General features: G+C 47.8%; 1 protein-coding gene across 2 annotated transcripts; it reads left to right on the top strand.

Annotated features, from left to right (window-relative positions):
• The first annotated feature begins 25009 nt into the window (after positions 1-25009).
• LOC311242868 (uncharacterized protein) lies at positions 25010-71248 on the top strand. 2 transcript variants are annotated; one of them, XM_084331933.1, is made up of 6 exons: positions 25010-25157; positions 43338-43397; positions 54802-54921; positions 66629-66725; positions 67512-67579; positions 68521-71248. In XM_084331933.1, exons 1-6 carry the CDS (start codon positions 25134-25136, stop codon positions 68527-68529), a joined length of 378 nt encoding a protein of 125 aa, XP_084188059.1. In that variant the 5' UTR covers positions 25010-25133; the 3' UTR covers positions 68530-71248. The 2 variants fall into 2 exon arrangements, with proteins under 2 accessions (XP_084188059.1, XP_084188060.1); XM_084331934.1 differs by lacking the exon at positions 43338-43397.
• The last annotated feature ends 841 nt before the right edge of the window (positions 71249-72089 follow it).

The following is a 72089-nucleotide window of genomic DNA, read 5'->3' as shown; positions in this document are numbered from 1 at the left end:
GTGCTCTAATCTTGTGTCTTTTCTCTCTTTCATACATACACAGCACACACACACAGACACAGCACACACACACAGACACACACATACACAGCACACACACAGACACAGCACACACACACAGACACACACAGTCACACAGACACACACACACACACACACAGACACACACAGTCGCACAGACATACACACCGACACACACACACATTCCCTGTGTCACAATACACACATACAATACACACACGTCTGTACACAGACGCACACACACACACAGACACACACACACAATACACACATACAATACACACGTCTGTACACAGACGCACACACACACAGACACACACACACATACACACACACACACAAACATACACACACACACACACATCTCACTCTCTCTTCGATGTTCTTAATGTTTTACATCATATCGTGTGTGGATATCATATCTTGCTTATCTCTCTTCATGTTCTCTCTCTCTCCGATGTTAAATCTACGTATCATCTTAATGTACGTCATGTCAGATCTGACATGATGTGATACGTCATCATATCTGTCATGGGGGGGCAGGACTGAGAGGGGATTTAGGGACAGGCAAAGGGATCCAGGGGAGAGTGTTTTTTGTTCAAGCCGTGGTGATCTTCTTTGACCCATAGCTCTTGCTGTTAAAGAACTTCTTTTCTTAAATAAATTACCTATTTGTTACAATTGGAAATATCGTCTCCTGCTGTGTTAAACAACCTTTCCACAACAATTGGTGACCCTTGACCTGTAGACCGCCCTGCCGGGCCCCCTCACACGGCCAGCTCCGGACCTCTCCCGTAGAAATTCTGCCGGTTGTCGACACCAAGGTAAGCGTTGGGCTTGTTAGTATAAATATCCGTCAGAGTTTCTGCGGGAGGGAAAAGTTGAGCTGACTGTGTTGACGAGGTCTGGGAAGGACGGCTAAAACGAACACGGTGAGGTGTTTTACACTGGGGCGACTCCTTTTTTAACAAGTGGCGGCCACTAATCAAATTTAAATTGCATGTTTTCGACCTCTGGTCAAAATTTTTCTCAATCCTCTTCAAACCTCTTCAAAAACCTCTCCCCGACCGCTTTTCACATAACTGTTCCTGTGTCCTCTGTAGATAAGACTCTCAACATTTTTTAAAACAAAAAACTGCTGAAGATAGCTCATTCTGGGCGTTCTGCCAAGAGAGATAGCTCTCTCTCTCTCTCTCTCTCTCTCTCAATTCAGTTCAATTCAATTCGGGTGGGCTTTATTGGCATGAAATATCAACATACTTATTGCCAAATCAAGTCCAATATACAAACAGAAACATATATATTATTAAGCAATAAAACATACCATAATATTAGCAATAAGTAAAACAATCAATAGAAACATATTAAATTACAAAATAATCATTCAATCGGGTAGTCATTTTACAGATGTAGCCACCCAGATACGTGTATTTACAGGGCTTGTTCTCTTATTGATCCTTGTATTTCTCACGGTGTAGTGGGAGGTGAGGTTCTGTCTCGGCATCCCCCTGATGACAAGGTGAACGCGGCCTGGCCTCTCTGGGCAGCCAGTTCTGCCTGTGACGGCCTGTTTCTGTGGCTAGACTGTGTCCACTCAGTCTGTACCGTGTCAATGTCTTTCTTAAATTTTGTATCATTCACAGTGGTCAGGTGTTCTGCCACCGTGTACTCTCTGTTTAGGGTCAAACAGAATTCTAATTTGCTTTGAGATTTGGTTGATTTGTTCCAATATTCTATATAGTTTCTTTTTGTTTTGAGATTATTTGGTTGGGCCAGATTTTTAGGTATCTGTCCTGAGGCATTTGTGGGCAGAGATTTCTGACTAGCTGGCAGAGGGGACTCTTATCTGGGTTCATCTTTTGGCTCTGAAGGGCTTTGTAGTGGTAGGAGTGGGGGTCACTTGTTGCTACAGAGAGGCTAGCTGTCCTACACACACACACACACATACACACACACACACACACAAACACACACACACATCTCACTAAATCTTTATCTCTTTCTCTCTCTATCTCTCTCTCTCTCTCTCTCTCTCTCTCTCTCTCTCTCCTGGGTTTGCTCTCTTGGGCTGACCCCTGGTGGTAGAAAACACACAATCACACACAAACACACACACACACCGACACACACACCGACACACACACACACACACACATTCCTGTGTCCTGGTAAACAGCGGGTTGTGACACAATCACACACAAACACACACACACAATCACACATACAATACACACACACACACACACACACACACACAAACACACACACACACCGACACACACACAGACACACACACATACAATACACACACACACACACACACACACACACACACAAACACACACACACACACATACACACACACACACACACAAACACACACACACATCTCACTAAATCTTTATCTCTTTCTCTCTCTATCTCTCTCTCTCTCTCTCTCTCTCTCTCTCTCTCTCTCTCTCTCCTGGGTTTGCTCTCTTGGGCTGACCCCTGGTGGTAGAAAACACACAATCACACACAAACACACACACACACCGACACACACACCGACACACACACACACACACACACATTCCTGTGTCCTGGTAAACAGCGGGTTGTGACACAATCACACACAAACACACACACACAATCACACATACAATACACACACACACACACACACACACACACACACACAAACACACACACACCGACACACACACAGACACACACACATACAATACACACACACACACACACACACACACACACACACAAACACACATACACACACACACACACACACACACATACACACACACACATCTCACTAAATCTTTATCTCTTTCTCTCTCTATCTCTCTCTCTCTCTCTCTCTCTCTCTCTCTCTCTCTCTCTCTCTCCTGGGTTTGCTCTCTTGGGCTGACCCCTGGTGGTAGAAAACACACAATCACACACAAACACACACACACACCGACACACACACCGACACACACACACACACACACATTCCTGTGTCCTGGTAAACAGCGGGTTGTGACACAATCACACACAAACACACACACACAATCACACATACAATACACACACACACACACACACACACACACACACAAACACACACACACACCGACACACACACAGACACACACACATACAATACACACACACACACACACACACACACACACACACACAAACACACACACACACCGACACACACACACACAGTCACACACACACACACACAATCACACATACAATACACACACACACACACACACACACACAAACACACACACACACCGACACACACACAGACACACACACACACATAGACACACACACACACACACACATTCCTGTGTCCTGGTAGACAGCGGGTTGTGACGAACACACACACAGACACACACACACACATAGACACACACACACACACACACATTCCTGTGTCCTGGTAGACAGCGGGTTGTGACGCACACACACACAGTCACACACACACGGTCACACACACACACACACACACAATCACACACAAACACACACACACACCGACACACACACCGACACACACACACACACACACACATTCCTGTGTCCTGGTAAACAGCGGGTTGTGACACAATCACACACAAACACACACACACAATCACACATACAATACACACACACACACACACACACACACACACACACACACACAAACACACACACACACCGACACACACACAGACACACACACATACAATACACACACACACACACACACACACACACACACACACACACAAACACACACACACACCGACACACACACACACAGTCACACACATACACACACACCGAGTTGTAGTAGCGTTGTAGTAGAGATCTAGGTTAACTGTTGTTCCTGGAGTGGTAGTTGTAGAGTAGGAGATCTAGGTTAACTGTTGTTCCTGGAGTGGTAGTTGTAGAGAGTAGATCTAGGTTAACTGTTGTTCCTGGAGTGGTAGTTGTAGAGTAGGAGATCTAGGTTAACTGTTGTTCCTGGAGTGGTAGTTGTAGAGAGTAGATCTAGGTTAACTGTTGTTCCTGGAGGGGTAGTTGTAGAGGAGTGGTAGTTGTAGAGTAGTAGTAGCTGAAGTACAACCACACACACACACACACAACACAATAAACACATATACACACTAAACAACGATGCATACAGCAGAGGACATACTGTTAGACCGGAACCCGCTCATACAGAACCTCATACTCAAGGTAGGTGTCCGTTGGCAGAGGCGTACAAAGGCCGGGGACACAAAATGGCCTTCCGGAGGTACTTTTGATCTCGACGTATGCGAAGAGATGAATGTAATGATTCGTAACCACAAGCCAGGCGACAACAGCAAAAAGAGGTTGAGAAAGAGGACAGAAGAGTTGGGGGTAATGAAGCTCTACGCCCAGAAGGGGAGAGCATACAGGCAGGAAGCTTTAGCGCTAAACCAGAGAGAGGCGGATATAGGGAAACCAACATCCCCACCTTATGTCACGCAATTGCCGGTGGGCACTGTGACAATAAGAGGAGAATATGAGGAGACGGAATTAGGGACCCCTGCTAGGTCAGAACACGTCACTAGGTCAGAAACCCCCGCTAGATCAGAGACCTCCCTTAGGCGAGATACCCCCCCTCCCAAACTGACCCCGCAGGACCTCTATCCGAAAAATCTGGCGGCATATGGCGAGACAGTACGTCGGAAGTTGTATGATGCAGAGGAAAAGGAGGTAGAGAACCTGGGCAGGCAGAGGGAGGGAGTCGGGAGGAACTTAGAGGAAGAGGCCCGTCAAAATGTGGCACAGCAGACATCAGGGAAACACGGGGCGTGTGGCCACACTAAACTGTTGAATGAGGAGGAAGATGAGAATGACACAAAACCAGGACAGGAGAAAGGAAACATTACAGGAACCCTGACTTTCGCCCCTACATTCGTGGGAAGTGTGACGAGCACAGGCCAGTTTCCCCTGCTAATAAAGGGGAACGATATCTTTCACATGCCATGGTCACCTCTAGACATCGATGGTTTAATAGTAAGACTACCGGACCTTTCAGAAGGAGCCTCCAGGTGGATCACGCAGTTTGAGGAAAATACGTCATCTTTTCTGCTAGCAGTAGGTGACGTCAAATCCCTGTTGACGCGTTTGCTAGGAGTTGGTGCCTGCCGGGACATCATGGGTGACACATCGATGCGAGTGGCATGCGACACGCAGGCCCATGATGGAGACATATTCAACGCGCATAGAGCGGCGTTGTGGTACAAACTCAGGAATCAATATCCATCACGTATTAATCCGGCAAAACTGGCAGGCAACCCCATAATGGAGACGGAAGGGCCTGGCGCCTATGTGAACAAAGTACTGAAGGAGTGGAGAGGTGAGCTAGGACACAACCCAGAGATTGACCCGTTGCAGAGAACGATGTTTAGAGAAAGTGTGATGAGAGGGCTTCCAGAGGTGGTTAAGAATAGACTGGAAGACGTGGTGGGGTTAATGGACATGACTTATCCTTTGTTCTGTGCACATGTAACACATAGTGTGGAGAAGCAAAGGGCTCAGGAGCAGAAACTCAGGGATCAGGATAGAAATGACTCAAGGAAGTTAACTCAGCAACAACTGCAGCCCCAAAGGAGGTTGCAGGCAGTAATGGTGTCATCTGCGACCTCTCCACCCATGCAGGACCAGGGACCCCCGCCTGCACCTCAGGTAGTGAGAAGCTATGGCTATAGTTCACAGAACCAGGCGTTCAGGCGGCAGGCAGGGAATGGGCAATCAGGCCCACGGTTTACACAGGGACCGGGGAACGAACAACAGTTTCCCCGTTTCCACTGTTGGAACTGCGGCATGCAGGGACACAGGGAAATGAGATGTAGGCAACCATACCGTCCCGGCTCGGAGTATGGAAGACCCGTGCGCCAGGGGGAGTCACAAGGGCCCCACGACCAGGGGGAGACAGGAGGGCCCCGAAACCAGGGGGGTAATCACTAGGGGTGCCCAGAGAATGCGACGGGGGGAAATCAAATGATTGTGGTTTCCAAGGGAGCTGAGCAAGAACCTATTCTGCAGGTCCTAGTGGAGGGCAAATTAACAGAGATGATGGCAGACACTGGAGCAGGTTTTTCCTGCATAAAGCAAAAATACGCCGCTCACTTACCCCAGTCTGGACAGTATGTTCGGACGGTCGGATTCTCGGGAAAAACACAATTAATACCCACATCAGATCCAATCTCTATGACGTATAACAACAAGACCATAACAATACCTGTATTAATTTCGGACAGCACCCCGCGCAATCTCTTGGGACGAGATGCAATGTGTAAACTAGGCTGTAAAATCCTATGTACGCCTGAGGGGATTCAAATTGAACAAGACGTGTACCAAATGATGCTACAAGGGACGGGGGAGAAAGAGGCCACTGTGTTCTGGCTGGGCAACATAGATGCAGAGCTGCAAAGGGTCTGTGCCCCCTGGGAGCCATTTCTGAAAACCCAACTGCCTCAGTCTAGACAAACAAACATGGAGGCACATTGCACACTACAATATTTGACGAATAGTGACCTAGTTAGGAACAAGGCATGGTTGCAGGGACAGCCCGAGCAGGTGCAGATTGACTCATCTGCGATAATTGTAGGGAGACAGGGCGCGGCGTTGAGGGTTAACACGGGTAAGTATCTACGGGAACAACATAGACTAAGAGACGCCGCCCCACACATCACTCTGAGAATAAATCCTGGTTACGAATCCGAACATCTAGGTTCAATGATACAGGAATCCGAGACTCAAAGGTGGGTCTCCACGGAATCTCCGCTAATTTGGAACAGCGCAGATGGGAGTTTCATAAAAATAATGATTTCCTTTTCAGTTTTGGCAAAACCGCAAGTAATCAGATTACCAGGAGACCCTTGCGTTATTCCAGAGGCGGATGCTTTGCTGGAACAGGACATGTTGGCGCGCACCCCGGAACGGTTGTGGTCAAAACACGACACAGATGTGGGTCTAATATTGTCGGCACAGCCAGTGAAGGTCAGGTTAAAGAAGGGTTGTAGACCACCCTTTATCAGACAGTATACAATGAAGCCAGAGTCGGATGAAGCTATATCACATCAGATTGAGGGACTGTTAAAGGGGGGAGTGCTCGTCCCTTTCAAATCCAGATGTAATACACCTATCCACCCAGTGCTAAAGGCGGACAGGGCTAGGTACAGACTGGTACACGATTTGAGGGCGGTGAACGACGTGGTGTCTGGACCAGAGGCGGAAGTCGCTAATCCACACACCCTCCTGACAAACATCCCGAGTAGCTCGCAGTACTATACGGTCATTGATCTCACGCAGGCATTCTTCAGTGTTCCATTGGAAAAAGAGTCTCAGTATCTGTTTGCTTTTACCCACAGGGGGAAACAATACTCTTACACCCGGTTGCCACAAGGGTTCGCGCACTCGCCGCATTACTTCTCGAAGGCGCTCAAGGAAGACTTGCAAGGAGTGTGCGACACACTACTCAGCACGGTTTTACTGTATGCAGATGACATTCTAATCTGCTCGGATACACGTCAGCAGTGCCATGAGGACTCCATCAAAGTTTTGAGTGGATTAGCCGTGGGAGGCCACAAGGCATCCCGTTCAAAACTGCAGTACTGCCAGCCAAAAGTTGAGTACTTGTCTCGCGTCATTCAAAAGGGCATAAAAAGCATCTCACCCACGCAGCTCGAAGCTGTATCCAAGGCACCTAGGCCATTGACGGTCCGACAGATGATGACGTTTTTAGGGATGACTGGGTACAGCTCTGAGTGGGTGGAGGACTATACGATAGCGACAGCGCCGTTGAGGATGATGATAAAAGAGGCGGGTACAGACAAGCTTCGCGCTCCCTTAACATGGACCGAGGAGGGGGAGGACGCGTTCATAAACATTAAGCGTCTGTTGTTACAGGCCCCTGCCCTGGCGCTGCCGGATTATGAGAAGTGTTTCCACCTATTCGTCTCACATAGAGCGCAGCATGCGACAGCTGTCCTGACTCAAACACAGGGGGGGAGTGGGAAAAAACAACCGATAGCATATTACTCTAGAGCTCTTTCGCCGGTAGAGCAGGGTCTGCCACCTTGTTATCAGGCCCTGGCCGCAGCACATTTGATGTATGAGAAGGCAACGGCCGTGACAATGGGATATGACATTTGCATTTGGACACATCACAAATTGGCAAACTTGATTGAAAGAGGCAAATTTGTTCTGACCAGCTCGGACGTTACGATAAAAACATGCCACGGCAGTAACCCGGCGGATCTGGTACCACTCCCGAGCGAGGGTCAACCGCATGAGTGTGAGGTGGAGGTACAGGCTTTCGTGAAACTCCGTCCTGATTTGGGAGTCGACCCGCTCGCGATAGCAGAACTCTCACTTTTTGTGGATGGGTCCTGCTATCGGGAGGGGGAAAATTTAAGGTCAGGATACGCCGTCGTACAGTGCAAACCTAACGGAGAAACACTAACAAGAAAGGCCGGACAATGCATGCAACCATGTTCGGCCCAGCTTGCAGAACTAATAGCACTAACAGAAGCATGCATAATAGCTAAAGATCGCACGGTTAACATCTTTACAGACTCTGCGTATGCGCATGGCGTATGCCACCTATTCGCGGCCATTTGGAAGGCAAGAGGCTTTAAGAAATCGGACGGCTCACCGATCCTTCACCACAAGCAGGTTGTGGCGCTTATTCAGGCTGTAAAGTTGCCCAAAAGCATTGCTATCGTAAAGTGCCAGGCACACAGAAAAGACCTGTCCTTTGTGACGACGGGAAACAACGCGGCGGACGAGGCCGCGAAGGCGGCGGCTGCGGTGCCGTCCACGGCTGTTCTGATGTTTGCGGCCGAACTGACGACTGAGGTAACTGAGGATAATTTGAGTGATCTTCAGGACTCAGCCACGCAGGCCGAGAAACAGTCGTGGACGGAGAGGGGGGCTGTAAGGGGGGCAGATGGTCTGTGGAGGAGTCATAACGGTTTGATAGTCGCCTCCATCGATCTTCTGTCCTTAGTGATACCTGAGGCTCATGGTGTTGATCACTGTGGAAGAGCAGAGACCCTGAAACGAATCACGAAAATGGGATTTTGGTCCCCAAAGCTTCAGGCACAAATTGACGTTACACTAGCCAGGTGTTTAACATGCTTACAGGGCAATGTGCGCAAAGGAGTACCGACAGTGGCGGCTTACACACCCCTCCCTGAGGGACCATTCAGACATCTGATTATGGACTATACAGACATGATAACGCCAGTGCAGGGCAAACGATACCTCCTGGTAGTAGAGGACTGCTTTAGTCGCTGGATTGAGGCCATTCCATCTAAACACAAGAACGCGGACACAGTGATCAAGTTCCTGTGTCGCGAGGTCATTCCGAGATTTGGAATTCCCACGATATTACAAAGCGATAATGGCCGCGAGTTCATCGACAAGGTGGTTAAAGGGCTGATGCAGAAATTAGGTATAAGACAGCGCCTTTCCTGTGTCTATAGTCCCGGGTCGCAGGGGAAGGTGGAAAGGGCCAATCTGGTCATTAAAAACAAACTGTTGAAAATCTGTATGCAAACTAAGCTTAACTGGATTGATGCTTTGCCACTTGCTCTGATGGCTATTAGAAGCAGCGTAAACCGCCAAACACAGCTAACACCGCATGAAATGCTTACAGGCCGCAGCATGCCAGCACCGCCATTTAGACACCTGGCTAGGGGCCCGGCATTAGATATTTTTGAGCAAGATCTGAAAAAATATCTTCAGCAAGTGACTAAAATACATGAAGCTGTGTTTCGACAGGAGCAGAGAAAGGAGAGAAAGGGGGAGAAGGAGGCGGAGAAGGAAGCCACCAAACCGAGACTGATCCCTGGGGACTTGGTCTTCGTAAAGGTCCACAAGAGAAAGTGGTCATCACCCCGGAGAGAGGGCCCGTACGAGGTGATCCGATCGACTGGAACGGCAGTCCAAGTCAAGGGATCAGCGACCTGGTTCCACTTCAATCACTGCATAAAGGCCAGCGGCGATCTCTTGGGGGATACAATCGATCGCAGTTATGCAGAACCCGACATGGAGGGTCCGAGACGGCAACTGGAAGGTGCAGTGCCTGCTGATGCTCCCGCAGATGTTGGCAGCAGTGTGCGGACGGTCGGCCGGGCACAACGACGTCATTAAGAACCGTCACGGTCGACCCGTCCTTGAGGATGACGGGTTTGAGTGGGTAGGAGTCCCACGGGGTCCCGCTCAGGCTCAAGTACCAGCAGACTTTCATGACCAGGCTCAGAATCAGGCGCCCCCTTTTCCCTCCATCGAGGAAGGGGGGGAGAAGATAAGACTACAACCAAACGGGGTGTTTCCCGTAGGACCGCAAGGGCATGTTTTTGATTTTGACCATTCCCCCGTTACAGGCGGGGATACTTACCATTATACTAACGAGCATCGGGTAGTGGGGGTAGATAGGAGAGTTGAGCCTGTCCCGAACCAATCACAGGGGACAGGGGTGAGGGGAAAAAGGGAGGTCAAGGACACTGAGTCGGAAGAGGTGGGGGGACAGGATATGTTCCAGAGGACAGCCGGAACGTTGAGGGACTCAGTGGGCTCACTCTGGGCCAGGTTGAGGGGTTTGCTTCCTTCCGGGGAACAAGATGGGGGCGACTATGACTATGACGAGGAAGACCCGGAGGCTGACCCGATGTATAGGGCGGCTTTAGGGAATGAGTGGTTTAAGTGGGTCCAGTACACGAGCGCGCAGAATCAGATAGAGGATTGTTATGTCTGCTCCAAGGCACGTCCGGATAGGCTGCTGGTGAAGGGCACGAAGTTCAGTTGGGCTCAGTGTGACAGGGACGCAGAGGCATGGGAGGGGCCCCATAATAGTCGCCCTTGGTGCGAGGCAGAGTGTTTGGGGTTTCTCGGCTCTAGTCGTTTTAAGGCGGCAGGAAACGTCACGGATTTCAAGGATGTCACTATGCGGGAACGTTGTAGGAAATTGGATGTACGTGTGCAGGGGGTAGCGACGGGGTTGCCAATACCCAGAGGTGTCAAACTATGGCTGACCAAGGATTTCGAGTGCTTGCAAAAGGAGGGGACCCGGGAGGTAGGGGAGGTGGCAGAGGGGCGGTGCACTACTATTTGGAGCATCACGACTAACTGTACGAAAGAAGGAAAGTGTGGACACGGGGTCGTGTTAAAGGGAGTGGATACCAACCCACGGCCTGTAGCTTGCCCTTTTCATGTCCAGGATATGGCACTGGCGGACCAATACTGGCTCTGCGGCGGTAGGAGGTTGAGGAATACACTTCCTTTAGATTGGTCAGGTAGATGTGCCCGGGTTCAGGCGATCATGCCAATGGTGGTCCTACCATTATCAGTGACGGAAGGACCTTCTGAGTCTCCTATCTCTCGAACGAAGCGTAGCTACAAGGCAGACCCAAGGGTGTATCTGGACAGCATAGGACAGCCAAGGGGCATTCCAGCCGAGTTCATGGCTAAGAATGAGATTGCGGCAGGGTTTGAGTCTATTCTGCCATGGATATCGGTCAATAAGAACACCGGGTGGATCAACTATTTGTTTTACAATCAGCAGCGGTATCTCAATTACACCGAGGAGGCGTTGGATGCAATGGGGGACCAGATGCACGCGACCAGTACGGTGGCGTGGCAGAATAGACAGGCTCTGAACTGGTTAATGGCGGAGAAGGGTGGAGTCTGTTCCATGTTTGGACAGTACTGCTGCACATTCATTCCGACGAATGTGGGGCCAGGGGGAAAGTTCTCCGAGGCCATGGCTAAGCTGAAGGATTTGAGGGAGGAGTTGAGGGGGAATTCTGGCCGGAATGAAGAATGGTGGGGGAGTGGGGTGTTGGAAAGATTGGGACAGTGGGGAAGCATAGTGATGCAGACGGGGATATCCATCGGGGTGGCAGGGTTGATATTGGTTCTCCTTTTCTGTTGTGGTATGCCTCTCTTGGGTAGGCTGGTAACTTCACACGTAACGAGCCAAATGCTGATGGTGGGACAGAAAGAGATTGAGCCACAAATCGGGCCATATCCTCAGCTTTATGCTGCCTTAGAGGGAGACGAGGGGATAGAGGATTAGGGGTATGGTGAGGTAGGGACATTTTCTTTTTGTTGGTTCTTTCCTTTAAGAGTGACGGGGGATGGTCTGAGTGCAGTTTTGTTGGTTTATTCCTTTAACTAGGAATTTTAGTCTGATTTTCTAATGATCCTTCGGCATAGAGATTGCAACCATTGAAAATCATTGCATTGTTTTGGGGGGCGGAGCTGAGCGATCATGGAGTAGACGTGTTTTCACATGAGCTCCCTTCTACCGTGCTGAATATACGTTTCTCCCCATTAGTCTTTATTTTATTTTTATTTGTTTTTTATCTGTTTGCTAGGTCGTCGTGTTTAGTATACATTCATCAACTTTTTTCGACTTTCTACGATGGCGGGGGTGGAAACCAGAGCCATGAAAGAATTAGGCACGACACCGACACCGCCGAGCATGGCCGTACCGTCTCCCGCTGTCGGGGAGTTAAGCGAAGCTGTGCTCTTGGTCATGACCAAGCTACACGCAGACTCTGAGACACGCATCGCTGAAGCACAGAAGAAAGTACACGCAGACTCTGAGGCACGCATCGCTGAAGCACAGAAGCAAGTGCTGGCGGATTTCTGTATCAGCCTCCGTCGTGAGATATCAGAAGAAATACGGCTGGCGGTAGTCCCGCTGACAGACAAGATGGAGACGATTCACGCTGCCTCATCGGCTAATGCTAACGAACTAGCCATGCTAACGACGGAGGTATCATCACAGTGTGAGAAGATGGCGGGTCTTGAATCCGCCCTGCTGGCTAGGCAGGCTGAAGTCAACAAACTACAGTCGGCGATGGAGGAGATGCAGTCCCGGGATAGACGCCACAACGTCAGGATTGTTGGAGTACCGGAGACCAGCGGTGAAGGCCGTCTCTCTGAGACCATGCCCGAACTGCTGCAGAAGATACTAGGGACGGACGTCCTCCCCTCGCCTCCTATCTGTGAGTCGGCCTATAGAGCGGGCAGGTTTTCTCCCGGCGTGAACAAAGAACCGAGGCCCATCATAGTCAAGCTGAACAGACTCCAACAGAGAGAAATCATCATGCGGTCGGCTCGTACCAGAAGGGGTACTCTGAGGTTTGGCGATCACAAAGTGGCCATTTTCGAGGACTTTACACCGGAGGTTCAAGCTCAGAGAGCCGAGTACAAGGTGGTCCTGACTAAGCTATGGAGACTAGGCCTGAGGCCCACGTTATTCGCTCCCGCGAAACTATCTGTGTTGGAGAAGGTCGGTGGTCAGCGTTTGTTTTGGTCGTTGGCTAAAGCGAAGGAATATCTCGCGAAGACACCCGAGTCTGTTGCTTGATATCTATGGAGGGTGAGTGACTTGGCGGTTTGGGCCTATATACATTGATTAGGTCGACTATTCACAAACACTTGCTGTCATGCCCAGACATGCTAACTGTCCTCTGCCCATCCAACTAGCGGGGCTTCCCAATGACTTCTGTTACTTGCTAAAAGCTGACCTCATGGTCGTACTTGTGTATCGCCTCTTTGGAAGCTAACGAGCTAGCTGAACAATGTACATAGTAGGCTAACGTGCTATCCGGATTCGTCACTAGCTTACGCGCTAGCCTCGGGCTAGCCAGCGGGCTTCGACTATGGTCTGCGCTGAGACATTCGTTAATGGTTACGTATTTTGGTTGCTGTTGCTGTTCAAAGGGACATTGGTTTGCACAGTTCAAGAGTGACCGAGTCCCTAACTAACTTCTGGTATGCTTTTTATTTTTATATCCAGGTTGTTTTGAGCTTTGGTGATCCAAAGTAGATGCCAAGGTCGGTTGAATATGCATAAACAATATTTGATAACAGGTTGGGTCGGGTATGGCTTGCACTTAATGGCTATATGGTTATATGGCTTGCACTCTAGCCATTACCCTCTCTTCCTTTTTTTTTTTCTTTCCTATTGTCGCTGTTTTTATGTCATCTATATGCGCGATTTAAATGTGATCCGGTTCTACCTTGGACTAACTACTGACTCGCCTTAATTTTGTTTTGAATTTTCCGTGAGGCACTTATGCTATAACGTTGATACATTAATATGCAGACTCCAGGGTAGATGGTTACAGGTTGATGCTGAGTAATTATATAATAATTAGTGTCGCTGTTTTAAGGGCAATTGAATGAGCAATTAACCTGTGACCCGAACCTGCCTTGGACTATCGGCTGGGATGCTTTAATTTAATTTTGTATTGAATTTTCCTATATGTTTTAATGGCATTTGAATGAGCAATTTAAATGTGATCCGGTTCTACCTTGGACTAACTACTGACTCGCCTTAATTTTGTTTTGAATTTTCCGTGAGGCACTTATGCTATAACGTTGATACATTAATATGCAGACTCCAGGGTAGATGGTTACAGGTTGATGCTGAGTAATTATATATTAATGGCTAATTTTTCCATTATAGCTGTCATGTTAGGGCCAAGGCTCACGTTGGCTCTCGACCGAATATACATAAAATATGTGATAACAGGCTGGCTTAGGTTTAGCTTTGCTTGCACTTTAGCCATAACCCTCTTTTTCCTTTTTCTATTATTGTCGCTGTTTTAATGGCATTTGAATGAGCAATTTAACTGTGATTCGATCCTACCTTAGACTAACTGCTGATATGCTTTGATTTTGTTTTGAATTTTCCTTTTTCCATTTATACTATAATGTTGCAACATTAATATGCAGACTACGAGGTAGTTGGTCACAGGGTTGATGCTGAGTAATTATATAATAATGGCTAATTTTTCCATTATAGCTGTCATGTTAGGGCCAAGGTTCATGTTGGCTCTCGAACGAATATACATAAATATGTGATAACAGGCTGGGTCAAGTTTAACTTTGCTTGCACTTTAGCCATAACCCTCTTTTTCCTTTTCCTATTATTGTCGATTCTTACATAGGTTATGTCATGTCAGCCGTTGTGCCTGATCAGAGGGACTGCTTCAGGGGTGCACTTTAACCATAACCCCTTTTTTCCCTTTCTTATTTTTGTCATTGTTTAATTGACATTGTTCACACAATTTTGCACAATTAACCTGTGACCCGATCCTGCCTTAGACTATCGGCTGGGATGCTTTAATTTAATTTTGTTTTGAATTTTCCTGTACCCATTTGGGCCATAACATTGCGACGTTGAAGCGCAGATTCGGAAATAGATGGTTGCAGGTTGATGTGGAGTTATTATTTAATAATGGCTATTTTTACCATTATGGTTGTCTTATGTTAGGGCCAGTGCTCAGGTGGTTTTCGACCGATATCTTTATTGAATTTAATTTTTATTATTATTTGTGTTTATTGGACTAGTGGGGGTTTACTCAGGGGTTTAACTAGAGGGGGGTGGGAGTGGGAAGCGTCTTATTGATCCATGTCTCTAGTGGGAAGTGATAGGAAGATGACCATCCTCAGTGGGTGGGGCATAGGGTGGGGATTGGAGAGTGGGTATAGAGGAACTTATAGTAGGACGGGTGGGTTAGGGTTTAGAGTAGAAGGGGGGGGGGCTGTAGCTGGGGTGGTATTTTTATGTGTTCTATGTACTGTTGTCTTATATATGTGTAAGTGTTCCTCCTCTGAACTCCTGGGATTGACCGTCCGGGCCCGCCGGGATCGGCACCTCTGTACTCAGCCTGGCTGCACGGGTATGTTCTCTACGCACTTATACAAGCTCGACCATGGCTAAATTGAATATTTTAATTTGGAACGCAGGAGGGCTTAACGCCCCACACAAGCGTGCCAGTGTCCTTTGGCTATTGAAGAGGAGAAATATTGACCTTGCTCTCCTTAGTGAGACGCATTTAATGGTAGGTGACGTGTCAAGACTGGCAAATCGGCAATATCACGTTATCTCCGCATCCTCAGCCGATGATAAGACGAAAGGAGTAGTCATAGTTACAAGACGTAACCTTGATATCAAAATCTTGGATGTATGGTCGGACACGGAGGGAAGGATTACTATAGCAAAAGTTGAATTCTTGCATAGGAAGATGGCTATAATAGCATTGTATGCTCCTAACACATTTGATTCAGCGTTCTATAATACAATCACGAAGAATATGTTGGAACTTAATGGATACGCTCTCATTGTGGGTGGCGATTTTAATGCGTGCTGGGATGCGGAGATGGATAGGTCTGGGCCCTCTGAAACGAGCGACCAGAAACGGGCCTCTAAGGCCCTCAGGATGTGGGCCAAAGACACGGGGCTCTCAGACCTCTGGCGCTTATGCAACCCCACCCTCAGAGATTACTCTCACCTGTCAGCCAGACACAAAAGCTTCTCTCGAATTGACTATGCATTCGCGTCCCCTAATATGTTTGATAGTTTCGATGTCTCATTGGTTCCCTTGGCTCTCTCAGACCACAAGGGGATTTTCCTTACGGCAACCTTTGGCAGGCTCTCCGCAAGAGCTCCCAGATGGCGTTTTAATTCGACCTTGCTAAAGAACGATGACTTCTGTTCTGAGTTCAGGAGTAAACTAGCAGAATTTTTGCAGATCAACGTTGGCACAGTAGAAGACCCTAGGGTCCTGTGGAACGCATTGAAAGGATTCATCAGGGGTCATGTCACACTATTTGCCTCCAATTTGCGAAAATCCCGGTCAAAAAAGCTAGAAGGACTGGAATCATTATATGCGGACCTATACGCATCCTTGCAAACTGACTATAATGAACGACTAAACACACAACGTAAGATAGTCAAAAAAGAAATAAACTCCATACTTAAACAACAGTCTGAGTTTTTGATACATAGGACAAGACAAAATTACTATTTTCACGGCTCCAGACCTAGCCATCTATTGGCAATGAAAATACGCTCAAATGATCATTTCTCAGATATCCCCTCGATTAGGACGAGCCAGGGTGCAGTCACTACTGATTCGAAAAAGATCAATGACACTTTTAAAGAGTTTTACTCACAGTTATATAGCTCAGAGGGTAATCTGGATGACTCTAGATTTGAATCGTTCATCGGCGGGCTTGAGATACCCCACATTTCTGAGGAAGAGGCCAAGGAACTGGGGAGACCGATTACTCTCGTAGAATTGAGGGAGACTATTGTTGAAATGCAGAGGGGTAAGGCGCCAGGCTGGGATGGTATTCCACCCGAAGTGTATTTAGCTTTCTGGGACCAACTGGGTCCATTGATGCTCGATATGATCAATTACGCTATCGAACAAGGGGAGTTCTCAAGAGATGTCAATATGGCGTTGATTTCTTTACTTCTCAAAAAGGACAAAGATCCCAATGATTGTGGTAGCTATAGACCCTTGAGTCTTCTCGGGGCCGATTTAAAGGTGTTTGCCAAGGTGCTGGCCCGTCGCCTGCAGAGATTTATGCCTGTATTGGTACACTGCGATCAAACTGGTTTTATCCCGGGGCGTCTGGCTGCAGATAATCTTAGGAGGCTGTTGCATGTAATCGATAACAGTAAAGACAATACAACTCCATCCACAGTTCTGTCTTTGGATGCCATGAAGGCGTTTGACAGACTTGAGTGGTCATACCTGTGGAAGGTACTTGAGGTCATGGGTCTTGGAAAGAGTTTTATTCATATGATTAAAGTCCTGTATGCCTCGCCGTCTGCGATGATACTGACAGGCAAAAACTGTTCCACACTCTTTCCAGTCTCCAGATCTTCTAGACAGGGTTGCCCTCTGAGCCCGGGACTGTTCGCGCTTTCCCTCGAACCTTTGGCCCAATTTATTAGGCAATCGGAGGACATCGTCCCCATAATGGTCAACAATACTCCACACAAAATTGCTCTCTATGCGGATGACCTGCTGATTTTCATGGACGACCCCTCCCGGTCGGCCACAAAATTATTGAGGATAATCGACGACTTTGGTAAATTGTCAGGTTTTAAGATTAACTGGAACAAATCAGCCTGCCTACCTCTTAATGAACTGGCCAAGGCGGTACGACTACCAGCTGATATCCCCATAGTAGAACATTTTAAATACCTGGGCATAGAGATATTCCCCACGCTGAACCAAACTACTAAGTACAACTTCACGGGTACTTATGATAAAATACGCCAGGATCTAGACAGGTGGTCGTCCCTTCCTAACTCCTTACAAGCCCGGGCTTCCATAATCAAAATGAACATCCTGCCTAGGATAAATTTTATTAGCTCAATGCTCCCCCTGCCCCCTCCAATAGACCACTGGCGCAAGGTACAATCGATGGTATCTAAGTTTGTCTGGAATAACAAACGCCCGAGAATCAAAAGGGCTACTACTCAACGTAGGAAACAAGATGGGGGCCTCGCAATCCCTGATTTTAAACTTTATTTCTGGTCCTTTTCACTGAGACCTCTGATGTGCTGGCTAGACCCTGTAGAGGCTGTATCGTGGCGCTCCTTAGAAGCGGCGGCGGTGTCTCCGCTAAGATTGCAGGATGTAGTGTACTCCACTGTCTCTATTGCGAAATGCCGGCTGAGGTATGGACCGATCATAACTCACGTGATCCAAACGTGGCGTAATGTACAGAGGTCGTGTGGGGTTAAATGCCCTTGGCACCTGGACTCTCCAATTTTTAATAACCAGCAATTACTTGTTGGACACAAGCCGGTTAATATTCCTCAATGGCAAAGGAGGGGAGTGCATACTCTGGAGGATATTTATGATAAGAACGGCCTCCGTGCGTTTCAGGACTTAAGAGAATTTTATGATCTTCCCGGCGAGTCCTTCTTTCTTTACCTTCAACTAAGGTCAGCACTGAGGGCGCATGGCGTACCGTGGGCTCAAGCCTTGCACCCACACCCCTTCCTCAGGCTCATAGTGGACAGGACGACATCCAGAGGGTTTGTCTCCGACTTTTATACGCTCTTAATTCAATCCACGTATAAAAATTTATCATTGGATACAATCTGGCGTGTGGATATCCCGGAGTTGGACCCCGAGTTTGACTGGGATGATGTTTGGGCAAATGTGGCATTATCTTCCCGCAACCCCAATCACCAGCAAATTAATTTTAATTATATTCATAGGACCTATCTTACACCTAGGAAGCTATTTGCTATGGGACTGATAACCGACTCTCGGTGCACTTTGTGCTCTCAAAAGGCCACTGGCACTTATATGCATATGTATTGGGATTGCCCACCAGTGGCCCGCTTCTGGAGGTCAATAACGGACAAACTTTCAGATCTGTGTGGCTTAACTATCCCATTCTCAGCTGTTACGCTACTCCTGAACGATATAACGACACTACCCGCGTCCGTACAACTGAAAAGGGTTGTCCTAGCGGGCGTCACAGCAGCGAAGAAGCTAATAGCAATGAGATGGAAGGAGCCTGAGAAGCTTACAATGATTAACTGGTCCCTAACTCTATTGGATGTGATTTATCTTGAGATATCCACAGCCCGGGTGATTGGGGTGGGGCAGGCTGGAATTGACCTGTGGTTCGCAGCAGCTGAGAAGGTAAAGACCGCAGTGTGCGGCTGAGCGGGGTCGGGGTGCGTGTTCGGGTGAGTCCGGCGGTCTCTTGGGAGGGGGAGGAGGAAGTGTTTTTGTCTGTCTTGTCCCTTGTCTTGTCATCTTGAGTTTAGCTGGGGATATTATGGGGGGGCAGCTATTTAACTAGTTCTTCACTGTTTGGCCACTTTTACACGGTCTCTGTGAGTCTATGGAACACCTACAGGTTTTTGTTTTTTCATGAAGGTTCATTGCTCTGGTTTCAGGTCGTGTTCCCCCAAAAAATGGTCCTTGTGGTGGGTTGGAGATGTACGTTTTATTAATATGGGGTCACACGGCCGGGAATCGGGACTGAACACTGGGAAAGACCATTTATTAGATAGTACCCCTTGGAATTAATTTAGTAGGTTGAACTCTGGTTTCTTTTCTTTTGTCTGTATAATTGTTAGTCATTATTATTATTGTTTTTGTTATTTTCTTGTGAAGTTCTATGTATTGTGATTGTGGTTAATGTGTTGTCTTGTTTCGTGAGAATGTCAATAAAAAAATTTGATCAAAAAAAAAAGAAAATCATTGCATTGTTTTTTATTTTTTTATTATTTTTTGTTTATTTTACTTGTGGTCCTGGTCAAACCGGAATGGGAAGGGGCATCGGCAGAGTGTCGGTTCTGAGCCTGAGGAAGCATTGAGAAGAAGTGGTCGGGGGATCGGTTCTGGGGACTGGAGGGACAAAGGGGGGGGCTAACGCAGTGGGCAAGATGGGCACCTCCCGTCGAAGATGGGGGGACACGTGGTGAGGTCGGTACCAGCGCCTCCCGTCCAGGCATGGGGACATGCTTCTACGAGGACTGGAGGTGTGGCGTGGTGGTTGCTGTATTGGCAAAATGTGACTTTTGGCAATACGGTGAGGAGACTATGGCGTGGGCATGGAAGGGGGGCTGAGCGATGGACACTGGGACTCAATGTTATGGAAGAGACAATGTCATTTTTTTTGGGAGGGATGTTCTATGTTTAGTTCTGACGGTCAACTTCTCCTTTCCCTGATGAGAGTCGCGGTTTCCGGCCGGAACTGTGGCTCATTTGGTAAGCGGTGGAGGTTGGGGGGATTTGTCTGTCAGGTTAGGATTATAAATTGGGGTATTTTTTTTTGATGTTTTATTATTACTCTTGTTTTGAGCGGTTTTGTGTTTATTGTGAGAACGGTAGTCAGCCTTTGTTGGTCCGTTAGGGGTCCAGTGAATGAAGTAAGGTTTCTGGTTTAGATTAGGCATTTAAACTTTTATTATATAATTGTGGTTTCTCGTTTAGTTAGACGTTCACATTTTCTTGGTTATATGATTTGGGTGGGACTAGGGATAGCCCCAAATGGGGGAATGTTGTGGAAAATGTGTATACGAGGGTGGAGGTAGGAAAGGGGTTAGTCTTGACTAGTTTAATATAGGTCAACTAGCAGGGCTCAAAGACACTAGGGCGACAGTCTGGCTGATGTTCTTAAAACAGCCTCAAGATAGCAGATGGACATTTCAGTACATCATATCGTGTGCTCTAATCTTGTGTCTTTTCTCTCTTTCATACATACACAGCACACACACACAGACACAGCACACACACACAGACACACACATACACAGCACACACACAGACACAGCACACACACACAGACACACACAGTCACACAGACACACACACACACACACACAGACACACACAGTCGCACAGACATACACACCGACACACACACACATTCCCTGTGTCACAATACACACATACAATACACACACGTCTGTACACAGACGCACACACACAGACACACACACAATACACACATACAATACACACGTCTGTACACAGACGCACACACACACAGACACACACACACATACACACACACACACACAAACATACACACACACACACACATCTCACTCTCTCTTCGATGTTCTTAATGTTTTACATCATATCGTGTGTGGATATCATATCTTGCTTATCTCTCTTCATGTTCTCTCTCTCTCCGATGTTAAATCTACGTATCATCTTAATGTACGTCATGTCAGATCTGACATGATGTGATACGTCATCATATCTGTCATGGGGGGGCAGGACTGAGAGGGGATTTAGGGACAGGCAAAGGGATCCAGGGGAGAGTGTTTTTTGTTCAAGCCGTGGTGATCTTCTTTGACCCATAGCTCTTGCTGTTAAAGAACTTCTTTTCTTAAATAAATTACCTATTTGTTACAATTGGAAATATCGTCTCCTGCTGTGTTAAACAACCTTTCCACAACATTATCCTGGATCTAGAGGCTATATGTATCTTATTATCCTGGATCTAGAGGCTGTATGTATCTTATTATCCTGGATCTAGAGGATGTATGTATCTTATTATTCTGGATCTAGAGCCTGTATGTACCGGTACCTCTGCCATGGGTGGAGACGTGAGCACCAGTACCTCTGCCAGTGGCGTCCTTTCACTAAAAGGCAAGGTATGGCGAGGAGGGGGTGGGGTGGGGAGGGTGAAGGGGGGGTTTCCCCCCCTTGGTGGATTTTTTTTGTCAAATCAGTTGTGCAATAGTCACTTTTGGTGAGTTGTTTCTATACAATTCAGTTATATGACATTTAGGTATGACACAGGACTACACAAGCATTTTTAGTATATAAATGTGTCAACAGACTAAAGCAGGGAACCACAATATTTTGCATACGAATTATGCAGAATGTAATATCATAACTGTCTATTACTTTTCTTGCAATTGAGCCAATTTTCCTTAGGTACGGTTTTGAGGTGTGTGTTCAACAGAATGTAGTATCAAAAACACATTCACAAAAAGTATGCGTTACTGAATGCTGAACTGCACTATTATAATCACTAAGCCAGACCTTACCTGTGTCCCTGTATCACTTGTCTCTGCTGCTCTTTGATAAAAAAAACTTCCCTATGTCCATTTTCCTTTTTTTTGGGGCATATTTCAGTTAGTCACAGCAAAAGTCACCTAGTAAAAGTGAGATAATTGACAATATCAAAACATGCTAGGGCTGTACCGAATAGTTCGAAGCTTCGTTCATAATGTTGACATTCGAATTCAAAATCAACATAAAAAATTGTAATTTTTTTTTTTTTTTTTTTATTACTTTTTTTTTGTCAAGGTATGGCGAGTGCCATACCTTGCCATACCAAATGGACACCCCTGACCTCTGCCATGGGTGGAGACAGAATAATAATAATAATGATAATAATAATAATAATAATAATAATAATAATAATAATAATAATAATAATAATAATAATAATAATAATAATAATAATAATAATAATAATAATAATAATAATAATAATAATAATAATAATAATAATAATAATAATAAATAATAAATAATAAATAATAAATAATAAATAATAAATAATAAATAATAATAATAATAATAATAATAATAATAATAATAATAATAATAATAATAATAATAATAATAATAATAATAATAGCTTCATTTTATATAGTGCCTTTCAAAAGACCCAAGGTCGCTTTATATAGGGGGGGAAATAACAAAAGTAACAAACATAGTGGACAGACACAACATAAAAAGTGAGAAATTAGGGGTTAAAGGCCAAGTTGAAGAGGTGGGTTTTGAGGATTTTTTTTTTAATGAGTCCAGAGTTGGGGCGTTGTGGAGTTCTGCGGGGAGGGAGTTCCAGAGGGTGGGAGCTGCCACACTGAAAGCTCTGTCCCCAGAGCAGTCTGGTTCGGGGGATGGAGAGATGACCAGTGTCCGTGGATCGCAGGGACCGTGACTGAGTGTAGGGGTGGAGGAGGTCAGTGAGGTACTGAGGTGCCAGAGCGTGGAGGGACTTGTAGGTGAGCAAGAGGGTTTTGTAGCACATGAGCACCACTAGCAGGAGGGGAACTACTCTGGCAGCTAACTAAGTTTTACTACACACTGCTCCACTCTGAGTGCATAGTAGTATAGACATATTAGTAGGTGGTAGTATAGGGATAGTAGCATAGTACATAGTAGATGGTAGTATAGACATAGTAGCAAAGTACTTACTAGTAAAAGACAGTAAGAAGGTTATTACTATTATTTGAATTTTTCTAATTTAATTGAATGACAGCCAAGATGTCAAGTGAAGTACAACATAATGAACCTTCAAAATATTACAAATGTATTCCTAATTTCTTCATGTCAACTAAGTACGAGACCCATCCTGTTCTCCTGTTATTTCCTGGAGATCTATGTTTTTCTTCTGTCTGTGGCAGCAGTGATGACATCATGGAGTAAATCCCCCACATCAACCCCTATCCTGACCTCAGGACGGTTACATTAAAAAACGTTAACCAATTACACCAATAAACTACATTCTCGAGACAACAGAATATCAAGTGTCTATGATTATGATTAGTAGATCAAATAGCCTGTTTTGTGTCTTCATGGAATTTCTCATCAAAACATATTACTTGGAAACATGCATACATACAGACATCTTTCTCAGCAAATTGTAGGATTTATTTGAAACACTTCAAATAAAAAATGTATTCCTCATTTACTGTACTGTACATGTACTGCATGTCTGCAATCTGTTAAATAACGTTTTTCATTCATTCATTCTCCTCCCGATGTGTTCGTTCAACTCGCGTCACTGCGACCAGCCGCTCTATCGTACAATACACTACGGCTCAATACACACAATTGTTAAGGGGATGCAGACCAGAGAAAGACTTTTGTCTTGTTTACATCAGGTTCATTCATTCATTCATTCTCCTCCCGATGTGTTCGTTCAACTCGCGTCTCTGCGACCAGTGGTGCAGTGGCAAATTGACAGTATGCGCGTGTGTGCGCATGCACAGTTTTTTTTGGCTGCTCTCGTCCTGCAGCTGGATACTATTGCCTCACAGCGCGGCCGTCAGCGCGCGGCCCAGAGAGCGCCGCTGGCTCTGCGGCTCTGCAGCTGCATGCTTCTCCGGGAGTCCGGTTGGATAATGCCATGTAAAAAGCGATTGCGCGTACTTCAGCCTCAGTGAGCGAGGTATAACGCCGTTATACCGAGTTATACCAGCACTGCAACACTGTCTGCGACCAGCCGCTCTATCGGAGATAGGATCACATTGTGTCATGTTTTGCTAGAGGGTCGTGTATATGTTTATTATTCCGAATAGATCTACACAGGCTTATAGCCTATAATACGTGACATTTGAAGCAGGCACCACTGCTGTTGTAATTGTCTGGTAATAGCTGTTTCGAGTGTTTATTATTACTGCCTTCCTATACCCAGTTAAATCTGTCTTCATATCTCACGCCCCAAAGGCGATAGCGAGGGGGGTGTACGCGTGTAGGTCAGTGGCCAATCAGAGCGCAAAACGGGAACCCGGAAACACAACTGGGTTGGTAAAAGCATACACGCGTCCAGGTGAGCCTCATCAGCTGATGACCCTCCCAGCTCTCGTGAAAACAACAAGGAAGCAAACAGGAAGTTCAGCAGGCTGAGTGGGAGGGCCGTCGCTCAGCGTGAGTTAGTGTGTGTGTTTGTGTTTGTGTGTGCCCTCCATATACTATTGTAACCTGAGACACAGCAGACCTCGTTGCCGTGACAACCAGTGCCCCGGGGACCAAAGTCCACTAATGGCGGGAAGAACTACGGAGAAGGTAAACACTTCATCTGTCTCTCGGTACTGTATGTCTTGTGTTTCTCCGTTTGTCTGTCTCTCTCTCTCCCTCTCTCTGTCTCTCTGTTTGTCTCTTTCTCTCTCTCTCTCTCTCTCCATCTGTCACTGTATCTGTTTGTCTCTCTTTCTCTCCATCCGTCTCTGTCTCTCTCTCCATCTGTCTCTGTCTCTCTCTCGCTCTCCGTCTGTCACTGTCTCTCTGTCTTTCTCTCTCTCTCTGTCTCTCCGTTTGTCTCTCTCTTTCTCCATCTGTCACTGTCTGTTTGTCTATCTCTCTCTGTATCTCTCACTCTGTCTCTCTCACTGTCTCTCTCACTCTGTCTCTCTCTCTCCCTGTCTCTCACTCTGTCTATCTGTGAGTCTCTCTCTCTCTCTCTCTCTCTCTCTCTATTGTATGGCAGTCTGACACTGTTAGCCACTGAGCAGCTCCACCTGAGCAGTTGGGGGTTACGTGCTTTGCTCAAGGGCATTTCAGTGGTTGCTATTGAGGGAGGGGACTGGTATTTATATGTTTAGATGTTCCATTAGGACAGCGCTGCCTAGATGAGTAAAGTCACGGGTTGCTAGTTTAATACTTAAGCTTCAGAGGAGCAACAAGAGACCTGAGAGGTCAGAGGTTAGTGTGCTGCTAGTCAGTTTAACCCTTCACAAGCCAGTGTGGTGCCAATCTCATTCCAGGGTAAAAATCTGTTCGGCTGTCAGTTTATCGCGTTAATTAGATTAATTAATTACACAGCAAATTATCTCGTTATGAAAATTAACACACAATTACAGTTTTTCTCAATTGCTTTGGTGCATTTCTCTGATCAGAATTAAAGTTCTCATAACTGTTAGTTCAACCTCCACAACATTTTGTAATTTGTGCACATCATAGTAGCAGTTTCTCATTCCTCCGAACAAATTGCAAATGCTTTTGGACATGCATCAATTGCTTTCATACAATTCTCTGCTGTTTTATAACATTATCATTTGCTTAGGTCATGTCAGTCAAAATGAACTATACTTATGACTGCTGAATAGTCATTCCCTATAAAACTAATAGTCCTCATTTCATTGCTTGAGTCATTAGATACAAATATGTTAAACTAGTTGTCAAAATCTGTCAAGCAAATTTTATACATTTCTTTATAATTTTTCCCCTGAATGGAGCTGGATGCCAGGGAATCGCTGCACATATTCAAATATGTTGATGAGGCGGGTTTCAATCTGGCAAAAGGTAGAAGGTGTGGAAGGAATCGCATTGGACAGAGAGCAACCACTGATGTCCCAGGCCAACCAGGAGGGAATATTACAATGTGTGCAGCCATCTCAGAAAACAGCGTCCTCACCCATATGCCCCGCATTGGTCCATACAACACACAACATCTGCTGACTTTTTTAGACACTCTTTACAGGGACATAGTCCCTGAGAATGAGAGGGGCCTAAATGGTGACCATCTGACCAAGTACGTTGTTGTATGGGATAATGTGCGTTTTCACCACGCAATTCTGGTCACACAGTGGTTTGCAGCACATGAAAGGATGCTGGTGGAATATCTCCCTCCCTACTCCCCATTCCTGAATCCAATAGCCAGACAGACAGGAATGTCTGGATGTGAATGAATGATTTACAGTACTGTGTATGTTGTATGTTCCAATTCAGTTCCAATATGTACTGCAATATTGTTTACAGTTGTGCACAGCTCTACCCAAAGGCCAAATGGTGTTTCTTATGTTTGTTGTAAATTAGTTTGTATTTTTCTTTTGCACAATGCTGTGAACAAATTAAAATTGCAAAGAGCATATGCAGTAAAAATGTGAAACATACGTGTCTTGTACTCATTTACCTCACTAAATACAGCAATGTGTAACTGTAGATTTCAAATGGCTGTGCAAATAGTGTATAGTGCTGTCTTGAGCATTTTCAGAAAGTGTCACCAAGATCTGACTTTTTTTGCATTGGAAAACACTTACAGAGTGAACTGTCATAACGAAAACATGGCAAAGCCATTTGACTATCTTGTTCATAAACAATGGTGTCAGGACTTTTCATTTTGATGACAGTGACACTTTCATTGACATGAATACTTGCTTTTGAGGAATGAATTATCCATTTTGAGCAAGTGACACGCTTCTGCAGGTTATCACCTAGGTTTTGCAGTTTGAACTAATTGTTTTGAGAAATGCACTAACAGTTATGAGAACTTTAATTCTGATCAGAGAAATGCACCAAAGCAATTGAGAAAAACTGTAATTACAAAAAAATAAAATATTAATTTTTTTTTGTATCTCATTCATTCCATACGAACGTAGAATACACATTTATATATATTTTTTTAAATGGTCCATTTGCATGTTCTTGGTATCTGATTCTAGGGATCTCAGGGAATGTATTCCCAGTGTCAGAAATACTGTGTCTGTTACTAGGCTTGAGTAAATTGTAATGAAAAAGAAAGCAATACGCTTGGACCAGCACTCTCATACCTGTCTTGTGTTGTGCGATTGGGGTCGGTTACAAACCACAACACTACTACTACTACTACTACTACTACTACTACTACTACTACTACTACTACTACTACTACTACTACTACTACTACTACTACTACTACTACTACTACTGCTACTACCAAAAAAACATTTCATCAATGACAAAACTGAGGAAAACAAAAACAAACCCTGTGAACTTAAACATTGGCTAGCCATCAACACTGAGGAAGGAACATAATTGTTCCGAAACATGTTTGTTTCAGGCTGCCATTAAATAACCAAAATCTGTGAGTGCTGGTCCAAGCGTATTGCTTTCTTTTTCTATTATACTCCACGGGATTTCAGCACCCAGTGTTATAATTTGTGAGCGCAGTCTATCTTGACTTATAAATTGTAATGAACCAAATAAGAATATCAATTCAAAATATTATTTTTTTATCTTTGACTGTGCGTAACACCATGCTAAAATTGACCAGACCTGAAAAATCTAAGCAAATGAATAAAGGAAAGATGATTAAACAGAAGGTTTTGTAGATATAGTACTGAATTCTGCTATCTGGACACATGCAATTTGAAATATGATTATATAATATAGAATATCAGGCCTAAAATGGCTATGCGATTAATTAGATTAATTAATTACAAATCCTGTAATTAATACTTTTTTTTTATCGCCTGACAGCACTAGTTCCTACCCTTGAAAGAAATGTGATAAACTAACAATATATGTATAAAGTGAATTTCAATATGGTAACGTCAATCTGTCATCATCAGGGCCGCCTGGGAGAAATGCGAGGCCCTGTGCGAGATTTTACGGCTGTGGGTAGGGCGTTCCACATTGATGTGGCATAATTGCGAAGTCGTCTTTGCGGACCCCTAGGTTTTTGTAGTAGTCTATGATGTGTTCTACCCCAAAATGCCCTGAGTGGGAGGGTAGTTTATTTAACCAGTGTTGTGGCTATGTTTGTAAACAATATATTTAGGTATTTGGCCACATCCAGCTTGTCTGTAATGAGTGTTTTCTGTCTTTATGTTTGTATGGTTGTTGAGTAATTTCCAAAAGTTCACAGGGTTTGTTTTTGTTTTCCTCAGTTTTGTCATCATTGATGAAATGTTTTTTTGGTAGTAGCAGTAGTAGTAGTAGTAGTAGTAGTAGTAGTAGTAGTAGTAGTAGTAGTAGTAGTAGTAGTAGTAGTAGCAGCAGCAGTGTTGTGGTTTGTAACCGACCCCAATCGCACAACACAAGACAGGTATGAGAGTAAGCCAAAACAGGGCATTTATTCAATACAAACAAAAAGCGGCACTGTCCCTTTAAGGGAGAACACAAAAACACTGGAACAAAGAAATAGGGAAAAATGTGGCACTATGCCTTTAAGAGGCGAGCAGGCTAAGGGGAAGGCTAAGGGACAGGGCAGGAACAGGGGCACTGGAGAGGGGAACAGGGACAGAGGCCCGGGGAGGCGGGCTGGAGACAGGGACAGAGAAAACAGGGTTAAGGCCTTGGACAGGGCGAGGGCCAGAGCTGCTTACAGGGATGGCAGGGTTCAGACGGCGGAGGCCTGGCAAGGAGATCCTCCTCGGAAGTGAAGAGACGCATCCTCCCGTAGAGGATTAGGAAGCGATGCGCGCCGGCTTGAGCGTCTGGAGTAGGAGCGGCGTCTGGAGTTGGAGCGCGCCGGCTTGACGTCTGGAGTGGGACACTGGAAAACCTCCCGTAGAGAATTAGAGAGCGCAGACTGTGTCCCACTCCAGGCAAAGGAGCGCGCCGGCTCGAAGAGACGCATCCTCCCGTAGGATAGGAAGCGATGCGCGCCGGCTTGGCGTCTGGAGTGGAGCGCGCCGGCTTGGGGTCTGGAGTGGGGCGCGTCTGGAGTAGGAGCGCGCCGGCTTGAAGAGCGCGCCGGCTCGGGGTCTGGAGTGGAGCGCGTCTGGAGTAGGAGCGCGTCTGGAGTTGGAGCGCGCCGGCTAGACGTCTGGAGTGGGACACTGGAAAACCTCCCGTAGAGAATTAGAGAGCGCAGACTGTGTCCCACTCCAGGCAAACGGCGAAAGGTGGTGATGAATGGCACAACGTCTCCCAGTGAGAACAAAGGAATCCTCCCGTGGAAGAATAGAGAGCGATGACGATGTCTCACCAGGAGCGCGGCGGTAGATGGTAGCATACAGATACAGAACGACCCGACGAGGACTGGAGGGGAAGTCCAGGTATTTAAAGCCCTCTGGGGCGCTAATCATAACTTATCACAGCTGTGAAAGGTAGTCCAAGGGTGGGGGCTGTTGAAGAGCAGAGGAGAGTAAAACAACGCGAGGGTGGGGGCTGGTGAGGTGAGGAGACAGGGAATTAAAGGTCCAGGGGACAGGCGAACCTCACAAGCAGTAGTAGCAGTAGCAGTAGTAGTAGCAGTAGTATTAGTAGTAGTAGTAGTAGTTGTAGTAGCCAGGGCCGCCGCTAGGGGTGTGCGAGCATTGCGGTCGCACAGGGCCTCGCGAGATATATATATATTTTTAATAAAAATAAAAATAAATAGAATGTTAACAATCACTTTCCATCACAGACCTAAAATCTAGTTTTGCTTACATGCTTATATATTTCACATTAGACACGTGTGTAGAATAGTGTTCTGGGCTCTGCGGCTCTGCAGATATACTATTGGTTTCATTCAATGACCCGTTTACTTTTGTGCAAAGCATCGTGGGAGGACTAACACTAGGGGGAGCTGGTTGGCGTCGGTCTGGTAGTCGGTAGAGAGATGTGAAGAAGACCGGTATTATCCACGAGGGGAGGGGGTACAGGTACGGGGTCTATTCGGCGCTATCCACGGGAGCGAGTGGATGTCTTGGCCAAGAGCATCCTACTTTTGAAAACCAAATGTGCAGCATCGGAGCAGAAGAAATAACGCAGCGTGCCGTAAGCTTATCAATACCAAGTATAGTGATTATGTTATGCCAATACGAAGAGGACGTTTGGCAGATGGACTGAAGATGAAAGTTGTTGCGTGTTAGAACGTTCAGTCAGGCTAGCCATGTCGGCTAGTAGCTTAGCTAAAGGCAGGGACAGCTAACTAGCGTTAGCTAACCTAGCTAGCTAGCGTTAGCTACGTTATCGAGTGCTAACGTGTGGCAGATAAACTAGGAACAGACTCCCAAGTTCATCCCAACGGGGGGGACAATATCATGGGACTGGTGAACTTTGTCATCTCCACAGTCGTCTCCTTCCTCTTGGACCTGATTCTGCGTTAGGGTGAGTTTTTTAATGCAATCTATTCTGTTCCCGCCGTGGATCTCTCTCTCTCTCTCTCTCTCTCTCTCTCTCTTTCTCTCTCTCTCTCGCGCGCATGCGCTCTGTCTCTCGCGCTCTCTCTCTTGCTCTCTCGCTCTCTCTCTCTTGCTCTCTCTCTCTCTCTCGCGCGCTCTCTCGGTCTCTATCTGTCTCTCTCTCTCTCACTCGGTGTGTTGCATCATGCAACAGGGTCTTCTCCGGTATCAATATTGAATGTGCAGTAATGCTATGCACTGTTATGCTGCCTGGACATTACTGCTCAACATGATCACTCCAGCTTTACAAGTTGCTCCCTGGGAACATTTCACACTGTGCTCGTGCAGTTTGTGACGTGTGTACTAAGCTTATAGAGTTCGATTCAAATAAGGCAAAACTGCAAATCTGCATGTCGTGCTTGAAAAATGTACCTGGCTTTAAGCTTGTTTATCAGGTTCCAGGGGTGTTTTATGCATTTTCCCTGTTACTGCCAGGTGTACGACTGTACAGGTGCATTGCCACTAAGCCTCGGGCAGCGCTATTGACTGTATGCCCAGCCTCGGGCAGTGCTATTATTTAAGAATACGCGGTTGACTGTATCATATGCCCAGCCTCGGGCAGCGCTATTATTTAAGAATACGTTGACTGCAAATGTTTTCTTTTTTAATTAATGAATAAAAAAAACAAAAAAAAATTGCGGTATTTTCCCTGTTCGAGTTCAGACAGATCCCCACTGGTAATGTGAGGCTAGATTGATGAAAAATTAATGGAAATCGATAGTAAAAAAAATAACGATTTAAAAACGAGATCTCTCGTCGGCTGGCACTCAACGGTTGGCATGAACTAACGAGAAATCTCATCGCTGGCACTCAGTGTTAACACTTTGATTGCCAGCGTGGCGTGCACTATTTATCCTTGAATGCCACCACCCACTTCAATGATAGCGCTCTAAATGCATAATCTATGTCTTAAATTATGTGTCTAATCTGCCCGTCGCTTATCAATGACTTGTTTGCAGTCAACAAACATTGTCGAAACGGATTGTTTTTTAATCCGTTAATTTCCATTTGATAGCATTTTGAAAAGCCCTCGTTTTCTTGAAAGTTTCAGGAAAATATATAGATTCCGTGATAAACGGCATTTACTGGAATATTCTGGAATACACAAACGTTGTAATTTTTCGGCCTATTTGTGAATAGTTTTCAAATAAACGCTAGATTATCGATAGTATATGTGTACTTATGCACGCTAGAGAAGCGGGCTGAAAAATATATTCTCTCATTTCCTGATCAGCACACACACACACACATGGGGCAAACGCTGATATCTGTGAAAGTAGATCCGATTACCCCAAGACTGGTAAAATAAATTGCTTACCTCAGATCCGATGTTCTTCAAAAAGATTATTCCAATTCCTGATCACCATTCCAAATATCGATTGCGTTTATTGATTCAGCGCTGGGTACTGTAAATATGTATTACACTTTGTTTTGCGGCTCAGCAATCACTTCGATCCTTCAGTTGGCTTGACGGAAAAGTAAAATGAGGAAACTGGACCCCCCCCCCCCCCATCAGTCTAATCCAATGGGGTGCAGTACCACAGGGAGAGACGATAGGGGGCGGTATTTTCCCAATGGAGCTCAGAGAGAGTCTGCAGCACTAGCGTGAGGCTCGATTGATGAAATATGAATTCTAATCGCTAATAAAAAAATATACGACAAACAAACGCTATATAGTGTTGCTGGCATTCAACTGGCGGCATGAACTAACGACAAAAAGCGTCCGTGGCACTCAAAGTGTTAAATAGTTTCAAAATATCAGTCATTTCTGAAAATAAGTTACAAAAGTTTTTAAAAAATGCGTTTTTTTTTGGAAAATAGCTCTTTATTTGATTATCATAAAAAAGTGTTTTCTATACAGAGATATCGACATCGGTAAATATTGGTATCGACCAGAACAGAAATATTAATATCGGTATCGGCCACAATTTTCACATCGGTGCATCACTAGTAGCAGTACAGTAGTAGCAGTAGTAGTAGCAGCAGTAGTAGTAGTAGTCTAGTAGGCAGTTTTCCTCAGGGCATAGCTTGCGCAACTAGGGGATGATGCAGCGCCAAACAGGTGCACAGTCATCCTGTACTCCTCAATGTCCCTAGTGACATCTCCCTCTGGCCACCAGAGGAAGCGCAGAAAATCCCTGTCTTCCTCAGCGACCTTCACCTGGTGGAACATGGCTTGAATGTCACCCATGAATGCCACCGGTTCCTCTCTGAAGCGAGTTAGCACTCCAAGCAGTAAACTGGCAAGGTTAGGACCCTGCAGAAGTTCACTGTTCAGGGATGCTCCTTGGAATGTGGCTCCACAGTCAAACACCACACGGAGGTTTCCTTTCCTCGGATGGTAGACACCATGGTGTGGGATGTACCACACTTTTCCTTTTTCACCATGCAGTTGTTGCTGCGGTACTTTCTCTGCATAGTTCTTCCCAATAAGCTTGTTCATGTATGCTGCATACTCCTGGTGCAAGCTTTTGTTATTTAGGAACAGTTTCCTCAAACCTTGGATCCTTTGCCTAGCGACTCCCACATTGTTGGGCAGACAGACCTCCTTGTTCCTAAAAGGCAATTTCAAACAGTACCTCCCCTCCTGAAGCACTGCTGAACTTTCCACAATTTCCAGAAACCTTAAGTCTTCTCTGGACATTTCCTTCTCCTTCACAGCTACTTCATTGAAGTCGTGATTGTACTGATTGGCCAGCATTTCTTCTAGCCTGCACACTGAGATCCTGTTGACCATAGCAGAGGGAAACTCTGTCTCCACAACACCACTGTTTCCATTCAGTGGACCATTAACGACCCATCCCAGCACCGTCCTTATAGCATACGGGCCATTCCTGTGACTGTTGATGACCTCCCAAGGTTCCAATATCTTGGGAGCGTTGGTTCCAATCAACAGGTCGACATTTGCTTTTAGGCGTGGGATGTGTACGTTGGACAAATATGGCCATTCCGACAGTTCTTCAGGTGTCACCATGTTCTCAGCCGTGACTGGCATTTTCTTCTGTGTGAGAACTTCCGGAAGAACATAAAAGTCATCGCTGTCCAAACCAGCTATCTCCAACCCAGTCAAGGAGTAAGCTGGAACAACTGTCTCTTGCCCCATGGTGCTCAACAGGAAGTTGGTTCTTCTGCCTGTGATATTCAGCCTCTGCATTAGGCGTTCAGAGCAGAATGTGGCTGAGCTACCAGGGTCTAAGAAGGCGTAGGTTTGTATGATGGCATTTCCTTTTGCTGCTTTCACACGTACAGGGAGAATGGATAACACACACCGGTCCTTACCGGCCCCTGTATGTCCACATGTTTGCAGTGAAGTTGGTTGCTTATTGGATGGTTCCTTTAACTGTTCTGGAGAAGATGGTTGCCTTTTGATGTGAAGCAGGGTGGGGTGAGTTTGACCACAGACTTTGCATATCAAGCGCCTTTCGCAATCTCTGCTCATGTGACCAACACATAAGCATGCAAAGCAAACTCCCTTTTCCCTCAGAAAGTGTATTTTCTCCTTGTGCCTCTTTTCCTGAAGTTGTTTGCACTCCTCCAATGAGTGACTGCGAGCACAGAAAAGGCATCCAGCTCTCCTAGCATTCATTGTACTTGATGTTGGTGATGTCAGCTCCTTGGTTCTCTCAGATATGTCCATGGTTGTTACCGTGGTGGCGACAATATTTCCTTTTACTCTGTTGGGTGGATATGATTTAAACCTGGTGAGAGATTTTGTGCCAACCACACCAGAATTTGGATCCTGTATGTCACCAAACAGAGGGTCAGAAAGAATACTGACGCGGCGCTCCACAAACTTGATCATATCATTGAAGTGAGCTCTTTCCTGGGTATTTTCCATGATGCCGTGAGCCGTACTCCTCCATTGCTCCCTCATCTTGAATGGCGATTTTGATATTATGGCCCTCATGTTGACAGGCATGTCCAACTCCTGCATGTACTGAAGCTCCTCCATTGCATTGCAGCAGCCACACAAGAATAAGGAGTAGGCTTGAAGTGCCTTGACATCCTCCGATTTTATTGTTTGCCATGCCAAGGCCTTTTGCATGTAGGCATTTCCTATTTTGTACTGATTTCCAAAGTGTTCTTTAAGAAGACCCTTTGCCACTGCGTAACCACGCTCAGGAGCCATATGCTGGCAGCTACGCACCAATTCTTGTGGCTGTCCTCTTGTGAACTGCTCCAGATAATACAAAGCATCAGCTTCTGTTGCCTTTTCCTCCACTCCTTGTTCAAATGCTTTGATGAATGTTCTATATTGGAGAGGGTCACCTTCAAAGGTTGGGATATTTCGTGGTGAGACCTGGAATGCTGCTGCTGCACCAGAGCAGCAGTTATCTCATTTTGCCTCTCCATGATGGTAAGCATGTTTGCAGGTTGGTTTGAATTGATTTGAACATTATCAGTTGTTCCCATTCTGCTTTCCTGTTCCTTGTGGTTGTGGTTATATTGGCGGTTAGTAGCAGTGCTATGCCATTGACCACGTTCCTTTGGTCTCACATCCACAGGCTTGTTTGGTGGTATTGACAATTGTGTCAATTTACTTCGTTGTGTTAATGTCCCAGGTTGATATTCTCTTGCAACAGGATTTAAGACCTTGTGGTGTTCCCTTTCAAAATAGGAATTCATTGCATTTGAAGGTGCATGAGATGAATGTTTACTTTCAGAGGAGTGCAACACGGCCAACCTTGCAGTGGTTGCAGCCAATTCAGTGTCCACCTCCAGTTGTTCCTTTTTTCTTTTCAACTGCAGTTCCTGCTCCTTCAACTTTAGTTCCTGCTCCTTCAACTGTTGCTCCTGCTCCTCCAAAGCATGTTTTTCTTTTAGAGATTCAGCACGAGCGAGAAGTGCAGCTCTATCGGCTTCAGCTAAAATCCTGGCAGATGACCTGCTACTTATTTTTGAATATTTGCTCACAATGTTTGACACACTGTCATTTGGAGCAATACCATCATCAATTAAATGCAAATCACCTTCAGTTGTTTTACCATCATTTTCATCATGTACATTCATTATACCTTCAATATTTGAAAACCCATAGTTTTGCATTTGAAATACACTCATTGATTGACAACATTTTTGCTTTAAACCAGGTGTCTTGTTCTTCTTTTTCATCATGTAACGTATAACCCAACATATTGTCATATATGCATTTCGCCTCATAACACACCTGACTCAAATCTGTAAGAGCATTCTCTACTTTTTCCTTCTCATTATTTAACATGAAACCAAGAATTGCATCATTTATCTTGGCTGCCATGTTAAATTTACGTTTCCTGCTGGCTTCCAATTTGCCACAATGTTCTGCAACAGCCTTGGCAGTCATTTTAACGACACGTTTCCCAGTGACGTCACCGCTAGCAGCGGAGGGCACTGTGGTCTCCATGGGAACTTTTGACGCCGGTTTGCGCGTCTCCATGTTATTAGATAGTCTGAGTTAAAACGAGATGGCTGGCGAGTCGCGCAACAAAGTCAATACAAAAAGGTCCGTGTGTAAAAGTAAAAAAGTCAAGTGTTATTCCACTTCAGCAACCATGGATTTATGCTCAACCCCAAGTTATGTGCGCACACAATTTTTACATGGCCATGTATTTATATAGTGTAGTGACTACAGTATTGGTTCGTGTTCATCTTCTGACTATGTTGTGTAGTGGGAGGGAACTAATGATCTGGCACCGGGGCCAGAGGGGACATCTATTTAGGTTGCACTGGTTGTTATTCATTCATTGCTGTGCTGGGATTCATGTGCTGGTGTTCTTGTTTACTGACGTGGCTTTGTACATTAAACAAGCATTACGTTACCTCCGTTTATTCCTCTTTCCTCCGGGCACTACACTGGTGACCCTGACGTGGATTTTTGTTACGGCGGATTGTGTACAATAATCAGCGAACGAACATTCTTTCAAAATGTCCGGACGAGGAAGACGTTCTGGCCATCGGCAGCCATCACCATCCCCCGTCAGGGAAGCGCCCACGATCAAACTACCTGAGTTCTGGGAGGCGGCTCCGGCTGCATGGTTTGCTATTGTGGAGGCAAACTTCAACAAGAGCAACGTGGATGACGACGACGACCGGTACAACCACACGGTGGCAGTGTTGGGCAGCTCCACCGCAGCTCGAGTGGTAGGTTTTTTGTCTGATCCCCCGGCGACGAACAAATATGAGCGCCTCAAGACCCTACTGCTAGATACATTTGAACTGTCCGCTGCAGAGAGGGTGCGCCGCTTATTTTCTATGTCGGAATTGGGAGACGAGAGACCTTCTGCCCGCATGGAGAGGATGCTGAATCTGCTGGGGAGAGAAGACCCCATGATCCTCTTTACGGAGCTGTTCATGCGCACGCTGCCGGCACAAGTGAGGATGGCACTGGCCAACACCGACATCGTGGGCCCCCGCGCCCTGGCCAGGGAGGCGGACCGTTTCGTTTTGGCCATGCCTCAGCGGTCCACCGACCTGCTCGCTCCCGCGACCGCCCCGCCACCGGACCGTCGCAGGAGAGCGAGGGATGACGCCAGGCCTTCTGGTCAGCACGGTAACGCAGCGGGCCATTGCTTCTTCCATGCCACGTTTGGCGCCAAGGCCAGACGGTGCCGCTCACCCTGCACCTTCGGACCTATGGGAAACGGCGGGGCCGGCGCTCAGTAGTGGCCCTGAGCGCTGGCGTAACCAACAGGCTGCTCTTCATCCGAGACACCGCCTCTGGTCGCAGTTTCCTTTGCGACACGGGTGCCCAGTGGAGCATCATTCCGGCAGAGAGGTCGGATGTGGCAAAAGAAGAGCGCGGTCCGCAGTTGGCGGGTGCGGACGGCACGCCCCCATCCGCTCTTACGGCACAAGGGCGGTGGACGTATGCTTCGGAGGACAATGTTTTTCGTGGGATTTTGTCGTTGCGGCTGTCACGTTCCCCCTCCTTGGCGCGGATTTTCTGTGCGCCCACAACCTGCTGGTGGACGTGGGGAACAAGCGCCTGGTCAACTCGCAGACTTTCGCTTCCTTTGCATGTACGCAGGGGGAGGCCATCTACGGCGGGTGGTCCAATACACTCGCCGAAAGTGACCAGTACCTTCGGCTGCTCGCTGAGTTCCCCGACCTGGGCAAGCCCACTTTTTCCTCGCCCACGGTAAAACACGGGGTGGAGCACCACATTGAGACCAGTGGGCCGCCCCTCTACGCCAGGGCCAGACGCCTCAACCCGGAGAAGCTGGCCGTCGCCAGGGCGGAGTTTGCGCACATGGAGCAGGTGGGCATCGTTCGGCGCTCGAACAGCCCTTGGGCGTCTCCCCTGCACATCGTTCCTAAGTCAGACGGTGGGTGGCGCCCATGTGGGGACTACCGCCGCCTCAACGACGCGTCCAAGCCTGACCGCTACCCGGTCCCGCATGTCCAGGACTTTGCGGCGAACCTGGCAGGCAATCGCTTCTTCTCGAAAGTGGACCTTGGGCTTTTCGAGTTCTTGCGAATGCCGTTCGGCCTGAAGAACGCGGCGCAGACCTTCCAACGCCTCATGCACTCGGTGCTCCGGGACCTGCCATTCCTCTTCGTCTACTTGGACGACATCCTCGTAGCGAGCGCCACTGAGGAGGAGCACCTGTCCCACCTCCGAACCCTGTTCTCACGGCTCAGCCAGCATGGGCTGATCATCAACCCGGCGAAGTGTGAGTTCGGGCGGGGCGCCATCGACTTCCTCGGGCACCGGGTCTCCGCAGAGGGGGTGACCCCCCTCCCCTCGAAGGTGGAAGCTGTCGCCGCGTTTCCGCGCCCCCGCACAGTCAGCGAGCTCAAGGGGTTCATCGGGATGGTGACTTTTTATTATCGTTTCCTCCGCCACATCGCTCACATCCTGCGGCCTCTGTACGACGCCCAGAAGGGCAAGACGATGAAGCAGCCGGTGGACTGGACGGCGGAGCGGGTCAAGGCTTTTCAAGACACCAAGGAGGCCCTGGCCCGTGCGGCCATGTTGGCCCACCCCTCGCCCTCGGCGCCCACCGCTCTCACCACGGACGCCTCTGATTTTGCTGTGGGAGCGGTGTACGAGCAGTGGGTTGGGGACGCCTGGCAGCCGCTTGCCTTCTTCAGCCGCCAGCTGTCGCCCAGGGAACAGAGGTACAGCACGTTCAACAGGGAGCTCCTCGGGCTGTGGCTTGCTGTCAGGCACTTCCGTTTCTTGCTGGAGGGACGCGAGTTTACGGCCTACGTGGACCATAAGCCGCTCACGCACGCCATGTCCAAGGCGGCGGAGCCGTGGTCCGACCGCCAGCAGCGCCAGCTCGCCTACGTGTCCGAGTTCACCACGGACATCCAGCACGTTGCTGGGAAGTCCAACCAGGTGGCAGATTGTCTCTCCAGAGCGGTGGTCGGTGCGGTGCAGCTGGGTTTGGACTACGTCAGCATGGCTGCGGACCAGGCCGCCGATCCTGCCGTCCAAGCTCTCAAGTCGTCGGACACTGGACTGCGCCTGGAGGAGGTGGTGTTCGGTGACGCGGGGGCTACGCTCTTGTGCGACGTCTCCATGGGTCAGCCACGGCCGGTGGTCCCCGCCAACTGGAGGCGCCCTGTCTTCGAGGCCATACACAGCTTGTCTCACCCTGGCAGGAAGCCGTCCTCGCGACTGGTGTCGGAGAAATTTGTGTGGCAGGGGCTCAAGAGGGATGTGAGAGCCTGGGTCGACACGTGCACCGCCTGCCAGCGCGCCAAGGTGCATCGGCACATCAAGGCCCCCCTGGAACAGTTCTCTGTGCCCGAGCGGAGGTTCGACCATGTCAACGTGGACCTGGTGGGACCGCTGCCCCCCTCGCACGGATACAACTACCTTTTCACCATGGTGGACAGGACGACTCGCTGGCCGGAGGCGGTCCCGCTCTCCTCAACGACGGCCCCCGACCTGGCCCGGGCATTCATCTCGGTGTGGGTCTCCCGCTACGGCACCCCGGCTGATCTCTCCTCTGACCGTGGCTCACAGTTCACTTCGGAACTGTGGGCGGCGGTGGCGGAGAGTCTGGGGGTCAAGCTCCACCGTACGACCGCCTACCATCCGCAGGCAAATGGGCTCTGCGAGCGTTTTCATCGCTCCATGAAGGCCGCCCTTCGAGCCAGCCTCACGGACGGCGACTGGCTGGACAAGCTCCCGTGGGTCATGCTGGGGCTCAGGACGGCGCCAAAGGAGGACCTCCAGTCGTCGTCGGCCGAGCTGGTTTTTGGACAACCGCTACGGGTCCCCGGTGACTTTATTCCCAGGTCGACAGAGCCCTGGTCTGCCGCTGCTCAGCGCGCCTCGCTGCTGGACAGCGCCAGGACTTTCGTCCCGGTCCCGACTACGCAGCATGGGGTCCCTACGTCGAGGATGCCCCCGGAGCTGCACTCTGCGAGGTTCGTGTTCATCCGTCACGATGGCCACAGGACTCCGCTACGCCCTCCTTACGACGGACCCTTCCGCGTCATCGAGGCCAGGGCCAAGAACTTTGTGGTCGACGTGGGGGGTAGGCCTGAGTGTGTTTCCGTGGATCGCCTCAAGCCGGCATACTTGGACCTTGAACTGCCCCTGGACTTGGCCCTGCCGCCGCGCAGGGGCCGGCCCCCGGTCCTGCCTCCCCTGCCACGCCGGGGCCATTCCCCCCTGCGACCCCTCGGACCCCCCGCCGCTCGTGAGCGTCTGGTCACTGACCCCCATCCTGCTCGGCAGGAGGATGTGACGGACGCTGTCACACCCCCTCCCGCACCTCCTGACTTTACCTACAGTCGTAGGGGCCGGGCCATACGCCCTCCTCACCGTGAGGATTTCGTATATTGAGGTGAACACTGGGGGGGCTGGTGTAGTGACTACAGTATTGGTTCGTGTTCATCTTCTGACTATGTTGTGTAGTGGGAGGGAACTAATGATCTGGCACCGGGGCCAGAGGGGACATCTATTTAGGTTGCACTGGTTGTTATTCATTCATTGCTGTGCTGGGATTCATGTGCTGGTGTTCTTGTTTACTGACGTGGCTTTGTACATTAAACAAGCATTACGTTACCTCCGTTTATTCCTCTTTCCTCCGGGCACTACAATAGCGCTATAAACATACCTCCTTGCGTTGGGTACCATGCTGTCGCTCACGGACCAGTACTCGCGGTCCAGTACGGATCCTCAGCCAAACTTCGGGTCAGCCCCGGTGTGTTCCTCGTCCACGAACGGCTGCAGGCGGCTCCCCGATGCAGCAGCAAACAGTAGAATCCTCTTCCTCCACAAATGACAACAGCAGCTCCTCGTCTTCCTCCGGTGGAGATTCTCCGACGTCCCAAACGCAGCGAATCTTCCCCAGTCTCAAACGAGAGTCCTACTGGTGCGTGATTTTTGACTAATATTAAAGGAGCTCCCGTCTTATACGGAGCTACTGAGCGGTTTTGATCCCGCAGCTAGACTGGTTGACGCGCCGTTATACTCCTGGTCTCATACCAAAACAGTCCTTGTCCCAATGACACAATGCAGGCAGCTTTACTTGGAAAATGATATTTATTTGCTTCACCGTGCAAACAGAATATCCTCGCTTTTGTTCCTTAAACTGATTAAATAATAATGAATACAATATCTAATTGCCTACAAACATTTCGCCCTGTGGCGTGTTTGTGCGTGCGTGCGGTCAAAAACCATTGCCCTTTTCCGGGTCAAAACTCCTCCTCATACAGGTGTACCTGACTCTTAAATAAAAGAAGCGCCACCCCCTGGTCACATAAATCCACTGCACATTAAACCCATTTTGGCCGTTACAGTAGTAGTAGTAGTAGTAATAGTAGCAGTAGCAGCAGTAGCAGTACTAGTAGTAGCAGTAGTAGTAGTAATAGTAGTAGTAGTAGTAGTAGTAGTAGTAGTAGTAGTAGTAGTAGTAGTAGTAGTAGTAGTAGTGTTGTGAAGGGCCAGATTAACACTGAGAATCTACGGTTTATTGTTTATATAACTTGTATATTATTTATATATATAAGCTATATCCCTTTAAGCCTCCGTTTGAATCATAGCATTATTCGCTTTCCTCATTGGACGGCGCCCTTGGCATTGGCGGCGCCAGGCGGTCGCGTCCCTCAGACAAGTTCAAAGACGAGTCTGGACAAGTTCGGACATGCCCTTGGCAGCGCATTGATTCCGGACAAGAGATTCGGTTGCGCCCTAGAAAGCACTCTAAGTATAGTTAAGTTCCTTCTGAAGGTGAAAGTCAAGTGAAACGTCTCTTTCCCTTTCATCAGTCAGTGTTTATTCTAATCAAACGCTCCCTTAACTGATGTCAGGGTGTGTTTGGTTTGTGATGGGGGCCCTCCCTCAGGCAGCCGGGGCCGGGGGGGTTTGCCCCAGGTATGAATGGAGAAAGAGCCTGTTTGACTGCAGGGTCTTTGATACCTCCAGCAGGAAAGACTAATGTGGAACGTTAAAAGCACTCCTGACCTGGGACCTGTGGACTTTCAGAAAGAGTTTACAGCCTCCAGCCAAGCCATGTGGGCGGCTGAGGTCGAAGTCGTCATCTAGTATTATCTAAATCTAAAGTATGGGACTTGATCATACTTAGAACTGCCGAAATCATGTTCAAAGCTTCACACAACTCTCTTCCAACCCCCATCCAATAACGGTTCACTGAGAGGGTAGGAACCAGGAATTATAATCTCAGAGGGAAACAGAAACGTCAGCAACCGGGTAACCGGGTGCAAGAACCTCTAAAATCTTCTTTTTTTTAATCAACTTTTTTCTTCTCCTATTTTTCTGTATTTCTCCTCCCGTCCCAATTTAGTCGCTCATGCCAATTCCCCCATCCCCTTCCTGGTCGTTGCGCGCATTTTCCCCCCACTTGCCGGTCTAGGGAGCCCTGAAGTCTATCAGACGCTTCCTCCGATACATATAGGAGACAGCCAGCAGCCTCTTTTCACCTGCCAGCGAGGACTCTCATTGGGTGAAGTGTAACGCGTGGGAGGATCACACTACCTTCCCCAGTTCCCTCCCTCGCTGTGCAGGCGCCCCGACCGACGTGTAGGAGTCGCTGTTTACAACGACCAGGACCCACGCCGCCGGCTTTCCACCCGCTGACACTGCCAATTGTGTCTGTATGGACGACCGACCAAGCCGGAGGCACCACGGCATGAACCAGTGAAACTCCTCGATGTCAGGTGAAAAGAAGCGGCTGGCGATTCCACATGTATCAGAGGAGGCACGTGGTGGTCTACACCCCCTCCCCAGACCAACAGTAGAGCAGCGCAATGTGTTAAATATCTGAAATCTAGCCAACTAATATGACCTCAGTACACTGTGTGTGTGTGTGTGTGTGTGTGTGTGTGTGTGTGTGTGTGTGTGTGTGTGTGTGTGTGTGTGTGTGTGTGTGTGTGTGTGTGTGTGTGTGTGTGTGTGTGTGTGTGTGTGTGTCAGATGGGGCCGTGGTTGTGCTTGCTGCTGACCTTCATAACTCCAGTCACAGCTAAAGTAGAGGTAAGTCCTGATTCATTAACTATTAATAATAATTCACAGTTACATTTAGCTGACGCTTTAATCCAAAGCGACTTACAAATTGTCAGCAGGACATGGCAGCTATAATAATAATAATCATCGTTAGGGTTTGCCCCCTAGTTGACCAAACGTTAGTCGATGAGAAGAGTTTTAGTCGACCAAGCTGTCATTGGTCGGTTGGTCGCCGGGGAAACAAACTCCACTCAGGAGCTGCTCCTTGTCAAAATGAGGTCACACCTAGTATGGGCCGTGTATGAAACCATGTGATTGGCAAGCGACGTTTGCTCCAAACCCCGCCCCCATCGTTTTCATTGGCTGAGGGCGAGGATTGGTTTTTCTGCTTTTACAGGTTGTCAAACCCTGATTGGCTGTGGAGCTAACGTTAGCTTGTTGCCCCTGGTAGCTATAGCTGATAACTATAATTGCAGAGGGGTCAGACAGACAGACAGACAGACAGACAGACAGACAGACAGACAGACAGACAGACAGACAGACAGACAGACAGACAGACAGACAGACAGACAGACAGACAGACACACACACAGACACACAGACACACACACACACACACACACACACACACAAATACATGTATATGTAGCAGTCTGGAAAATATGGTATATTATTCAGAACTGCTGACTGTGTTTATATCCCTTTTTGTACACAAAGACATTCTAACTAGTGTCATTGATTCACACGAGCAATGACACAAACGTCCCCTTCCGAAGAGCATTGGAATACGGATTATAAATGACAGTATGGATTCTTATTCTACAATGCGTCTCCCCTTGTGACTGGCAGGCGGGACCTGCAGGGGGCAGTAGCAGGCAGAGAGTGGCGGCGAGAGCTGGGAGATGATAAAGAGAGGAGTCGAGCGGAAGTCGCGCTCTCTTCGGTAATGAACTTGACAGCGAGTAGTCACAGCGAACGGGGCTCTGGATAGCCCGTTGCTGATGTTATGCCAGGGAGCCCCGTATGAGGACAACGGGTGATAACGAGTACTGGCTAGTGGACACGATAGCCTAGCAGTACCGGCGATATTATATGAACAATGAGTGCAGAGACATGCACTAGCCATCGGGTTATAGCAGTTACAGTATGCGGTATAGGTAACGTGCGGTTAAATAATTATCTCAGTCTTTAAGCACCGGGTTACAGTAGTTACAGTGAGCGGTATAGAGCGTGCGCCCCAGGACAAACGTGGGCCAACAACCAGTCTGCTCCGGCCTACTTCGACCAGACCTGCGACCGGCTGCCTGCGTTCAGCCTGCCCCAGAGAGCTTCACTCAGATCTGCACCAGGCTGCCTGCGGCCGACTGGAGTCCCGCCCATCCCACGGGGGCCGCCATCACTCAGTGCACGCTCTCAGCCGGCGCTGCCTCTCTGCCTAGCTCCGCCTGCTGCCATCCTCGCGAGAGCGCCAGCCGCCATCTTGCATCCCAGACAACAGTGGAGTGGCGAGGCGGCCATTTCGGATGAGTACAAATGAGCCTTGATGCTCCCGGTTTCATATACAGTACACAGTGTGGTGCAGCCCGCGGGCGAAAGTAACGTTGCTACTACCAGTTCATAGGGGCGCCCCAAACTATAAATGCTGGCATTAAGATAGGACTTATAGGTATTTTGTGAGCTCACCCTTTTATTTTATTCCTTTTCTTTGAGTGTTATAAGGCGTGTATTTGATAACTATTTCCCGTTCAGTGGACCCCTTTATTCTCTCCCCTATGCTCCCCCTTCCTTCCCCATATTCTCCACCGGAGACAGTATGAGAGTAATTCCTTAGAGAAGGTAAATACTGTGCTCCGCCCAGACGTGGGCAGCGTTTAGTCTGGGTCCCTGAGAGCACTTGGTGCCTGGGTGTAATATAATAAGTGATACATGCCATTGATTCATGCCAGTGTGATTATTGTATGGAGACCTGTGGTGCAATAATCACCAAACGTAGCATTGTTGTAATTAGGCCGAGCGACAATACACTCCTCCAGCTGACGGGAGCATTGTGTGCGTGTCTTTTATTACTTCTAACCCTAATCTTAACCCCTTCCTATTCTACCTTTCATTTCCATTGTAAGGTTTCTGGTATCACTAAGGGAGGGTACTGCTTGCGGGGGGAACCCAGTTATTTCTTTACCATACGGTCATTAGGTGTGGGAGGGCAAAAGAGACAATCGTGGGGGGGTGAGGGTGTGTTGGGGAGTACTGCTGACCGCTCCAGAGAGAGGGAGGAAGACCAGAGTACCGGACCAGGTTTGTAAACCCTGGGCCTCATACATCCCCACTGCCGGCCTCCAGTTGACGCTCTGGACCCCAAAGACGGAGGTGCAGCTGGCCAGAGTGCTACTGTGTCTCGCTACCTATTGACCGCACCCCACAGTTCCCACGAAGCAGGGATAATCCACCCTGCTACATTTGGCGTCACGAACAGGATCAACATCCTAATCCACTCCCTCGTAAGTGACGACCAAGAGACCCACGATGTCTGAGGAGATGGCGGCGGTGTTGGAGACGCTGCAGAAGCAGTGCCAGACGGCACTGCTACAGCAGCAAGCCGCAGCCATGAAAGAGTTGACTGACCAAGCCCTCTACACTCGGGCGGCCCTACAGGAGCTACGAGAGGGCCGGGACGCCGTCACCGAGATACAGAAAAGGGAGGCTCACGCCGCGCAGGAAAGGGCGGCGGAGTTAGAGGAACTGCAGGAGGAGTGTCGGGCGAAGACGACACTACTGGCGCAGCAAGCCGAAGTGATGAATGAGATGACCGAACTGGCCCTTCAAGAAAAGCGTTACACCCAGGTGGCCCTAAAAGAGCAACGAGACGGCCAGGATGCCGCCGCCGAGGTAAAGGAGGAGGAGGCCGAAACCATGGAGGAATTGACCGCGCAGGTGAAGGCCCTGACGAACAGAACCCACACACACGCCGGCCTCCTGGACCGACAGGCGCTGGTCCTGGAAAAGACCCAAGCAGCTCTCGACCGGGACAGCCGCGAACCCCGCACCGGCCCCTCCACCGTGTACGTCCAACGGGACCGCAAGTGCAGCGAGTTCGGAGGGGGGAAAGAGAGAGGAGAGCCGCTGGTGGAAGACTGGATCCGAGACATGAAAGTGCATTTTCGGAGCAGCAGAGTGCCCGGTGACGAACAGGCGGAGTTCGTACAACAGCATCTAAAAGGCGAGGCTAAACGGACAGTGCGCTTCGTGCTAGAAGGGACCGCCCCGGAGCCGGACGCCGTGTTCCGGGTGCTGCAGGAGACATACGGAGACAAGACCTCGGTCAGTGCCCGCCTGAGAGAGTTTCTCGACCGCCGACAAAGAGATGGCGAGACCGTGAGGGAGTTTGCGTACGATCTACAAGAGCAGATGCGTCGCATACAGGGCCGAGAACCCCAACGAGTCGCGGATCCTGCCGCCCGGCTGCAGGAGCAGTTTGAGGGAGGCCTGAAGGATGGGATGCTGCGACGGGAGATGAGGAAGTCCATAAAAGAGAACGGGGAGCGGACGTTTCTTGAATTGATGCTGGCGGCGATAGACTGGTCGGAAGAGGAGATGGTCCTGCCCCCCACTAGGGGTGGCGCCCAGGCCCTGGTCCACGCCGCAGCCGCAGGAGGACGAGAGGCCCCGATGAGCGGAGACGCAATACAGGAAGCGTTTAAGCAGCTCTTCGCAGGGCAAGAGCGGCTGGGCGCATGTCAGGAGCAACTCTTCCAGGTCGTCCAACAGACGCGGGACGCGACCCAGAGAGGCGGCCCCGGACGGCGACGCAGAGACGACGCGGCCGCCGCTAAGCGGGAACCGCCCCGCCGGGACGAAGAGGGCAGGTTGATTTGCTATGCCTGCAATCAGCCGGGCCACATCAGCAGGGATTGCCCCCGTCACGCCAGCGAGCCCCACCCAGCCCCTGGCCCCAACCCCGAAGTTCCGGGCTCGTCAGGGTACCGACCCGGACCCCGAAGGGCAGTCAACGGCGTCGTAACCGGAGTCGCCGACTCGGCCGCAGGGGGCACTGAGACGCAAGACATGCAAGGGGAATGTCTCACCTTAGACGTCCAGATTGACGGGGTCGAGACCCGCTGCCTCTTCGACACCGGCGCCGAAGTCACCACCATGACTGAAAGCCACTTCCGCAGACACTTCCCGCGGTCGAGGTTGACCCCCTTCAACTGGATCACTCTCTTCGCCGCCAACGGGTTGGAGATCCCAGTGGTGGGGTGTCTCTACGCCGAAGTGAAGTGCCTAGATATGACATTTCCGGGGGAAATGCATATTCATACTAAAAGACGATTCAGGCCGAGTGGCCACAGGAGACGCCATCCCGGGACTTCTAGGCATGAACGTGCTCGGCGGGGTAGATGGCCTGTTCAAGGGGATCAAGGGGATGCGGCCGGCGAGCCGAAGACGTGTCGAGGCTGGGAGCGTCGCAATCCGCCGTGTGGTCGCCGCCATGGCCCAGGAAGCCCGAGAGTGTATCGCCCCGGGAAGGATGGGGTACGTCAAAGTGGCCGGCAGGGAGCCAGTGGTCATTCCCCCGCACAGCGAAGTGGTCGTCTCAGGGCGTTGTGAGACGACAGCGGGGATGCGGCGTCCCGTGATGATAGAGCACACGCCGAGTGCCAACCTGCCTCCCGGACTATTGGTGGCGAACGTGGTGGCATACGCCCGACAGGGGAGAGTGCCTGTGCGGGTGTTGAACCCGACCAACGTCGAGATGGTGCTCCGACCCCGGGCCAGGTTGGCGGAGATCCACTGCCCCCGTCAGGTACGGCCTAAGGAGAGAGTGACCGTGGAGGAAGTAGACGGAGGCGTCCGAGTGATGGTGATTGAGACTCGGGACCGCCCGCCAGAGGCGGAGCCGGACGGGAAGACCCGCGGGCTCGCCGTGGCCGTACAGGCGAACCTGCAGGATCTCACACCGGCCCAAGTGAGCCGGCTGAATCAAGTATTGGAGAAACACAAGGCGGTGTTCTCCGTTGATGACGGGGACTATGGTTACACTACCACGGTCACTCACTACGTCCCCACCGGCAACGCGTCCCCGGTCAAGCAACGGCATCGCCGAATACCGCCCCACGTGTTTCAAGAAGTGAAGCGGCACGTACAAGACCTGGTGGACCAGGGGGTGCTAGTAGAGAGCTGCAGCCCGTGGGCGTCACCGGCCGTGATCGTCATAAAGAAAGACGGCTCCGTGTGGTTCTGCTGTGACTACCGCCGCCTCAATAACGTGACGCACCGAGATGCCTACCCCCTACCTCGCATCGAGGAGTCCCTACATTTACATTTACATTTAGTCATTTAGCTGACGCTTTTATCCAAAGCGACTTACAAGTTCTGTGCGACAAGACAGCAAGAAGGGTATAACTCTATCAGCTGAGTAACAATGTTCATCAAAGTGTTGCGTGTTACAGTGTAGGTTAGTTTATTAGGACAAGTGCATGACATTAAGGTTAGTCGGGGTTAGGTTTTTTTTTTTTTCTTTTTTTTTTTTTTTTATCATTTCAGATAATGGTTGAAGAAGTGAGTCTTTAGTCGACGGCGAAAGATTGGACGGGATTCGGCTGTCCTAACTGGGATGGGTAGTTCATTCCACCATTGTGGGGCAAGGACTGAGAATAGGCGGCTTCTCTTTGATGACCCTCCGGGAGCTTGGATAGGAGTAGATCTGAGGCGGCCAGAAGATGCAGAGCGTAGGGGTCTTGAGGGTGTGTAGTTAGAGACCATTGACCGGAGGTAGGCGGGAGCGGTTCCCTTTGCCGCACGGTATGCTAGGTCGAGGGCCTTGAAGCGGATACGTGCACGCCTAGACGCCTTGGGGCAGGCCAAGATCTTCTCCTCACTCGACCTCACCACTGGCTACTTCCAAGTGGCGGTGAAAGAAGAGGATCAAGAGAAAACAGCCGTCACGACGCCCTTCGGCCTCTATCAGTGGACCCGCATGCCCTTCGGCTTGTGTAACGCACCCGCAACCTTCCAGCGGTTGATGACCGCCGTGCTGGGAGACCTGGCCTTCGACGTCCTACTCGTTTACTTGGACGACGTCTTGGTGTTCGCCCGGGACTTCGAGAGCCATTGCCAGAAGTTGGATCTGGTGTTTGGACGACTGCGGGAACATGGGCTCAAGCTCAAGCCCCGAAAGTGCTTCCTTCTGAAGACCGAGGTCAAATTCCTGGGGCACATTGTCTCCGCGGCCGGCGTACAGGTCGACACCAACAAGGTGAAGGCGCTGGAGGACTGGCCAGCGCCACGCTCTGCGAAGGAGGTGAGGCAGGTTATCGGGTTCCTGTCCTATTATCGGCAATTCGTGCCCCGCTTCGCCCAAGTGGCCCAGCCCCTGCATGCCCTGATGGGCAAAGAAAAGAAGGGGTTCGCTAAAGGCCGGCCCGAGGCCTTCAAGTGGACTCCGCAGTGTCAGACGGCCTTCGATCATCTGCGGGAGTGCCTCTTGACGCCTCCGGTGCTGGCCTACCCCGACCTCCAACTCCCCTTCATAGTGACCACGGACGGGAGCTATTTGGGACTGGGAGCGGTACTAAGCCAGAAGCAAGAGGGCGTGGAGCGAGTCATCGCCTTTGCGAGCCGAGGTCTGCGTGGGTCCGAAAGGAATGATCAAAACTACAGCGCCTTCAAGCTGGAACTCCTCGCCTTGAAGTGGGCAGTCACGGAGAAGTTCCGAGACCTCTTGATGTACGCCCAGTTCACCGTGATCACCGACCACAACCCATTGAAACACCTCGGTACGGCCAACCTGGGAGCAGTAGAGCAGCGCTGGAACGCTCAGCTCGCAGAGTACGACTTCGTGGTCCAGTACAAGCCTGGTCGACTCAACCAGAACGCAGACGCCCTGTCGCGCATGCCGATGCGGACCGAACCTGAGGTGGAAGACACCGAAAAAGACTTCCTAACAATACCCGCGACCGGCACTCACACCCGTCAAGGCCTACCGGAACGAACCGCCTCATTGTGCGCCCCCGCCTCAGGCGCCCGCGATGGCTACGTCTTGGTCCCAGCGGAAGATGTACGGGCCCTATTAGGCCCCGAGAGACCGACCGAGGCATGGGAGGTCCCGAGCGCCAGTGCTTGTCGGATAGCGATACAGAAAGGGAACAGCGGGTATGACTGGGCGGAAATGCGGCAGCTACAGGCGGACGACCCCGAGTTGGGTCCGGTGTGGCGGGCAGTGACCCGGGGAGTCCCTCCCACCAAAGTACAGTTGAAAGAGGGGGACCCGAGACTCCGCAAGTTATACGGGCAGTGGGAGCGGTTTCGTCTGCACCAACAAGTACTGTTTCGACGTGTCAGTGACCCCCGAGACGGGGAGGAGGTTCTGCAGCTGGTGGTGCCCACGGCCCTGCGACGGAGGATCTACGAGACCCAACACGAAGATGGAGGACACTACGGAGGACAAGGGACAGTGGACCTGATGAGGCGAAGTTACTACTGGATCGGAATGGCAGAAGAGGTGAAGAACTGGGTGCAGCAATGCAAGCGATGTGCATTAGCCCGCGATGTGTTCCCTAAAGCCCAGGCCCAGATGACCTGCACTAACGTGACGGCACCCATGGAGGTCCTGGCCATGGACTTCACCGTATTGGAGAGGTCGGCGGGTGGCTACGAGAACGTACTGGTGCTGACCGATATGTTCACCAGATTCACTATTGCCATACCGACCAAAGACCAGACTGCGAAGACCACCGCCGCTGCCATCATCAAGCACTGGTTCGTGTATTACGGTTGCCCTGCCCGACTCCATGCCGATCAAGGGCGGAATTTCGAGTCGAGCGTCATCAAGGAGCTCTGTCGACTGTACGCAATTTCAAAGAGCCGCACCACGCCTTACCATCCCCAGGGGAATGGGCAATGCGAGAGGTTCAATCGGACAATGCATGACATGCTGCGTAGTCTGCCCGCAGAGAAGAAGCGGGACTGGAAGGAGCACCTACCCGAGTTGGTACTTACGTACAACTGCCACGTGCACTCCTCTACGGGATACTCTCCCTTCTACCTGCTCTTCGGGAGGGACGCTAGGATGCCCCGGGATGTCTTGGGGGGCAGATACGTCATTGAGGAGGGGGCGGCGGACCTAGACGAGTGGGTGCAGAGTCATCACGAGCGACTAAAGGCCGCCACGGAGGCAGCTGAGGCCACGGCGAAGCAGGCGTCCCATCGACGCAAGAGAATTTACGACAGGAATAGCAGAGGTGCACTCCTGCGGGCCGGAGACCGGGTCCTGATACGCGACCACCGAATCCGGGACCGTAATAAGATACAGGACAAGTGGGAGCCTACGTGGTATGTGGTGGTTAAGCAGAGCCACGAAGGGACGCCTGTGTTCACGGTCAGGCCCGAAGCAGGGGGTCCAAAAAGGACCGTGCATCGAGACCAGCTCAAGACCTGTCCCTTCCCGGCTTCTGACCCGGAAGTGCGGGGGAGGGCCCCTCGACAGATCCCGGTGGCACCGCGGAGCTCGTCCGAATCAGACATCGGAGGTACTTTTGGGCACCGGCGGGAACCGCATCCTAGGGCGTGTAACCACCCCGGGTACCTGCGAGACGCCCCTGAGGAGGCCGCGAGCGCCGAGTCAGAGGTGGAGTCGACCCCCTCAGGAGAGGATGGGGAAGGCGGCAGAGACGGAGTCGAAGAGGAGGCCGTGGGCGGTCCACCGATGGCCCCGGAGGGCGAGGCCGTGGTCCATGACCCGCCGACAGACACTGAAGAATCCGACACGGAGTCGGAGGCGGGGGAGGTGGAACCCCCCAGAGTGGAGCCCGCTCGGCCTCAGAGGAGCACCAGAGGTCGGCTACCCGTTCGGTATCGTCAGGACTATGTGCTCAAGAGCGTGTTTGTTGAACAGTGTGTCCAACTCATGAAGGAGTGTGTGAGACTGTTAGCATAATGTGTGATTGTCAATCGATGTGTGGAACTGTTGGTCTCAGGACCGTTTTCATGCATGCGTGTGTTTTGTTGTTAACTTGCAGAGGACTTAGCAAGTTCAAAGTGGGGGGAAATGTAGCAGTCTGGAAAATATGGTATATTATTCAGAACTGCTGACTGTGTTTATATCCCTTTTTGTACACAAAGACATTCTAACTAGTGTCATTGATTCACACGAGCAATGACACAAACGTCCCCTTCCGAAGAGCATTGGAATACGGATTATAAATGACAGTATGGATTCTTATTCTACAATGCGTCTCCCCTTGTGACTGGCAGGCGGGACCTGCAGGGGGCAGTAGCAGGCAGAGAGTGGCGGCGAGAGCTGGGAGATGATAAAGAGAGGAGTCGAGCGGAAGTCGCGCTCTCTTCGGTAATGAACTTGACAGCGAGTAGTCACAGCGAACGGGGCTCTGGATAGCCCGTTGCTGATGTTATGCCAGGGAGCCCCGTAAGAGGACAACGGGTGATAACGAGTACTGGCTAGTGGACACGATAGCCTAGCAGTACCGGCGATATTATATGAACAATGAGTGCAGAGACATGCACTAGCCATCGGGTTATAGCAGTTACAGTATGCGGTATAGGTAACGTGCGGTTAAATAATTATCTCAGTCTTTAAGCACCGGGTTACAGTAGTTACAGTGAGCGGTATAGAGCGTGCGCCCCAGGACAAACGTGGGCCAACAACCAGTCTGCTCCGGCCTACTTCGACCAGACCTGCGACCGGCTGCCTGCGTTCAGCCTGCCCCGGAGAGCTTCACTCAGATCTGCACCAGGCTGCCTGCGACCGACTGGAGTCCCGCCCATCCCACGGGGGCCGCCATCACTCAGTGCACACTCTCAGCCGGCGCTGCCTCTCTGCCTAGCTCCGCCTGCTGCCATCCTCGTGAGAGCGCCAGCCGCCATCTTGCATCCCGGACAACAGTGGAGTGGCGAGGCGGCCATTTCGGATGAGTACAAATGAGCCTTGATGCTCCCGGTTTCATATACAGTACACAGTGTGGTGCAGCCCGCGGGCGAAAGTAACGTTGCTACTACCAGTTCATAGGGGCGCCCCAAACTATAAATGCCGGCATTAAGATAGGACTTATAGGTATTTTGTGAGCTCACCCTTTTATTTTATTCCTTTTTTTTTAGTGTTATAAGGCGTGTATTTGATAACTATTTCCCATTCAGTGGACCCCTTTATTCTCTCCCCTATGCTCCCCCTTCCTTCCCCATATTCTCCACCGGAGACAGTATGAGAGTAATTCCTTAGAGAAGGTAAATACTGTGCTCCGCCCAGACGTGGGCAGCGTTTAGTCTGGGTCCCTGAGAGCACTTGGTGCCTGGGTGTAATATAATAAGTGATACATGCCATTGATTCATGCCAGTGTGATTATTGTATGGAGACCTGTGGTGCAATAATCACCAAACGTAGCATTGTTGTAATTAGGCCGAGCGACAATACACTCCTCCAGCTGACGGGAGCATTGTGTGCGTGTCTTTTATTACTTCTAACCCTAATCTTAACCCCTTCCTATTCTACCTTTCATTTCCATTGTAAGGTTTCTGGTATCACTAAGGGAGGGTACTGCTTGCGGGGGGAACCCAGTTATTTCTTTACCATACGGTCATTAGGTGTGGGAGGGCAAAAGAGACAATCGTGGGGGGGTGAGGGTGTGTTGGGGTGTACTGCTGACCGCTCCAGAGAGAGGGAGGAAGACCAGAGTACCGGACCAGGTTTGTAAACCCTGGGCCTCATACATCCCCACTGCCGGCCTCCAGTTGACGCTCTGGACCCCAAAGACGGAGGTGCAGCTGGCCAGAGTGCTACTGTGTCTCGCTACCTATTGACCGCACCCCACAGTTCCCACGAAGCAGGGATAATCCACCCTGCTACATATACACACACACACACACACACACACACACACACACACACACACACACACACACACACACACACACACACACACACACACACACACACACACACACACACACACACACACACACACACACACACACACACACACACACACGCATAATCCCTCCCTTTGCTTGGTGGAGATACTGAAGTCCAGTGTGTGTGTGTGTGTGTGTGTATACATGTCTTTGTGTGTGTGTGTGTATGTATACATGTCTTTGTGTGTGTGTGTGTGTGTGTGTGTGTGTGTGTGTATGTTATGTATACATGTCTTTGTGTGTGTGTGTGTGTGTATACATGTCTTTGTGTGTGTGTGTGTGTGTGTGTGTGTGTGTGTGTGTGTGTGTGTGTGTGTGTGTATGTTATGTATACATGTCTTTGTGTGTGTGTGTGTGTGTGTGTGTGTGTGTGTGTGTGTATGTATACATGTATTTGTGTGTGTGTGTGTGTGTGTGTGGATGTGTGTGTGTGTGTGTGTGTGTGTGTGTGTGTGTGTGTGTGTGTGTGTGTGTGTGTGTGTGTGTGTGTGTGTGTGTATTGTGTGTGTTGTAGGCAGGTGTGATAGAGCGCCTCCTGCTGGCCGCTCAGCAGCGGCCCTGGCTGTGGGGGGTTTACGTATTCACTGTAGGATTACCCATGATCCTCTTCATCAGCCTGATGTGGCCTGACAAGGTGAGCGCATTTTGAGTTTCTAAAATAAAGTGTATATTTAAAGTATATACTCAAAGTATATTTTTACTATATTATTAAGTGTGTTAAAAGTATATTTCTACCCATTTATAATGTATTTTTGGTACTTCTTATGTGCTTTCATGTACTAATTCTAATATGATAGTCATTAATATGCAATATGAGTAATAAAAAGCTTAATTTCAATATATTTAAGCATCTTAACCCTTTCACAGTGCCACATGACAAAGAGTTAACCCTTTCACTACCACACTACAGAAGGTTAATCCTTTACTATCACACTACAGATGGTTAACCGTCTGTAGTGTGATAGTAAAGGGTTAACCTTCTGTAGTGTGGTAGTGAAAGGGTTAAGTGCAATTTAACGTACGACTTAAGTTTAAATTTAACACACATTTTGTATACTTTCTGAATACAAAGTATACTTTTTAGGAAATATACTTTTTATTTTCATTTTACTTGGGTTAGTCTTAACATTGAATGTGTGTTAGGTTTAGTCTTAAAGGGGTAGTTTGAACAGTTTAGTTTAGTTTTACATTAAACACATTGGGCGCCATGGGTTATAAATCGTGTAGCTCCGCTCTGCGTCATACTGGAATCCACTTCCATATCAGTACTAGCACTGAATAAATGTTCACATGCACTTTTACACACCCATCCGCCTGGCCACACCCCCATCCGCTCCTCTACAACATAAGCAGGGGTGTGGCCATACTAACAGCTCCTTCCTTGTTTTCACCACGGCGAGTGTCTGTATACACCACTTTGAGATTAGTGAAATGTTGAAGAGGAGCTACGATGAAGGAGCTGCGTTGACATTATATTTTTATTTTCTCTCTCACTATTTTCAAGGAAATACAGCGATAATGTCTTCGCCACCGGGGTGTCTAGAAGATGATGATCATCCTGACCTCCACCGGCATTTTCGTATTAGGAGCTCGCGTCGCTGGCCTAATCCCCACCGGCATTCCTCCAGCTCTGCAGTTGGACAGGTATTACCTCCGCTCTGCAGTTGGACTTTGCTTGAGAGGCGTTCGGCTGTGTGAGGGCTAGCTGCCTCTCCGGGTGGGTGATGGTTTTGATATGCGAGCGCCAGTTGTGTTGCTATGGGGGGAATGGCTACACGACTTACGAAAGCCAGCTCCAGGCTGGTACCCTTTTTTGCTGCCTCTTAGCGGCGTGGAGAGGGTTCTGGTTTGACGCCCACGCTACATGAGCTCCTCATCGGGAGCTCTATTGCCTGGGACCGTATCCGAATCTGCGGTTCAATCCCCCGGATCTCTGGACAAACGGATACTCTCTGTCACCGTGCGAGGCCCCGCCTTTCAAGATGAAATCTACCCAGCGCGAGGAGGGAGGTGGGTTTGGTGTTTCGTTATAGGAATGTCTCCACGCTCAAGTCGGCTGCAGCCCATGAGGGAATTGTGCCGGCACCGCTGTGTCTGATAATCACCGTTCTGAAGACTGTGTTGACTTCTTTTCCTCTTCTCTCTTCGGATGAGGAGAGGGACAGACAGCGGCTGTCTGAAGTGTTGGCCTATATTATGTTCTCACGTTGTGCAGTTTCGGTGGTAGCCATTTAGCTTGCGTTCTAGTTGGGTTGAGCTACCTGTTAGCCAGTTAGCTGTTAGCTACGACGCTAGCTCTGTACTCTCGCTCGGCTGGGAACGTTAGCCTGATGCTACCAGTTAGCCTGGAGTTAGCTGTTAGCTTGTGCTACACCGTTGAACATTAGCCGTGAGAATAGCAGGCCATAGCACTCTGACTACGACGTCATCTTTGACAGAAGATGTAGTCGGCCCCTGCACCATGATCGGCTGTTGGAGGGGGGGGGGGGGGGGGGGGGCATTTCGCCGGCCTTAGCTTCTTTTGCCCCGCCAGCGAAGGCCTTCGTCAACGGAGACCAGCCTGTTGCGGTCCTCTCAGCCTGCGTTCATTGGTGCAGGTAAGGGTCCATTGGACACTTCCCCCCTCTTCCTTCCTTCCCCTTTCCGAATGTTTTGTAATAATGATGTTTTTTCCAAAACGTATGTTGCTACATTGTTACATTGTTACATGTGTAAGCTCTTGTACCAGGGCCCTTAAAGGGGCCCTCTCTCTTGGTCTGTGTTTTTTCTTCCTTTAGGAAAAGGTGTAAAAATTCAGGTGGCAGGTTCGCACATGCTATGTGAAGCTGTTACCTTGACAGGTGTACAGGCGCTTCATGTAGCACGCTATGACTGGTGTCATGGCTCTACTTTGTCATTGCATCGTATCAGGGGTGAGGGGTCATGAGGGGGTGAACTGATAAAACCTCCCTCCCTTTTTTCTGATTGGTCAGGGGGTTGGGCCTCCTGTCCTTCGGGCTTCCTGTCACGTTGCTGGATCAGCGCGCCACGCCATCACAGGGTAGGGAGGGGGGGGGGGGGGGAGTTTCCTGGTCCCACGACCCACGCCATATTGGGCGGTGGGCCACGGAATTCTCCCCGCCATAGAGTACGTCACTGGGCGCGTTTCTATTGGTTGTGAGACTTTTGTGAGTTATTTTCAGGCTCCATGTTGTGGACCTCTGTTACAGGGAGTTTCAGAGCCTCCTCCTCAGGGAGTTTCAGAGCCTCCTCGGTGAGTTTCAGAACCTCCCTCTCAGTGAGGGAGCCTCCTCAGAGTTTCAGAGCCTCCTCAGATTGTCAAGGTGAGTAGAACTTAAAAAGAAGTTCTGCTCTGTTGTATGTGTATTGAGCTTGGTAGGTGATGCAATGCAGTAGAGACGATTTGTTCTTCTGCTCTGCTCCCTACTAGTAGTGTGTATATTGGGTCAGAGCCTCCTCCTCGGAGTTTCAGAGCCTCCTCGGTGAGTTCAGAGCCTCCCTCTCAGTGAGGGAGCCTCCTCAGAGTTTCAGAGCCTCCTCCTCCTAGTCCAATTGTTACATAGCTCAATGTTGCATATGTCTTTTCAATTTATTGCTCATGTGGGAAGTCTCTCTGGGGGTTCCCCGTCCCCTCTTTTGTGGAGCAGGTTGACGGGGTGTTGTTTATGGAGTTCCCCGACTCCTCGCCTGTAATGGTCGGTTGAGTCATGAGATTCCCCCCGCCATAGGGTACGTCACTTCCCGTCCCCTCTTTTATGGAGCAGGTTGACGGGGTGTTGTTTTCCCTCAGCCGCGTCGTATGGGACCCATGTCCGTATTTTTTTCTGTGAAAAAAGCGGCTTCTTGTCGTTCTCCCAGGCGGCTTGGAGGAACGGTATCTGGGTTCTTGTTAGAATGTCCATTGATATGTTTTGGGTCTCGACGTGTACATAGTGCTGGCCCTGGGTGCTTCTGATAGGAACCATGCATGGGCTTGCGCGCCTTGGTTGCTCATCATTGAAACAGCATTTTTATGGGGCAACTGGGATGGAGTTTGTCTCTTCCGAGCGCCAGTGTACTAGGCTTGTCTCGACGAATTCTCGTTCATCTCTGGGGGATGTTAACAGAATAGATCAAAGCATTGGTAGAGGGGTCTCACGCCGTTGGGGTGGGCCACCGGGCGCGGTGCTTTGTGTTCTGACCGTCTGGGTGGAGCCCTCTATAATGTTTTGGATCAACACGCGTAACTACCCCCCTCCTGGGACTGGGGATGGCGGCGTGATTAGGGCACGGGACTGGTTCTGGTCGTGCCGGACCAGGTCAGTTAACCCGTTGTCCACCGGGGTGCAGATCTGCAGTTCTGGTACCCTGAGGGACTTGTGCTTTTTCGGGGGGAAAATGCCGGGTCGGTCTGGGCGTTGCAGGGTTTGACGTTATGGAGATGTTCGTGGTTATGTTACTACGTGTTATCCCTCACTGTTGCTTGGTCCATGTTGTGTTGTACCTTGCGCCGTGCTGAAGGAGCCTGATCCTTCTCCATTCTTTTTCGCCCCTCTCTTCTCCTGCTTGGCGGGGCTGGGAGGGGGCTGTTGAGGTGGTTCTTGTAGAACTCCTCTGGCATCCCTGTGTACGTCCCGGTCCGCCAAGCCCGGGTTCGAATTTGTTTCCGTTGGCCTGGGTTAACCCCTTCTTGAAAACTGAAACACTTGTACTGCTGTATAGCCAGTGTATACCCGCAGTTGTGTTTTTGGAGTTTTTTCTTGGGGGGTTATAGGAACAACCGCCTCATGTTAGAACCAAGGGGGTGGTTGGTTCCCTGGTGTGTTGGTAGCGGAGTCAACTCTCTGGGTAGGCCGGGTTTGGCCCGTCTACCTGTGAGTGTGCCCCCGCACCTTTCATGACGTCTGCCAATCATGTCAGCCTTCTCTGCCTCGGCCCCTCTAGAGAGTCAAGGGTTTTTTGTGGAGGCTGCGACATGGTGCACAGCATGCCAGCATACGCCCCTTCCGCCGGGGTGCTGTTTCAGCAGACCCCTTTGCCGCCTGTCTAGTCCGCAGTGCTCCAGGCTCAGGTCGAGTGGCCTGTTGCCTGGATTGAGGGATCGACCTCTTTTGGGGGTTGTCTCCCCGGTGCACTGCCTGGTCCCGCTGTGGGTGTAGCCTCTTGAGTGCTTCGGGGCGGCGTGCTGTAGGGGGGAAGGGCCTGCTCTTGGATGGGCCCTGTCCGAATACGCTGGCGATGTGGGGGGTGATGTCACTAGTGACCGCCTGGTGGGGTCTCGATGCTGCGGCGTCGTTGGCCTCACCAGGCCCCCTTTTCCGGGGGGGTCCAGTCCCTTCCTGGGGCTGGGTCCTCCTTCGCGCTCCGCTGCTACGGCCTTGCCACGGGGTTGGGTTTTTGCCCTTGACCCCGTGATATTAGGGGTTGTAACGGGGGTTTTATTTCTTCCTGTTCGTTCCCTAGTGGCATGTGGGTTGCGCGTTTGTGTAGTTGTGGGTTCTTCTGTGGAAGGTAAGTCCCACGGTCTGCTCACACTGTGCGTTTGAGTTGCTAAACTCCTCTTCGCACGGTCGGATCTGATACCCTCCCGTCCTCCGCTAGGGGGGTCCGGGGGCTCGGGTCCTCCCCGGTTCTGATGGTTGTGGGGGGCCTCAGCGGGTACATTTGTCGAGCTCCGCTCTGCTCAGCTCCTGTATTCCAGTATGACGCAGAGCGGAGCTACACGACTTATAATGTACGGTTATGTCTATAACCATAGTTATATGAGTGTAGTGACGCTCTGCGTCGGACTCACTGAGGACCCCGTGGTCTTCGCCTTTGTGGTGAAATCAACTTCAAAAGCAGAACTGCTGAGAGGACGGTTGCATTTCAAAGAGCTCCCGGGAAATGTTTACTGCATTGGGCTGCGGTCACGTTTGATACTCACGTTTTTATCAAGTGTTTTATCCGATTGTACCCCGTTTTATCCTGTTTTTACCACTCTCTGCAAAACTTGGCCACACACAAGCAACATCCATACATTTCGGAGGTTGTTTACTTACCTGGCTTGTTGGCTTGGCGACGCTGACGTGGAAGTATGGCCGCGACTTCGGACATTATAGAAGTACGGGCTGAGCTTAAATCCATTGAGCACCTCATTGTGGAACTTCTCAGTCGTCAAACTGAGCTCCTGTCCCGGCTGGATAGTCTGGAGCCATCGGCCGCTGTCCCCTCGCCTACTCGCTCCTCCTGGGCAACAGTTGTGAGGAGGAAAAGAAAGGTATCCCTTCCTCTCTTCGACCCCATGGACTCCCCGATGCTCTCTAACCGATATTCTCCACTGTCAGAACGCTTAGACGCCTCAAGATCACCTTCTTCTGACGAGCATGGTGTTATCCAAGGAGCAGCTTCCCCAGATCGGACCCTCCGGTGTGGCAGCGCTGCTTCGTTGGCTGCCTACCCTGGGCTAACGCTAGCCGCAAGTAGCAAGCCCCATCCTCCTGGGCCTTGGTGGAGACAAAGGGATTGCAGCCAAAGAAAAGGAGGCTGACCCCGCCGCAGTTTCCTGATCCCCTGAGACGTGATGAGGAACCTTTTCAACTCCACGGTGAAACGCCACCGTCTCACTGCCCCGAGATTTCTCCAATTCGGCCACATAGCGCCGCTGGACTAGCTGCCTGGTCCAAGACGGTGAAGGGAGACGGGGCTACCTCACGTAGGAAACGCACCTCTGCCGGCAGCAACGTTTCCAGGTCACGTCTACGTCTCACTCTCCCTCCGGTAAGCGTACACGAAAATGTTCCCCGCTGGCCCCCACAGCCTCCCTCGATTCCTCGCATGCTGATAACGCTGCTACAGCTAGCATAGCTGATGCTAGTCATTTACCTCCTCAGGCTACCACAAATAATGGCAAGCCCTCTTTATTTTCTCCTCCCGAATACATCCTCATGGGGGATTCCATTGTGAGAAACGTCCCGATTCCCAAGGGCATCTCGTACTCCTTTTCTGGTGATCTAATCCAACATATCCCATCCATTGTGGAGCGCTACCCATCTGCTCATACAGTAATCGTGCATGTGGGAGTGAATGACGTCAGCCTCAGGTGTAAACAATCAGTAGACCATCGCGAGACATACGGGCACATCAAACTCACCAAAGACTACGAAGCGCTGGCAGAGCTGATAGAGAGCCTTGGGAAAACCTGTACATTCTCCGGTCTAATTCCCACCCAGAACATTTTAGTCGACTATACAGTGCCGATCAGTGGCTGCGACATTTCAGCTCAGCTTGTGGACACGGCTTTATCAGCCACTTTGACTCATTTTGGACTGAGTCTAAACTCTACAAACATGACAATCTCCACCCCAATCACAATGGAATTGCAGCTCTGGCCAAAAACTTCTCCAATATCGTGGCCTGACATAACACCTTCTTTGTGTTGGATGCTGAGCTGGACCAACACCCTTCCTCCCCTGTAATTATTGTGTCCCATGGGAACAGTCGCAGCCTTGTTGGTCATAAAATGGACAAACAAACCATGCCAACTAGACAAAGGAATCCAGTTGTGAAAAGACACAGAAAAACTAAATTCTTCAAAACATTGAATGCATCCAAAATAGTCTGGAACCCACAATGTAAAACAAAGGGGCTATTTGGGGGACACCTAAATATTCGGAGTATGATACCTAAACGTGAACAACTACTAGAGCATCTACTCTGCAATTCTAATATTGACTTTTTAGGTCAGACAGAAACTTGGTTAACCCATTCCTCTCCACAGGCAGCAATAACTATGCCTGGCTATAATGTGTTTAGGAAAGACAGAGACCAAGACAGGCATGGAGGGGTTCTGCTGTATGTTAAAAGCTCCTTGAAATGTACTCTAATTGAATGGCCAAGAGAAGTAGATTTGGAATGTATTGGTGTGAACATTTCACTCTCCCCCGAAATGTCCTTCTGTGTCATTTGTATTTATAGGAAACCCTCAACAAAGGTAGACTTCTATAATAAGTTGAAGGTCGCCCTCAATCACTGTGATTCTAAGAAGGAAATAATTGTTGTAGGTGACCTTAACTTTAACTGGGATGTAAATAAGGAAAGGAAAAATCTTAAACAGATTACCGATTACTTGGGTTTTACTCAACTTATAGAAAAGCCTACTAGGATAACTCCTACCTCAAAAACTAGAATAGACCTACTGTTTACCAATCGACTGGAAAGAATAACTAAGACCTATAATTTTTTTACCGGTATATCAGATCACAATGCAATTTTCTTTTCAAGAAAGCTTACAAAACAACGATTCTCTAATTCATTCAAATCTAGACCTACTGTATATCAGAACACGGTTCCAAAGAATCAACAGCACCATCTAGTGGCAGCTCTTAAAGAGCAGGATTGGAGTAAAATTATCCTAAATAAGGACATAGAGAGTGGCTGCGAGTCATTCCTGGCAACAATTAATGAAGTTGTGTCCTCCTTCAACAAGATGAGGAGTCAAAAGAGAAGAAATAAGGACACGTTGCCCTGGTTGAATGATGAATGTAGGAGACAGATGAAAGTAAGAGACCTTCTGCTCAAAACATTTCTGAATTCTGGCCTGGCTGACAGGCAGACAGACAGACAGAAATTCACTTCAATGAGGAATCAAGTAATAAATACTATGCGAATGGCCAAAGCAAATTATTTCCTGGACATGATCAAAGATGCTAAAGGGAATGGTAAGATCATTTGGCAACATATTAATAAACTAATTGGTAGACAAAACAAACATAACAACAAAAAATTTGAACTCAAAATTAATAATGAATTAGTGAAAACCCCACTGACTCTAGCCACCCAATTCAACTGTTTCTTTTTGGATTCTGTCCAGGAGATAACAGTGTGTTACCCCATCTGATGCCATCCATAGCACTATTAATCATGCACAACCTATTTTTAATTTAGAGGAAATAACAGAGCTGGAGGTGACCAATATTATTGGTACACTAAACAGTTCCAAAGCTAAGGACGCCTAGGGCTTGATACCATTTTTTTGAAAACCCATATAGAATCTTTTGTCCCCCCAATCACACATCTGGTCAATCTGTCCTTCAGGGAATCAACTGTTCCTTCAGCATTGAAGGTGGCCACGGTTGCCCCAATCTTTAAATCTGGAGAAAAAAAAATGACATTGCTAACTACCGGCCAATCAGTATTCTCCCGGTCATATTTAAAGTAGCTGAGAAGTGGGTAGTAAAGCTATTGAATGAACATCTAAATAAAAGCTGTACCCTCTTGCACCCCATGCAATTCGGGTTCCGCGCCCATCATTCAACAGAATCAGCTATAACTGTATGTTCTTAGAAAAGGTAAAATACTCACTGGACACACATTACTGTGTTGGTGCCGTCTTCGTTGATCTGAAGCGGGCATTTGACACTGTCAACCACCAGGTTCTATTGTCCAAACTTAGACATTTTAATTTATCTGAAAGAGCTCTATTGTGGATGAAATCATATCTATCCAGTAGTAAGCAATGTGTTTGTGTTGATGGTGTCAAATCTCCCTACCTTGACTGTTATACAGGCCTTCCAAAGGGTTCAAGTCTTGGGCCAATACTGTTCTCATTATTTATCAATGACCTACCCGATGCATGCCATAACACCAATGTCCAAATGTATCCTGACAACTGTGTAATCTTTACATCTGCAAAATCAATACAAGATGCCTCTGCAACTCTGACATCTGCAATGACTCATGTTCAAAACTGGCTAACAAAATCATGTCTTTCACTTAACACCAAGAAAACAGTGTGTATGATGTTCACAAAGTCACCAGTAGAGGTCACTCACTCTAATGTGTTTCTGGGAGAGGCGGAGCTGGACATTGTAAATGAGTTCAAGTATCTTGGGGTCACATTGGACTCTACATTGACCTTCAAAAGTCACGTGAAGAAAGTAACAAACACAGTCAAGTTTAACATCGAAAACTTCAGGCAGATCAGGCCCTGCCTACCAGTTAATGCTGCAAGGATGTTTATGCATTCAATGATTTTATCACACATTGAGTACTGTTTTATCAACTGGTCTCTTTCATATTTCACTACTCTTACACCAATAGAATTACTCTACAAAAAAGCCATAAAAGTATTTGATAGGAAACCAAATTAATTTCACCACTGTAATATCTTAGAAAAACATAACATGCTAAGTTTTGCGAATTTCCAAGTTTTTAAATATACTTGCTTCATGTACAAGGTTCTGCATGGACTTGCCCCTCCCCCATTAAATGAGTTCATCCAACAAAAAGGAGACACTGGCATTACCACCAGGGCCATCAGTAGAGGGGACTGTAAGGTGCCTTTTCGGTATACTACCTTTGCAAAAACTGTGTTCTCTGTTAAAGGTGGTAACTACTGGAATAACCTACCAGTTGCGATTAGAGAGTGCCCCACATACTCCATGTTCAAGACCCATCTTAAACTGCATCTCAAGGCAAACCAGAACTGTGATAATTTTTAATCTAATTTAGTTATGTAACTTGTTTTTATTGTTGTTTTTATCATTGATTGTCACAATGCTTTTACCTTAAGCAGGCTATTTATTTATTGAAAGAGTTTTTTATGTCTCCTGTTTAGGGACTACGGGTGTAAATTAGCTCTTGCTACAACCCTGCATGTCTACATTTTGTATTTTGTACTTGATGTTCATTGATGTGTTGTCCCTACCAAATAAACTATCAAATCAAATCAAATCGAAAGACTTGGGAAGGAGCTGTTAGTATGGCCACACCCCTGCTTATGTAGAGGAGCGGATGGGGGTGTGGCCAGGTGGATGGGTGTGTAAAGGTGCATGTGAAAATGTATTCAGTGCTAGTACTGATATGGAAGTGGATTCCAGTATGACGCAGAGCGTCACTACACTCATATAACTATGGTTATAGACATAACTGTACGTTATATCCATCAATATACCCAGTCTGCCATCGTTGAAAGCCTATGGAGATGTTTACCTTCTTTGCAGGGCTATAACTTTTTAAATTGTATTGCTATATTGACATTACTATGGCCCATTCAACATGGATTATCTATCGTTCAGGATGTGGGAACGTTATATTTTTTCATTCATACATTGTTGTGTTAATACCGTCTAGAATATAAGTATGTTTTTAGACAGTATAGCAGTAATTCCAAAAACGAGAGTTATAGGCCCTGACACATATCGTTTCTTTCCTATATTAAAAAATTTAAATGTATATGATCGGTATACATTATGCTTCATCATGCGTGAAGGAAAGGGGGCGGGGTTGTTTATAATTCCTTGATAGTCAGTAACGGCTTTATTTTTGTATGGGTTGATATATTGATCAGATGGTTTGCAGTGAAATGAATAAACAATCGGGCTGAAAATAACATTACTGTCCTCTTACCGTTCGCCGATGAGACTGGAGGAAAAAGATCCCAATTATTTGACGCCGATCTCCTACATCCATTTCCGGTTTGTATGGCGCAATAAACGCCGAAATCATATAGATTATTAAGTTTAGAAAGCGATCCAAATGCACTATAGTGTTTGTCTGGAGCCACGTAACAAGATATCACTGCCGGAGGGATTTCCTCGACGCACCGATCGGCACTTCCGGTTTTGGCGAGAGTGTAACTCGCCCGACCATCCACCAGGCGGCGGTATTGAGGTGTTGCAATCTCATACAGGGTCCCGCTGGAGTCCGGAGGTTGGCTGGATGAATTATGAATGCCATGGCGAAAAAATTAAATATTGATCCCAAAAACGGCATAAGTCGTTCTTGGCGTTCAATGCATGGCGGGCAAAAGCGGCGTAACTCGTTCTTGGCGCAGGATGTGTTAACCGTCGGTAGTGTGATAGTAAAGGGTTAACCTTCTGTAGTGTGGCAGTGAAAGGGTTAACTGGTATGAAACACTTGCCAGTAGTGTAATCGGTGAAGTCATGTGGAGTTCTGCCCTGTTCCACGTGAACCAGGAAGCTTCAGACAGGCAGCAAACAGGCAGAGACAGAAACGTGTTCATGCATAACATGCAGGCAACGTGTCGACCATCCACCACAGGGTCATTCCACAAAACTGTGCTATTTCCACTTTGCCACAATTTCCATTATTTATATATTTTTTTATCTGGAAAGTAAACCTGGGGACGGACATAAATGATGCAATTTCTACCTAAACGCCTGTTTTTCTATTGAATAAATATATATTATTGTTATTATTATTGTTGTGGATGGTTAAAACAGCTGTCTGCCTCTTCCTGGTTCACTTGGAACACAGCCTGAATAATAATAAAGAGTTCATTTAAAGTCTGACCTGAAGCTTCAAACATCCCTGTGTGTGTGTGTGTGTGTGTGTGTGTGTGTATGTGTGTGTGTGTGTAGCGGTTCGGACCACCAGATCAGCCCTACTACTACAAGAAGAAAGATGATGACCTGCCACCAACACCTGATCAAAAAGACCCAGTCCTCAAACAACACTGTAATCTCAATCTCATTATCGTTGTTGTTGACAATAGTAGCAGCAGCAGTAGTATCAGTAGTAGTAGTAGTAGTAGTAGTAGTAGTAGCAGCAGCAATAGTAGCAGCAATAGTAATATCAGCAATAGTAGTATCAGTAGTAGTAGTAGTAGTAGCAGCAGCAATAGTAGTAGTAGTAGCAGCAATCAATAGTAGTAGTAGTAGTAGCAGCAATAGTAGTAGTAGTAGTAGTAGCAGCAACTATTGCTGCTACTACTACTACTACTATTGCTACTACTACTACTACTACTATGAAAACTTTATCTGCAATCTGTTAAATAAAGTTTTCAAGTTTTCAAGTTTTCATAGTAGTAGTAGTAGTAGTAGTAGTAGTAGTAGTAGCAATAGTAGCAGTAGTAGTAGTAGTAGTAGTAGTAGCAGCAATAGTAGTAGTAGTAGTAGCAGCAATAGTAGTAGTAGTAGTAGCAATAGTAGTAGTAGTAGTAGTAGTAGCAATAGTAGTAGTAGTAGTAGTAGTAGCAGCAATAGCAATAGTAGTAGTAGTAGTAGCAGCAATAGTAGTAGTAGTAGTAGCAATAGTAGTAGTAGTAGTACCCAATAGTACTCGTAGTAGTAGTAGTTTTTTAGAGGGACATTTTAAACTCAGTCTTACAGGGTGAGGGTTATTATCACTATTCAATCGTATTCTACAACTTCTGATATTGCTATTGTGTGTGCGTGTGTGCGTGCGTGCGTGCGTGCGTGTGTGTGTGCATGCGTGTGTGTGTGTGTGCGTGCGTGTGTGCAGGGAGGGCTGACAGAGATGAGGTGAGGAGAAGAGAGCCTCGGAGTCTGCAGAGGAAGTCAGACCTGGAGGTAAAACGGGGGGGGGGGGGGGGGGGTACCTCAGGCTCTGCCAGTAATAACTTGAGTTACCATGAGTTTTGCGAATATGATAAAAATAACAACAGTGGGATCCTGTTTCTGGGATAATTTCAATCTTAACCACTAATAAAATGGTCCGGGGACATAAAGTATATACACGTTACATTTGTGTATCCATATTTGGTATTAATTAGTTGTGTCATTCGTTTTTCAACTTTGCAGCCTTCAAGTCAAGTCAAGAGTTTTATTTGTCACGGCATACAAGCATACAGTGAAATGCGGGGGGTCGTGCCCGCAGCGATTGTGCAATAATACAAGTAATAAGAATAGGATGAGAATAAGACATTTGTGCAATAATACAAGTAATAAGAATAAGACATAACAGGTATAATGTACATAAAGTTTACAAAAAGCATGGTCATAAGCATAAGCATAAGGTCCTGCGATAGTGCAATACACTGTTAGCTACGGATGAGGCACTGGGTCTTATGTACACTACTATACAATGCTATACTATACAATCTACAGTTGTACTATGTACTTGTACATATGTCTATACTGAACACTGTGACCTAATTTTTTACTTCTAATTTACATGCTATACTATGTTATTTCATACTTATCTTGTCTAGCACAGTCTCTGGAGCGTAACAGTAAGAAGCATTTTGTATAAAAGTATTCTGTACTTCTGTATGACAACTATTAAAGAAACTTGAACTTGAAACTACTATGTGTCCTTATGCTAGCTTGCTATATCCATCATGGTTGTTCAGGCACAGAGCACATTCTGGCACCTGCTACTGCTGCTGCTACTAACTATTACTTGTGCTAATACTACTGTGGCTGCTACTATTACTACTACTACTAGTAGTACTACTGCTACTATGGCCAATACTAATTAGTCATGTGTGTGTGTGTGTTTGTGTGTATAGGGTCGGTGATCTGTGCAATATCCAGAAAGACGGCCGTCCTCAGAACAACTTTCCTTGGTGTCTTTGATTTGATTTGATATTTTTTATTTTCGTGTCTTACATACAGATGTATGCCCAGCCCATATGGGCTTACAAGACAGATAACAATAAGTATATAATAATATACTTTACCAATTACTTAACAAATGACATATAGACCAAGATGGCCATAAGAAAATACAAGAAAATACAATAAAACGTAATATAACACAAACTCTACTCAATGTAAATAAACAGGAAAAACAAGATGAATTCAAATACAATTATATAGGATACAGTGTGTCTTGTCTCAAGTGCCATGCCTTCTCCAAAAATCCTGCAAAACCGAAGATGTCCTCCACAAAAAAACAACTCAACATACAACTCTCAGACTGCCAAAACAAATCCGGATTTACAATTTGAATTTTCTCGAATAAAGCCCTCCTCAAAGCGGTGTACAAAGGGCAATAAAAAACAAAATGATATTCATCCTCCACCACTCCCAGATCACACAGAACACACAACCGCTCCTCCTCAGGTTTACCCTGGAATCTACCCACTTCCACAGCCAATGGCAGGGTGCCAGACCTCAACTGGGCACACAGAGACCTCCGTCTTCTCTTTAAGTTTAACATTACATAAGGTTCGGTAAAATACTCATTTTTAATTGCAACATATTTTCTAAGTTTAGGTTTTTTCCAAATCTCCACCTTCCATTTATCCTGATGGATTGTTGATCATTTTGTTTTAATTATGTGAACCTTACATTGCAGATTGTTCATAAAAATCATACTCAAGTCAGTAGAAGAAAAAATCATGGACATCTCTCTTGACCAGGGATGCCCGTGTGCTCTGTCCCAATTAAAAATCTTTTTTGTCACCCTGCCATTTGGCAGCTGGACCAGGCGGTTCCATAACCTCACCATTTCACCTTTTTGCTTGACCAAGCAAGAGTCCCACCCCATGTCCCCTTCTATAGCCCCTTTTGGTGTGTATTTATGGACTCCTAAAAAGTATCTTATGGCCCAGTTCTGGATCGCATTACATTCAGGTGCATCATCAAAACCCCATACTCCAGCAGCATAAAATAAAACAGAACCCACCATTGAATCAAATAATTGTGTAAATGTTGATACAAACCTTGGATACAAACTGTTTACAGTATATAACTGTATACAGTTGTGCGTCTATAGATTAGCTATAGAATGATGCAACGTTTGCCTTGGTTTTCAGAAAGTTTACCTTCATCATCAGTATCCTGACGCCTTTGGTTGTTTTTCTGGATTCTCTTTAATTTAAAATAGTTGGCATGTCCCTTTATTTAAGCTCCTGATTCACTACTTAAATCAGTTCTGTTAAATTTGATTGACTTTACAAATTTTTATTTGATTGATATATTATAGAATATATTGGTACTGTATATCAGTCTAAGAATGTAAAGATACCAATGCTCTTGCTTGAATAAGAAATATTAATTAAATACAAGCAAGTACACATTTACTAATTCCATGAGGTAATACATTGAGTCACGTTTTGTCTAATATTTTAAGTTGCTGTTCTGACTAAACCATCTACACCCTCCCCAGACACATACTCTAAACATCAAGACATCACATATCCCTGTAGTCTAAACAGCAACACAACATGTATTTATCCAATCCAAGATTTCACTACTTTGTGGGTGTTGGAACTACTTTGGCCAGCAAAATTGTTGTGCCCGAGGATAAAAAAGATATGTTTAATAATCTGATTAATGGTAATATCAGTTCTATGTTCCTTTGTGGGGTAAATTAAATTGTAAGTAAATTCAAAAACAAAACATCAACTGATAAACTCCATTGACATGGTAATTATTATAGAAGTAATTTATTCTATTGTAAAACCTTTGACCTACATATGCAATCTGTCTTTTCAAAGAGGTGTTTTTCCTAATAATATTAAATCAGCAAAGGTAATTCCAATATAAAAAAAATGGAGATAAGCATCAAATGGACAATTATAGACCGGTGTCTCTACTTCCTCAATTTTCTAAAATATTAAGAGACATTTGTGAAACTGGATCTTTTCATTGGCAAATACAAAATATTGAGTGAACACCAGTATGGGTTTAGGGGAAATAGAACTACTACATATGCAGTGATGGAGATGGTAGAAGAAATAACAAAGGCAGTTGAAAATGATGAGTGTTCTATTGGTATTTATATTGACCTGGAGAAGGCTTTTGATACAATAGAATAATAGATCACAACATATTAGTGAGCTATCCAACTCTTGGCTGAAGAACTACTTGGAAAACAGACAGCAATGTGTGCAAATTAATGACACGGTCAGGATTTACATATGATTTGAGACATTTGTAAATGTACTGTTCAAAAAGCTAAGAAAGGGATTAAAAGGAGATGCATGTATATTGTTGGGGTTAACTTGTGGAACAATGCTGATATACATTTAAGAATGAGTAATTCGCTTTTGGTTTTTAAGAAAATAGTTTATATAGCTAATTTTGAAGATTACAAACGTGAATTCTTGTTATTTTCTTTTAGAATACTGTTTTATTGAGTCTTAATTTTGTTAAGAATATAGGACAGGCATGTATAAGCATCATGCTTCAGTCTGTACCTTTTCGGTCACTGCCAAATCAAAGATTGTGGAATGATTGTGCATATTGTATTGTGTGCGATGACTGAATAAAACCACTACTGTACTACCACCATCTTATTTAATCTAACCAACATGATTCTCTAGAACATGTCGACCCTATAAGGAGAAATTAAACCACCAGGCAAGTTATTGTTAGTCTTTTCCATTTATTGGAAATGTATACATTCATTCATGATACAAAAAGAATGTTCTCTTTACAAAACATAGATCAAACAACAGAAATGCAACTTATTTGTACAGTTTTAGAATTCCTCCCTTTAGTTTAATACAGAGTAACAGTATTTCAAAATAATTACATTCAGGTCCATGAATATTTGGACATCAACACAATTGTCTCTAAACCACCAATGGATTTGAAATTAATCCGGTGTAGGAATTACAATTTCTATATGTTTTTTAAGGGACCAAAGGTAATTGGACAATTGGCTGCTCAGCTGTTCCATGGCCAGGTAACAGACAATATTTCTGACACTGGGAATACATTCCCAGAGGTCCATAGATGTCCCTAGATACCAAGAACATGCCAATGGACCTTGTAGAAGTGGAGCAATCTTCCATTTACTTGGGTGTGTACTTAGGAGAATGTTCTGCAAATATGGCTAGAGTTTAACAGGTTATGGCATAGAAGTGTAACGTTATGCAATGGCCAAGTCAATCTCCTGGCCGGAATCCCAATTGAGCGTGCGTTTCACTTGCTGAGCACAAGACTGAAGGGAAAATGCCCCACGAACCAGCAGGAAGTGAAGACAGCTGCAGGCCTGGCAGAGCATCACCAGGGACAAACCCCAGCGTGTGGTGAGGTCTATGGGTTCCAGACTTCAGGTCGTCCTGGACTGCAAAAAGATTTGCAACAAAGTATTAAAAGTGACAATTTGATTTGTGATCGTTAT

The sequence above is a fragment of the Notolepis coatsorum genome (assembly GCF_963971535.1).
Source record: "Notolepis coatsorum genome assembly, chromosome: 16".
NCBI lineage: Eukaryota > Metazoa > Chordata > Actinopteri > Aulopiformes > Paralepididae > Notolepis > Notolepis coatsorum.
Note: the sequence above shows the minus strand (reverse complement) of the source record. Positions and strands in the feature narration are given on the sequence as shown.

Coding starts and splice junctions, on each gene's coding strand:
- LOC311242868 (XM_084331933.1), top strand. CDS start 25,134: ATGGCGGGAAGAACTACGGAGAAG. Junction 43,398..54,801: donor CAGTCACAGCTAAAGTAGAG/GTAAGTCCTGAT, acceptor TGTGTGTTGTAG/GCAGGTGTGATAGAGCGCCT. Junction 66,726..67,511: donor CCCAGTCCTCAAACAACACT/GTAATCTCAATC, acceptor GCGTGTGTGCAG/GGAGGGCTGACAGAGATGAG.